The 72089-nt window shown below is 37.2% G+C and overlaps 2 protein-coding genes and 1 long non-coding RNA gene across 5 annotated transcripts in view; 2 read left to right on the forward strand and 1 right to left on the reverse strand.

Moving 5' to 3' along the window:
* Nucleotides 1-26460: 26460 nt before the first annotated feature.
* Nucleotides 26461-38059, reverse strand: LOC129283337 (coagulation factor XIII A chain-like). The gene is made up of 10 exons (XM_054919175.2): nucleotides 37954-38059; nucleotides 35264-35674; nucleotides 34750-34900; nucleotides 33187-34080; nucleotides 32668-32740; nucleotides 31655-31851; nucleotides 31015-31239; nucleotides 29553-29707; nucleotides 28764-28957; nucleotides 26461-28354 (listed from the first exon to the last, which is right to left on the reverse strand). Exons 2-10 carry the CDS (start codon nucleotides 35618-35620, stop codon nucleotides 28204-28206), a joined length of 2397 nt encoding a protein of 798 aa, XP_054775150.2. The 5' UTR covers nucleotides 35621-35674; nucleotides 37954-38059; the 3' UTR covers nucleotides 26461-28203.
* A 4654-nt stretch (nucleotides 38060-42713) lies between these two features.
* LOC135157610 (uncharacterized) lies at nucleotides 42714-57443 on the forward strand. Of its 2 annotated transcripts, XR_010296606.1 has the most exons (5): nucleotides 42714-42926; nucleotides 44304-44496; nucleotides 48282-48619; nucleotides 53080-53269; nucleotides 56442-57443. It is a non-coding gene; the product is annotated as an uncharacterized LOC135157610 (long non-coding RNA). The 2 variants fall into 2 exon arrangements; XR_010296607.1 differs by lacking the exons at nucleotides 42714-42926; nucleotides 44304-44496; nucleotides 48282-48619 and adding an exon at nucleotides 51522-51752.
* Nucleotides 57444-67719: 10276 nt separating this feature from the next.
* Nucleotides 67720-72089, forward strand: part of LOC129283411 (uncharacterized) — a 15173-nt gene continuing 10803 nt past the window's right edge. Inside the window, exon 1 of one of the 2 annotated variants that reach the window (XR_010296567.1) lies at nucleotides 67720-68011. The gene's annotated coding sequence lies outside the window, so the exon portion shown is untranslated. The remainder of the gene's footprint in view (nucleotides 68012-72089) is intronic. The other variant, XR_010296568.1, reaches the window with a different exon arrangement.

Below are 72089 nucleotides of genomic sequence, written 5' to 3' on the forward strand. Positions count from 1 at the left end.
CTTGTTTAATCAGTAAGTGTTAACGAGAACAAATCCATATGAGTTGCCATAGACTTTGTACAGATGACGAGAAAATTTCCCACCAATACGTAAAAAAATATTGGTTAAAATTTAAACCACGCGAGGGTAATTACGTGTCCAACCAATTTTGGGCTGCATTTTACACATTGCGCGAATCATATTGTCCAGTTATTCTGTAAAAAATAAATAGTAATTATTTTAGAATGGGCAACAATTTCATTATACTGGAGAAATCAAAATGCCAAAAGGAAATACCAAATGTTGGTTGGACTTATAATTACCCTCATGGAGCAGTTTTTTTACCCAATATTTTAGAGTGAAGTCGACATACAAATGTCGAATGGCGAATTGAGTGGCGAATTAAGTTAATACGCAAAGTCGACTTTAGAAAAATTGTATGTCAATTTGACAAGAAGTCTCGCCACGCCAACATACAATTTTTTCTATATCAACTTTGCGAATTACGTTATCTCGCCAAGTCGACATTCAAATAGGTGAATGTCCAATTGGTGACTTACGAAGTAAATGTACACTTGTCCAATTATGTTATCAGACCAAGTCGACTTGCGAAAAATTGTATGTCAACTTAGCAAGATGTGTTATCGCGCCAAGCCCACATTAAAAAAGGAGCTACATGCCCGGGGGGGGGGGGGCGCACTCAATATATAATGCATAGTGCATGGGTATGTGCCGAGGAGGGGACCCCCATTTTTACACTCAAATTTCCGTTCCAAGGCATAGCATTTTTGTCTTATTGAGAAAAAGAACAAAGAAAGCCGCTTCAAAGCATAGCATTTTCTTCTTATCGAGAAAAAAAGAAAGATATCCGCCCCAAAGCTTCGCATATTTTCCGTTACGCCATTCCAGCTGTATTGATCTGCTACAATGAATCGCAATTTTGGTGAAAAGCGGCCGCAGAGCGCTGTCCGACGATCGCATCTGCGTTAGCGCACCCGGCGCCCGTGCCGCCTGGTTAACTGCATGCACGTATGCCCGTTCCATAGGGATGAAAACGCACACACACACACGCGACCCGTTGCAAGGTCCCCCGTTTTCACAAAAATTTTTAGTTCCGAAGCCCGTTCCGGGGACCCTCCTTTTTAAAATAAGCCCGCTCCAAGGCCCCCGCTTTTTGTCTCGCCCGCGGCACATACCCACTCCTTTTTTTGGTCGAGTGCCCCTGCGCCCCGCGCCGGGCTACATGTCAGCTTTGTGACATACGTTAATTTCGCCAAGTCGGCACAAGCAAATGTGTATGTAAACTTGGCGAGATACGTTATTCACATGGAAAAAGTATAGCACTCTGGATTGACATTGTACTACATATTTTGTTAAAATAACTATATGATATATCATACTTCAAAGTTTGACCATACAAACTTCAGATATTTCATGACCAATTATTGATCTTAATAAGAGTTGGACCCTGCTGTCCATTGACGCGACCACTAGCATACCGACGGGGGGGGGGGGGGCAGTCAGTCTGCCCCCCCCCCCCTGACGAGCCAAAACCTATACAAAAACCTCTCTGCCCCCTGACGAGCTTGAAAGACTTGAAGACCTTTTTTTTTTTGCTTGTCAAATTTTTTTTCCTGCCGATTTGGCCCCCCCCCCCTTTGGAAAATCCTAGGTACGCCACTGGACGCGACTGCCATTGTTTAGTGAATTTCACCACACACTCCACTTGTTTTCACAGGTTGGTGATGAAGCACAGTCCCTGTCTCTGAAATGTGGTCTTACTATTCGACCTATAAAAAATCCACCCTCCTGCTTAGGTAATTACCCCCTGATTTAAGGTGAATATTTCTCACCCTCCCTAATGCTGGTTCCAAACGACTTCTTCAAGGACTTCTGCCTTACGTCTCTTTACGAGATGATTATACTTTTCTAGGTCTCCGTCGACACCCCATTATAAGGTTTGATATTGGTTTCGTCCGGATCAACCAGATTGTACTATTTATCACCTGTGTATACCACTCCTTTATGATAAACTCAATGGCGAACTGAAAGAGAATAACCTGTGCAAGTGCATGATTATTGTCATTAATGTATGCTGTACATGTAGCACTAAGCTACACTACTTAATAAAACAATTGAGTAATACAAAGATGTATGACAGCATGACGAGATTAACCCAAATTCTCGCCAAGTGGTCAAACAAAAGGGTTTATTATGACAACCTATCAACATACGTTATCTCTACAACATGAAATTTGAAAAAAATGCGATTATACCATGTATAACCAGAATGATTGCACTAGGTTTTTATCGTAAAAAATTGAAATGAGCTCTGACAAGTGTGCAAAATACCAAACGATAATTCGACAAAACTAACAGTATACAGAATTTCTTTAGCCTGTATTTACGATATTAAAATGTCGTTTGGAAAATATGTGGTTGCATGGGTGTATAAAATTTATATTTGTGTCCTTGGCTGCAGGGGGTGGGTGTATAAATGCCGATATCAAGAGCAGCCACCTTGTCTCCAGCTCACAGGGGTTGGATGTTCACACTCATGATTGGCAATCGTTTGTTACCATATTCCTCTTTACTTCACAATTGCATTCTTAATTACTTTATGAAAATAAATGTATACAAAATAGATGGTCACAAGGAAGACTATCAAATTTATCTCATTTGTGTCATATTCTTTTAAGAAACTAAAGGAAATTTTATTCTTCAAATTAAAGGGGAAAATAAAAAACCTGAAACATACTTGGATCTATCTTAAATGAGAATGCAGTCGCTATTTTTGTATTATTCTCTCGTGATACGGTAAAGGCCCTTCATTAGGCCGAAATAACACGATATGGTTATATTCATCATATTTGTATTAGTTGATTAAATTTAAGACACAAAAGAAAGGGGGAAGGGGGCGAATGTCTAAAGATCTGCTTTCATCTTGCAATACAAAAACGTAGCATTTAGTTAAAAACCATCGTGTATTTTGTAACCAGAAGAGGAGAAAATAAAATGACTGTCGGCATTTAAAATCACGTAGCCTGACAATGGGGCCCTATCTGAACATTGCTGAGGCATGTGAGGAGTGAGTGGTTGTAACAAAGAGCAATCACGTGACTCGTATGGACCCAGTGGATGTATCTAACGGAGTGAGTGATTACTTTTAAGAGCAATCACGTGACTCGTATGCACCGAGTGGATGTATCTAGCGGAGTGATTGCTTTTAAGCGCAATCACGTGACCCGTTTGGTGAATCTGGCTGCAGGGGAGTGGGTGTATGAATGCCGATTTCAAGAGCAGCCACTTCGTCTCCACCTCACAGGGGTGCTATGTTCACACTTTTGATTGGCATGCGTTTGTTACCCTATTCCTGTTTATTTCACATTTGTATTCTTAATTACTTTATGAAAATAAAGTACATAGTCAAAAGGAAGGTACTATGAAATTTATCTCATCTGTGTCATATTCTTTTAAGAAACTCAAGGAAATTTTATCCTTCAAATTAAAGAGGAAAATGAAAACTTGAAACATACTTGGAACTATCTTAAATGAGAATGCAGTCGCCATCCTCTTATTTTTCTCTCGTGATACGGTTAGGACCCTTTATTAGGCCGAAATAACCCGATATGGTTATATTCATTATATTTGTATTACTTGATTAAATCTAAGACACAAAAGAGAGGGGGAAGGGGGCGAATGTCTAAAGATCTGCTTTCATCTTGCAATACAAAAACGTAGCATTTAGTTAAAAACCATCGTGTATTTTGTAACCAGAAGAGGAGATATTAAATTGACTGTCGGCATTTCAAATCACGTAGCCAGACGATGGGGCCCGACTTATCTGAACATTGCTGAGGAGTGAGTGGTTGTAACGAAGAGCAATCACGTGACTCGTATGGACCGAGTGGATGTATCTAGCAGAGTGAGTGATTGCTTTTAAGCGCAATCACGTGACTCGTATGGACCGAGTGGATGCATCTAGCGAAGTGAGTGATTGTTACAAAGAGCAATCACGTGACTCGTATGGACCGAGTGGATGTATTTCAAGAGCAGCCACTTTGTCTTCACCTCACAGGGGTGCTATGTTCACACTCATGATTGGGAAGCGTTTGTTACCATATTCCTGTTTAATTCAAATTTGTATTCTTAATTACTTTATGAAAATAAAATACATAGTCAAAACGAAGATACTATGAAATTTATCTCATCTGTGTCATATTCTTTTAAGAAACTCAAGTAAATTTTATCCCTCAAATTAAAGAGGAAAATGAAAACTTGAAACATACTTGGAACTATCTTAAACGAGAATGCAGTCGCCATCCTTTTATTTTTCTCTCGTGATACGGTTAGGACCCTTCATTAGGCCGAAATAACCCGATATGGTTATATTCATTATATTTGTATTACTTGATTAAATCTAAGACACAAAAGAGAGGGGGAAGGGGGCGAATGTCTAAAGATCTGCTTTCATCTTGCAATACAAAAACGTAGCATTCAGTTAAAAACCATCGTGTATTTTGTAACCAGAAGAGGAGATATTAAATTGACTGTCGGCATTTCAAATCACGTAGCCAGACGATGGGGCCCGACTTATCTGAACATTGCTGAGGAGTGAGTGGTTGTAACGAAGAGCAATCACGTGACTCGTATGGACCGAGTGGATGTATCTAGCAGAGTGAGTGATTGCTTTTAAGTGCAATCACGTGACTCGTATGGACCGAGTGGATGCATCTAGCGAAGTGAGTGATTGTTTCAAAGAGCAATCACGTGACTCGTATGGACCGAGTGGATGTATTTCAAGAGCAGCCACTTTGTCTCCACCTCACAGGGGTGCTATGTTCACACTCATGATTGGGAAGCGTTTGTTACCATGTTCCTGTTTATTTCATATGTGTATTCTTAATTACTTTATGAAATTAAAGTACATAGTTACAAAGAAAGATTCTATTAAATTTATCTCATCTGTGTCATATTCTTTTAAGAAACTGAAGGAAATTTTATCCTTCAAATTAAAGAGGAAAATGAAAACTTGAAACATGCTTGGAACTTTCTTAAATGAGAATGCAGTCGCCATCCTTTTATTTCTCTCTCGTGATACGGTTAGGACCCTTCATTAGGCCGAAATAATCCGATGTGGTTATATTCATCATATTTGTATTAGTTGATTAAATTTAAGACACAAAAGAGAGGGGGAAGGGGGCGAATGTCTAAAGATCTGCTTTCATCTTGCAATACAAAAACGTAGCATTTAGTCAAAAACCATCGTGTATTTTGTAGCCAGAAGAGGAGAAATTAAATTGACTGTCGGCATTTCAAATCACGTAGCCAGACGATGGGGCCCGACCTATCTGAACATTGCTGAGGAGTGAGTGGTTGTAACAAAAAGCAATCACATGACTCGTATGGACCGAGTGGATGTATCTAGCGGAGTGAGTGATTGCTTTTAAGCGCAATCACGTGACTCGTATGGACCGAATGGATGCATCTAGCGGAGTGAGTGATTGCTTTTAAGCGCAATCACGTGACTCGTATGGACCGAGTGGATGCATCTAGCGAAGTGAGTGATTGTTACAATGAGCAATCACGTGACTCGTATGGACCGAGTGGATGTATTTCAAGAGCAGCCACTCTGTCTCCACCTCACAGGGGTGCTATGTTCACACTCATGATTGGGAAGCGTTTGTTACCATATTCCTGTTTACTTCACATTTGTATTCTTAAATACTTTATGAAAATAAAATACATAGTCAAAACGAAGATACTATGAAATTTATCTCATCTGTGTCATATTCTTTTAAGAAACTCAAGGAAATTTTATCCTTCAAATCAAAGAGGAAAATGAAAACTTGAAACATACTTGAACTATCTTAAATGAGAATGCAGTCGCCATCCTTTTATTTTTCTCTCGTGATACGGTTAGGACCCTTCATTAGGCCGAAATAACCCGATATGGTTATATTCATCATATTTGTATTACTTGATTAAATCTAAGACACAAAAGAGAGGGGGAAGGGGGCGAATGTCTAAAGATCTGCTTTCAGCTTGCAATACAAAAACGTAGCATTTAGTAAAAAACCATCGTGTATTTTGTAACCAGAAGAGGAGAAATTAAATTGACTGTCGGCATTTCAAATCACGTAGCCAGACGATGGGGCCCGACCTATCTGAACATTGCTGAGGAGTGAGTGGTTGTAACAAAGAGCAATCACGTGACTCGTATGGACCGAGTGGATGTATTTCAAGAGCAGCCACTTTGTCTCCACCTCACAGGGGTGCTATGTTCACACTCATGATTGGGAAGCGTTTGTTACCATGTTCCTGTTTATTTCATATGTGTATTCTTAATTACTTTATGAAATAAAAGTACATAGTTACAAAGAAAGATTCTATTAAATTTATCTCATCTGTGTCATATTCTTTTAAGAAACTGAAGGAAATTTTATCCTTCAAATTAAAGAGGAAAATGAAAACTTGAAACATGCTTGGAACTTTCTTAAATGAGAATGCAGTCGCCATCCTTTTATTTCTCTCTCGTGATACGGTTAGGACCCTTCATTAGGCCGAAATAATCCGATGTGGTTATATTCATCATATTTGTATTAGTTGATTAAATTTAAGACACAAAAGAGAGGGGGAAGGGGGCGAATGTCTAAAGATCTGCTTTCATCTTGCAATACAAAAACGTAGCATTTAGTCAAAAACCATCGTGTATTTTGTAGCCAGAAGAGGAGAAATTAAATTGACTGTCGGCATTTCAAATCACGTAGCCAGACGATGGGGCCCGACCTATCTGAACATTGCTGAGGAGTGAGTGGTTGTAACAAAAAGCAATCACATTACTCGTATGGACCGAGTGGATGTATCTAGCGGGGTGAGTGATTGCTTTTAAGCGCAATCACGTGACTCGTATGGACCGAATGGATGCATCTAGCGGATTGAGTGATTGCTTTTAAGCGCAATCACGTGACTCGTATGGACCGAGTGGATGCATCTAGCGAAGTGAGTGATTGTTACAATGAGCAATCACGTGACTCGTATGGACCGAGTGGATGTATTCTTAAATACTTTATGAAAATAAAATACATAGTCAAAACGAAGATACTATGAAATTTATCTCATCTGTGTCATATTCTTTTAAGAAACTCAAGGAAATTTTATCCTTCAAATCAAAGAGGAAAATGAAAACTTGAAACATACTTGAACTATCTTAAATGAGAATGCAGTCGCCATCCTTTTATTTTTCTCTCGTGATACGGTTAGGACCCTTCATTAGGCCGAAATAACCCGATATGGTTATATTCATCATATTTGTATTACTTGATTAAATCTAAGACACAAAAGAGAGGGGGAAGGGGGCGAATGTCTAAAGATCTGCTTTCATCTTGCAATACAAAAACGTAGCATTTAGTCAAAAACCATCGTGTATTTTGTAGCCAGAAGAGGAGAAATTAAATTGACTGTCGGCATTTCAAATCACGTAGCCAGACGATGGGGCCCGACCTATCTGAACATTGCTGAGGAGTGAGTGGTTGTAACAAAGAGCAATCACGTGACTCGTGTGGACCGAGTGGATGTATCTAGCGAAGTGAGTGATTGCTTTTAAGCGCAATCACGTGACTCGTATGGACCGAGTGGATGCATCTAGCGAAGTGAGTGATTGCTTTTAAGCGCAATCACGTGACTCGTATGGACCGAGTGGATGTATTTCAAGAGCAGCCACTTTGTCTCCACCTCACAGGGGTGCTATGTTCACACTCATGATTGGGAAGCGTTTGTTACCATGTTCCTGTTTACTTCATATTTGTATTCTTAATTACTTTATGAAATTAAAGTACATAGTTACAAAGAAAGATTCTATTAAATTTATTTCATCTGTGTCATATTCTTTTAAAAAACTCAAGGAAATTTTATCCTTTAAATTAAAGAGGAAAATGAAAACTTGAAACATGCTTGGAACTTTCTTTAATGAGAATGCAGTCGCCATCCTTTTATTTTTCTCTCGTGATACGGTTAGGACCCTTCATTAGGCCGAAATAACCCCATATGGTTATATTCATCATATTTGTATTACTTGATTAAATCCAAGACACAAAAGAGAGGGGAAGGGGGCGAATGTCTAAAGATCTGCTTTCAACTTGCAATACAAAAACATAGCATTTAGTCAAAACCATCGTGTATTTTGTAACCAGAAGAGGAGAAATTAAATTGACTGTCGGCATTTCAAATCACGTAGCCTGACGATGGGGCCCGACCTATCTGAACATTGCTGAGGAGTGAGTGGTTGTAACAAAGAGCAATCACGTGACTCGTGTGGACCGAGTGGATGTATCTAGCGAAGTGAGTGATTGCTTTTAAGCGCAATCACGTGACTCGTATGGACCGAGTGGATGCATCTAGCGAAGTGAGTGATTGCTTTTAAGCGCAATCACGTGACTCGTATGGACCGAGTGGATGTATTTCAAGAGCAGCCACTTTGTCTCCACCTCACAGGGGTGCTATGTTCACACTCATGATTGGGAAGCGTTTGTTACCATATTCCTGTTTACTTCATATTTGTATTCTTAATTACTTTATGAAATTAAAGTACATAGTTACAAAGAAAGATTCTATTAAATTTATCTCATCTGTGTCATATTCTTTTAAAAAACTCAAGGAAATTTTATCCTTTAAATTAAAGAGGAAAATGAAAACTTGAAACATGCTTGGAACTTTCTTAAATAAGAATGCAGTCGCCATCCTTTTATTTTTCTCTCGTGATGCGGTTAGGACCCTTCATTAGGCCGAAATAACCCGATATGGTTATATTCATCATATTTGTATTGCTTGATTAAATCTAAGACACAAAAGAGAGGGGGAAGGGGGCGAATGTCTAAAGATCTGCTTTCAACTTGCAATACAAAACGTAGCATTTAGTCAAAAACCATCGTGTATTTTGTAACCAGAAGAGGAGAAATTAAATTGACTGTCGGCATTTCAAATCACGTAGCCTGACGATGGGGCCCTATCTGAACATTGCTGAGGAGTGAGTGGTTGTAACAAAGAGCAATCACGTGACTCGTATGGACCAGATTGCTTTTAAGCGCAATCACGTGACTCGTATGGACCGAGTGGATGTATTTCAAGAGCAGCCACTTTGTCTCCACCTCACAGGGGTGCTATGTTCACACTCATGATTGGGAAGCGTTTGTTACCATATTCCTGTTTATTTCACATTTGTATTCTTGATTACTTTATGAAATTAAAGTACATAGTCAAAACGAAGATTCTATTAAATTTATCTCATCTGTGTCATATTCTTTTCAGAAACTCAAGGAAATTTTATCCTTCAAATTAAAGAGGAAAATGAAAACTTGGAACATGCTTGGAACTTTCTTAAATGAGAATGCAGTCGCCATCCTTTTATTTTTCTCTGGTGATACGGTTAGGACCCTTCATAAGGCCAAAATAATCCGATGTGGTTATATTCATCATATTTGTATTAGTTGATTAAATTTAAGACACAAAAGAGAGGGGGAAGGGGGCGAATGTCTAAAGATCTGCTTTCATCTTGCAATACAAAAACGTAGCATTTAGTCAAAAACCATCGTGTATTTTGTAGCCAGAAGAGGAGAAATTAAATTGACTGTCGGCATTTCAAATCACGTAGCCTGACGATGGGGCCCGACCTATCTGAACATTGCTGAGGAGTGAGTGGTTGTAACAAAGAGCAATCACGTGACTCGTGTGGACCGAGTGGATGTATCTAGCGAAGTGAGTGATTGCTTTTAAGCGCAATCACGTGACTCGTATGGACCGAGTGGATGCATCTAGCGAAGTGAGTGATTGCTTTTAAGCGCAATCACGTGACTCGTATGGACCGAGTGGATGTATTTCAAGAGCAGCCACTTTGTCTCCACCTCACAGGGGTGCTATGTTCACACTCATGATTGGGAAGCGTTTGTTACCATGTTCCTGTTTACTTCATATTTGTATTCTTAATTACTTTATGAAATTAAAGTACATAGTTACAAAGAAAGATTCTATTAAATTTATTTCATCTGTGTCATATTCTTTTAAAAAACTCAAGGAAATTTTATCCTTTAAATTAAAGAGGAAAATGAAAACTTGAAACATGCTTGGAACTTTCTTTAATGAGAATGCAGTCGCCATCCTTTTATTTTTCTCTCGTGATACGGTTAGGACCCTTCATTAGGCCGAAATAACCCCATATGGTTATATTCATCATATTTGTATTACTTGATTAAATCCAAGACACAAAAGAGAGGGGAAGGGGGCGAATGTCTAAAGATCTGCTTTCAACTTGCAATACAAAAACATAGCATTTAGTCAAAACCATCGTGTATTTTGTAACCAGAAGAGGAGAAATTAAAATGACTGTCGGCATTTCAAATCACGTAGCCTGACGATGTGGCCCTATCTGAACATTGCTGAGGAGTGAGTGGTTGTAACAAAGAGCAATCACGTGACTCGTATGGAGCGAGTGAATGTATCTAGCAGAGTGAGTGATTGCTTTTAAGAGCAGTCACGTGACTCGTATGGACCGAGTGGATGTATTTCAAGAGTAGCCACTTTGTCTCCACCTCACAGGGGTGCTATGTTCACACTCATGATTGGGAAGCGTTTGTTACCATATTCCTGTTTATTTCACATTTGTATTCTTAATTACTTTATGAAATTAAAGTACATAGTCAAAACGAAGATTCTATTAAATTTATCACATCTGTGTCATATTCTTTTAAGAAACTCAAGGAAATTTTATCCTTCAAATTAAAGAGGTAAATGAAAACTTGAAACATGCTTGGAACTTTCTTAAATGAGAATGCAGTCGCCATCCTTTTATTTTTCTCTGGTGATACGGTTAGGACCCTTCATAAGGCCGAAATAATCCGATGTGGTTATATTCATTATATTTGTATTAGTTGATTAAATTTAAGACACAAAAGAGAGGGGGAAGGGGGCGAATGTCTAAAGATCTGCTTTCATCTTGCAATACAAAAACGTAGCATTTAGTCAAAAACCATCGTGTATTTTGTAGCCAGAAGAGGAGAAATTAAAGTGACTGTCGGCATTTCAAATCACGTAGCCAGACGATGGGGCCCGACCTATCTGAACATTGCTGAGGAGTGAGTGGTTGTAACAAAGAGCAATCACGTGACTCGTATGGACCGAGTGGATGTATCTAGCGGAGTGAGTGATTGCTTTTAAGCGCAATCACGTGACTCGTATGGACCGAGTGGATGCATCTAGCGAAGTGAGTGATTGCTTTTAAGCGCAATCACGTGACTCGTATGGACCGAGTGGATGTATTTCAAGAGCAGCCACTTTGTCTCCACCTCACAGGGGTGCTATGTTCACATTCATGATTGGGAAGCGTTTGTTACCATATTTCTGTTTACTTTACATTTGTATTCTTAATTACTTTATGAAATTAAAGTACATAGTTACAAAGAAAGATTCTATTAAATTTATCTCATCTGTGTCATATTCTTTTAAAAAAGTCAAGGAAATTTTATCCTTCAAATTAAAGAGGAAAATGAAAACTTGAAACATACTTGGAACTATCTTAAATGAGAATGCAGTCGCCATCCTTTTATTTTTCTCTCGTGATACGGTTAGGACCCTTCATTGGGCCGAAATAATCCGATGTGGTTATATTCATCATATTTGTATTAGTTGATTAAATTTAAGATACAAAAGAGAGGGGGAAGGGGGCGAATGTCTAAAGATCTGCTTTCATCTTGCAATACAAAAACGTAGCATTTAGTAAAAAAACATCGTGTATTTTGTAGCCAGAAGAGGAGAAATTAAATTGACTGTCGGCATTTCAAATCACGTAGCCTGACGATGGGGCCCGACCTATCTGAACATTGCTGAGGAGTGAGTGGTTGTAACAAAGAGCAATCACGTGACTCGTGTGGACCGAGTGGATGTATCTAGCGAAGTGAGTGATTGCTTTTAAGCGCAATCACGTGACTCGTATGGACCGAGTGGATGCATCTAGCGAAGTGAGTGATTGCTTTTAAGCGCAATCACGTGACTCGTATGGACCGAGTGGATGTATTTCAAGAGCAGCCACTTTGTCTCCACCTCACAGGGGTGCTATGTTCACACTCATGATTGGGAAGCGTTTGTTACCATATTCCTGTTTACTTCATATTTGTATTCTTAATTACTTTATGAAATTAAAGTACATAGTTACAAAGAAAGATTCTATTAAATTTATCTCATCTGTGTCATATTCTTTTAAAAAACTCAAGGAAATTTTATCCTTTAAATTAAAGAGGAAAATGAAAACTTGAAACATGCTTGGAACTTTCTTAAATAAGAATGCAGTCGCCATCCTTTTATTTTTCTCTCGTGATGCGGTTAGGACCCTTCATTAGGCCGAAATAACCCGATATGGTTATATTCATCATATTTGTATTGCTTGATTAAATCTAAGACACAAAAGAGAGGGGGAAGGGGGCGAATGTCTAAAGATCTGCTTTCAACTTGCAATACAAAACGTAGCATTTAGTCAAAAACCATCGTGTATTTTGTAACCAGAAGAGGAGAAATTAAATTGACTGTCGGCATTTCAAATCACGTAGCCTGACGATGGGGCCCTATCTGAACATTGCTGAGGAGTGAGTGGTTGTAACAAAGAGCAATCACGTGACTCGTATGGACCGAGTGGATGTATCTAGCAGAGTGAGTGATTGCTTTTAAGCGCAATCACGTGACTCGTATGGACCGAGTGGATGTATTTCAAGAGCAGCCACTTTGTCTCCACCTCACAGGGGTGCTATGTTCACACTCATGATTGGGAAGCGTTTGTTACCATATTCCTGTTTATTTCACATTTGTATTCTTGATTACTTTATGAAATTAAAGTACATAGTCAAAACGAAGATTCTATTAAATTTATCTCATCTGTGTCATATTCTTTTCAGAAACTCAAGGAAATTTTATCCTTCAAATTAAAGAGGAAAATGAAAACTTGGAACATGCTTGGAACTTTCTTAAATGAGAATGCAGTCGCCATCCTTTTATTTTTCTCTGGTGATACGGTTAGGACCCTTCATAAGGCCAAAATAATCCGATGTGGTTATATTCATCATATTTGTATTAGTTGATTAAATTTAAGACACAAAAGAGAGGGGGAAGGGGGCGAATGTCTAAAGATCTGCTTTCATCTTGCAATACAAAAACGTAGCATTTAGTCAAAAACCATCGTGTATTTTGTAGCCAGAAGAGGAGAAATTAAATTGACTGTCGGCATTTCAAATCACGTAGCCTGACGATGGGGCCCGACCTATCTGAACATTGCTGAGGAGTGAGTGGTTGTAACAAAGAGCAATCACGTGACTCGTGTGGACCGAGTGGATGTATCTAGCGAAGTGAGTGATTGCTTTTAAGCGCAATCACGTGACTCGTATGGACCGAGTGGATGCATCTAGCGAAGTGAGTGATTGCTTTTAAGCGCAATCACGTGACTCGTATGGACCGAGTGGATGTATTTCAAGAGCAGCCACTTTGTCTCCACCTCACAGGGGTGCTATGTTCACACTCATGATTGGGAAGCGTTTGTTACCATATTCCTGTTTACTTCATATTTGTATTCTTAATTACTTTATGAAATTAAAGTACATAGTTACAAAGAAAGATTCTATTAAATTTATCTCATCTGTGTCATATTCTTTTAAAAAACTCAAGGAAATTTTATCCTTTAAATTAAAGAGGAAAATGAAAACTTGAAACATGCTTGGAACTTTCTTAAATAAGAATGCAGTCGCCATCCTTTTATTTTTCTCTCGTGATGCGGTTAGGACCCTTCATTAGGCCGAAATAACCCGATATGGTTATATTCATCATATTTGTATTGCTTGATTAAATCTAAGACACAAAAGAGAGGGGGAAGGGGGCGAATGTCTAAAGATCTGCTTTCAACTTGCAATACAAAACGTAGCATTTAGTCAAAAACCATCGTGTATTTTGTAACCAGAAGAGGAGAAATTAAATTGACTGTCGGCATTTCAAATCACGTAGCCTGACGATGGGGCCCTATCTGAACATTGCTGAGGAGTGAGTGGTTGTAACAAAGAGCAATCACGTGACTCGTATGGACCGAGTGGATGTATCTAGCAGAGTGAGTGATTGCTTTTAAGCGCAATCACGTGACTCGTATGGACCGAGTGGATGTATTTCAAGAGCAGCCACTTTGTCTCCACCTCACAGGGGTGCTATGTTCACACTCATGATTGGGAAGCGTTTGTTACCATATTCCTGTTTATTTCACATTTGTATTCTTGATTACTTTATGAAATTAAAGTACATAGTCAAAACGAAGATTCTATTAAATTTATCTCATCTGTGTCATATTCTTTTCAGAAACTCAAGGAAATTTTATCCTTCAAATTAAAGAGGAAAATGAAAACTTGGAACATGCTTGGAACTTTCTTAAATGAGAATGCAGTCGCCATCCTTTTATTTTTCTCTGGTGATACGGTTAGGACCCTTCATAAGGCCAAAATAATCCGATGTGGTTATATTCATCATATTTGTATTAGTTGATTAAATTTAAGACACAAAAGAGAGGGGGAAGGGGGCGAATGTCTAAAGATCTGCTTTCATCTTGCAATACAAAAACGTAGCATTTAGTCAAAAACCATCGTGTATTTTGTAGCCAGAAGAGGAGAAATTAAATTGACTGTCGGCATTTCAAATCACGTAGCCTGACGATGGGGCCCGACCTATCTGAACATTGCTGAGGAGTGAGTGGTTGTAACAAAGAGCAATCACGTGACTCGTGTGGACCGAGTGGATGTATCTAGCGAAGTGAGTGATTGCTTTTAAGCGCAATCACGTGACTCGTATGGACCGAGTGGATGCATCTAGCGAAGTGAGTGATTGCTTTTAAGCGCAATCACGTGACTCGTATGGACCGAGTGGATGTATTTCAAGAGCAGCCACTTTGTCTCCACCTCACAGGGGTGCTATGTTCACACTCATGATTGGGAAGCGTTTGTTACCATGTTCCTGTTTACTTCATATTTGTATTCTTAATTACTTTATGAAATTAAAGTACATAGTTACAAAGAAAGATTCTATTAAATTTATTTCATCTGTGTCATATTCTTTTAAAAAACTCAAGGAAATTTTATCCTTTAAATTAAAGAGGAAAATGAAAACTTGAAACATGCTTGGAACTTTCTTTAATGAGAATGCAGTCGCCATCCTTTTATTTTTCTCTCGTGATACGGTTAGGACCCTTCATTAGGCCGAAATAACCCCATATGGTTATATTCATCATATTTGTATTACTTGATTAAATCCAAGACACAAAAGAGAGGGGAAGGGGGCGAATGTCTAAAGATCTGCTTTCAACTTGCAATACAAAAACATAGCATTTAGTCAAAACCATCGTGTATTTTGTAACCAGAAGAGGAGAAATTAAAATGACTGTCGGCATTTCAAATCACGTAGCCTGACGATGTGGCCCTATCTGAACATTGCTGAGGAGTGAGTGGTTGTAACAAAGAGCAATCACGTGACTCGTATGGAGCGAGTGAATGTATCTAGCAGAGTGAGTGATTGCTTTTAAGCGCAATCACGTGACTCGTATGGACCGAGTGGATGCATCTAGCGAAGTGAGTGATTGTTACAAAGAGCAGTCACGTGACTCGTATGGACCGAGTGGATGTATTTCAAGAGCAGCCACTTTGTCTCCACCTCACAGGGGTGCTATGTTCACACTCATGATTGGGAAGCGTTTGTTACCATATTCCTGTTTATTTCACATTTGTATTCTTAATTACTTTATGAAATTAAAGTACATAGTCAAAACGAAGATTCTATTAAATTTATCTCATCTGTGTCATATTCTTTTAAGAAACTCAAGGAAATTTTATCCTTCAAATTAAAGAGGTAAATGAAAACTTGAAACATGCTTGGAACTTTCTTAAATGAGAATGCAGTCGCCATCCTTTTATTTTTCTCTGGTGATACGGTTAGGACCCTTCATAAGGCCGAAATAATCCGATGTGGTTATATTCATTATATTTGTATTAGTTGATTAAATTTAAGACACAAAAGAGAGGGGGAAGGGGGCGAATGTCTAAAGATCTGCTTTCATCTTGCAATACAAAAACGTAGCATTTAGTCAAAAACCATCGTGTATTTTGTAGCCAGAAGAGGAGAAATTAAAGTGACTGTCGGCATTTCAAATCACGTAGCCAGACGATGGGGCCCGACCTATCTGAACATTGCTGAGGAGTGAGTGGTTGTAACAAAGAGCAATCACGTGACTCGTATGGACCGAGTGGATGTATCTAGCGGAGTGAGTGATTGCTTTTAAGCGCAATCACGTGACTCGTATGGACCGAGTGGATGCATCTAGCGAAGTGAGTGATTGCTTTTAAGCGCAATCACGTGACTCGTATGGACCGAGTGGATGTATTTCAAGAGCAGCCACTTTGTCTCCACCTCACAGGGGTGCTATGTTCACATTCATGATTGGGAAGCGTTTGTTACCATATTTCTGTTTACTTTACATTTGTATTCTTAATTACTTTATGAAATTAAAGTACATAGTTACAAAGAAAGATTCTATTAAATTTATCTCATCTGTGTCATATTCTTTTAAAAAAGTCAAGGAAATTTTATCCTTCAAATTAAAGAGGAAAATGAAAACTTGAAACATACTTGGAACTATCTTAAATGAGAATGCAGTCGCCATCCTTTTATTTTTCTCTCGTGATACGGTTAGGACCCTTCATTGGGCCGAAATAATCCGATGTGGTTATATTCATCATATTTGTATTAGTTGATTAAATTTAAGATACAAAAGAGAGGGGGAAGGGGGCGAATGTCTAAAGATCTGCTTTCATCTTGCAATACAAAAACGTAGCATTTAGTAAAAAAACATCGTGTATTTTGTAGCCAGAAGAGGAGAAATTAAATTGACTGTCGGCATTTCAAATCACGTAGCCTGACGATGGGGCCCGACCTATCTGAACATTGCTGAGGAGTGAGTGGTTGTAACAAAGAGCAATCACGTGACTCGTGTGGACCGAGTGGATGTATCTAGCGAAGTGAGTGATTGCTTTTAAGCGCAATCACGTGACTCGTATGGACCGAGTGGATGCATCTAGCGAAGTGAGTGATTGCTTTTAAGCGCAATCACGTGACTCGTATGGACCGAGTGGATGTATTTCAAGAGCAGCCACTTTGTCTCCACCTCACAGGGGTGCTATGTTCACACTCATGATTGGGAAGCGTTTGTTACCATATTCCTGTTTACTTCATATTTGTATTCTTAATTACTTTATGAAATTAAAGTACATAGTTACAAAGAAAGATTCTATTAAATTTATCTCATCTGTGTCATATTCTTTTAAAAAACTCAAGGAAATTTTATCCTTTAAATTAAAGAGGAAAATGAAAACTTGAAACATGCTTGGAACTTTCTTAAATAAGAATGCAGTCGCCATCCTTTTATTTTTCTCTCGTGATGCGGTTAGGACCCTTCATTAGGCCGAAATAACCCGATATGGTTATATTCATCATATTTGTATTGCTTGATTAAATCTAAGACACAAAAGAGAGGGGGAAGGGGGCGAATGTCTAAAGATCTGCTTTCAACTTGCAATACAAAACGTAGCATTTAGTCAAAAACCATCGTGTATTTTGTAACCAGAAGAGGAGAAATTAAATTGACTGTCGGCATTTCAAATCACGTAGCCTGACGATGGGGCCCTATCTGAACATTGCTGAGGAGTGAGTGGTTGTAACAAAGAGCAATCACGTGACTCGTATGGACCGAGTGGATGTATCTAGCAGAGTGAGTGATTGCTTTTAAGCGCAATCACGTGACTCGTATGGACCGAGTGGATGTATTTCAAGAGCAGCCACTTTGTCTCCACCTCACAGGGGTGCTATGTTCACACTCATGATTGGGAAGCGTTTGTTACCATATTCCTGTTTATTTCACATTTGTATTCTTGATTACTTTATGAAATTAAAGTACATAGTCAAAACGAAGATTCTATTAAATTTATCTCATCTGTGTCATATTCTTTTCAGAAACTCAAGGAAATTTTATCCTTCAAATTAAAGAGGAAAATGAAAACTTGGAACATGCTTGGAACTTTCTTAAATGAGAATGCAGTCGCCATCCTTTTATTTTTCTCTGGTGATACGGTTAGGACCCTTCATAAGGCCAAAATAATCCGATGTGGTTATATTCATCATATTTGTATTAGTTGATTAAATTTAAGACACAAAAGAGAGGGGGAAGGGGGCGAATGTCTAAAGATCTGCTTTCATCTTGCAATACAAAAACGTAGCATTTAGTCAAAAACCATCGTGTATTTTGTAGCCAGAAGAGGAGAAATTAAATTGACTGTCGGCATTTCAAATCACGTAGCCTGACGATGGGGCCCGACCTATCTGAACATTGCTGAGGAGTGAGTGGTTGTAACAAAGAGCAATCACGTGACTCGTGTGGACCGAGTGGATGTATCTAGCGAAGTGAGTGATTGCTTTTAAGCGCAATCACGTGACTCGTATGGACCGAGTGGATGCATCTAGCGAAGTGAGTGATTGCTTTTAAGCGCAATCACGTGACTCGTATGGACCGAGTGGATGTATTTCAAGAGCAGCCACTTTGTCTCCACCTCACAGGGGTGCTATGTTCACACTCATGATTGGGAAGCGTTTGTTACCATGTTCCTGTTTACTTCATATTTGTATTCTTAATTACTTTATGAAATTAAAGTACATAGTTACAAAGAAAGATTCTATTAAATTTATTTCATCTGTGTCATATTCTTTTAAAAAACTCAAGGAAATTTTATCCTTTAAATTAAAGAGGAAAATGAAAACTTGAAACATGCTTGGAACTTTCTTTAATGAGAATGCAGTCGCCATCCTTTTATTTTTCTCTCGTGATACGGTTAGGACCCTTCATTAGGCCGAAATAACCCCATATGGTTATATTCATCATATTTGTATTACTTGATTAAATCCAAGACACAAAAGAGAGGGGAAGGGGGCGAATGTCTAAAGATCTGCTTTCAACTTGCAATACAAAAACATAGCATTTAGTCAAAACCATCGTGTATTTTGTAACCAGAAGAGGAGAAATTAAAATGACTGTCGGCATTTCAAATCACGTAGCCTGACGATGTGGCCCTATCTGAACATTGCTGAGGAGTGAGTGGTTGTAACAAAGAGCAATCACGTGACTCGTATGGAGCGAGTGAATGTATCTAGCAGAGTGAGTGATTGCTTTTAAGCGCAATCACGTGACTCGTATGGACCGAGTGGATGCATCTAGCGAAGTGAGTGATTGTTACAAAGAGCAGTCACGTGACTCGTATGGACCGAGTGGATGTATTTCAAGAGCAGCCACTTTGTCTCCACCTCACAGGGGTGCTATGTTCACACTCATGATTGGGAAGCGTTTGTTACCATATTCCTGTTTATTTCACATTTGTATTCTTAATTACTTTATGAAATTAAAGTACATAGTCAAAACGAAGATTCTATTAAATTTATCTCATCTGTGTCATATTCTTTTAAGAAACTCAAGGAAATTTTATCCTTCAAATTAAAGAGGTAAATGAAAACTTGAAACATGCTTGGAACTTTCTTAAATGAGAATGCAGTCGCCATCCTTTTATTTTTCTCTGGTGATACGGTTAGGACCCTTCATAAGGCCGAAATAATCCGATGTGGTTATATTCATTATATTTGTATTAGTTGATTAAATTTAAGACACAAAAGAGAGGGGGAAGGGGGCGAATGTCTAAAGATCTGCTTTCATCTTGCAATACAAAAACGTAGCATTTAGTCAAAAACCATCGTGTATTTTGTAGCCAGAAGAGGAGAAATTAAAGTGACTGTCGGCATTTCAAATCACGTAGCCAGACGATGGGGCCCGACCTATCTGAACATTGCTGAGGAGTGAGTGGTTGTAACAAAGAGCAATCACGTGACTCGTATGGACCGAGTGGATGTATCTAGCGGAGTGAGTGATTGCTTTTAAGCGCAATCACGTGACTCGTATGGACCGAGTGGATGCATCTAGCGAAGTGAGTGATTGCTTTTAAGCGCAATCACGTGACTCGTATGGACCGAGTGGATGTATTTCAAGAGCAGCCACTTTGTCTCCACCTCACAGGGGTGCTATGTTCACATTCATGATTGGGAAGCGTTTGTTACCATATTTCTGTTTACTTTACATTTGTATTCTTAATTACTTTATGAAATTAAAGTACATAGTTACAAAGAAAGATTCTATTAAATTTATCTCATCTGTGTCATATTCTTTTAAAAAAGTCAAGGAAATTTTATCCTTCAAATTAAAGAGGAAAATGAAAACTTGAAACATACTTGGAACTATCTTAAATGAGAATGCAGTCGCCATCCTTTTATTTTTCTCTCGTGATACGGTTAGGACCCTTCATTGGGCCGAAATAATCCGATGTGGTTATATTCATCATATTTGTATTAGTTGATTAAATTTAAGATACAAAAGAGAGGGGGAAGGGGGCGAATGTCTAAAGATCTGCTTTCATCTTGCAATACAAAAACGTAGCATTTAGTAAAAAAACATCGTGTATTTTGTAGCCAGAAGAGGAGAAATTAAATTGACTGTCGGCATTTCAAATCACGTAGCCTGACGATGGGGCCCGACCTATCTGAACATTGCTGAGGAGTGAGTGGTTGTAACAAAGAGCAATCACGTGACTCGTGTGGACCGAGTGGATGTATCTAGCGAAGTGAGTGATTGCTTTTAAGCGCAATCACGTGACTCGTATGGACCGAGTGGATGCATCTAGCGAAGTGAGTGATTGCTTTTAAGCGCAATCACGTGACTCGTATGGACCGAGTGGATGTATTTCAAGAGCAGCCACTTTGTCTCCACCTCACAGGGGTGCTATGTTCACACTCATGATTGGGAAGCGTTTGTTACCATATTCCTGTTTACTTCATATTTGTATTCTTAATTACTTTATGAAATTAAAGTACATAGTTACAAAGAAAGATTCTATTAAATTTATCTCATCTGTGTCATATTCTTTTAAAAAACTCAAGGAAATTTTATCCTTTAAATTAAAGAGGAAAATGAAAACTTGAAACATGCTTGGAACTTTCTTAAATAAGAATGCAGTCGCCATCCTTTTATTTTTCTCTCGTGATGCGGTTAGGACCCTTCATTAGGCCGAAATAACCCGATATGGTTATATTCATCATATTTGTATTGCTTGATTAAATCTAAGACACAAAAGAGAGGGGGAAGGGGGCGAATGTCTAAAGATCTGCTTTCAACTTGCAATACAAAACGTAGCATTTAGTCAAAAACCATCGTGTATTTTGTAACCAGAAGAGGAGAAATTAAATTGACTGTCGGCATTTCAAATCACGTAGCCTGACGATGGGGCCCTATCTGAACATTGCTGAGGAGTGAGTGGTTGTAACAAAGAGCAATCACGTGACTCGTATGGACCGAGTGGATGTATCTAGCAGAGTGAGTGATTGCTTTTAAGCGCAATCACGTGACTCGTATGGACCGAGTGGATGTATTTCAAGAGCAGCCACTTTGTCTCCACCTCACAGGGGTGCTATGTTCACACTCATGATTGGGAAGCGTTTGTTACCATATTCCTGTTTATTTCACATTTGTATTCTTGATTACTTTATGAAATTAAAGTACATAGTCAAAACGAAGATTCTATTAAATTTATCTCATCTGTGTCATATTCTTTTCAGAAACTCAAGGAAATTTTATCCTTCAAATTAAAGAGGAAAATGAAAACTTGGAACATGATTGGAACTTTCTTAAATGAGAATGCAGTCGCCATCCTTTTATTTTTCTCTGGTGATACGGTTAGGACCCTTCATAAGGCCAAAATAATCCGATGTGGTTATATTCATCATATTTGTATTAGTTGATTAAATTTAAGACACAAAAGAGAGGGGGAAGGGGGCGAATGTCTAAAGATCTGCTTTCATCTTGCAATACAAAAACGTAGCATTTAGTAAAAAACCATCGTGTATTTTGTAGCCAGAAGAGGAGAAATTAAATTGACTGTCGGCATTTCAAATCACGTAGCCTGACGATGGGGCCCGACCTATCTGAACATTGCTGAGGAGTGAGTGGTTGTAACAAAGAGCAATCACGTGACTCGTGTGGACCGAGTGGATGTATCTAGCGAAGTGAGTGATTGCTTTTAAGCGCAATCACGTGACTCGTATGGACCGAGTGGATGCATCTAGCGAAGTGAGTGATTGCTTTTAAGCGCAATCACGTGACTCGTATGGACCGAGTGGATGTATTTCAAGAGCAGCCACTTTGTCTCCACCTCACAGGGGTGCTATGTTCACACTCATGATTGGGAAGCGTTTGTTACCATGTTCCTGTTTACTTCATATTTGTATTCTTAATTACTTTATGAAATTAAAGTACATAGTTACAAAGAAAGATTCTATTAAATTTATTTCATCTGTGTCATATTCTTTTAAAAAACTCAAGGAAATTTTATCCTTTAAATTAAAGAGGAAAATGAAAACTTGAAACATGCTTGGAACTTTCTTTAATGAGAATGCAGTCGCCATCCTTTTATTTTTCTCTCGTGATACGGTTAGGACCCTTCATTAGGCCGAAATAACCCCATATGGTTATATTCATCATATTTGTATTACTTGATTAAATCCAAGACACAAAAGAGAGGGGAAGGGGGCGAATGTCTAAAGATCTGCTTTCAACTTGCAATACAAAAACATAGCATTTAGTCAAAACCATCGTGTATTTTGTAACCAGAAGAGGAGAAATTAAAATGACTGTCGGCATTTCAAATCACGTAGCCTGACGATGTGGCCCTATCTGAACATTGCTGAGGAGTGAGTGGTTGTAACAAAGAGCAATCACGTGACTCGTATGGAGCGAGTGAATGTATCTAGCAGAGTGAGTGATTGCTTTTAAGAGCAGTCACGTGACTCGTATGGACCGAGTGGATGTATTTCAAGAGTAGCCACTTTGTCTCCACCTCACAGGGGTGCTATGTTCACACTCATGATTGGGAAGCGTTTGTTACCATATTCCTGTTTATTTCACATTTGTATTCTTAATTACTTTATGAAATTAAAGTACATAGTCAAAACGAAGATTCTATTAAATTTATCACATCTGTGTCATATTCTTTTAAGAAACTCAAGGAAATTTTATCCTTCAAATTAAAGAGGTAAATGAAAACTTGAAACATGCTTGGAACTTTCTTAAATGAGAATGCAGTCGCCATCCTTTTATTTTTCTCTGGTGATACGGTTAGGACCCTTCATAAGGCCGAAATAATCCGATGTGGTTATATTCATTATATTTGTATTAGTTGATTAAATTTAAGACACAAAAGAGAGGGGGAAGGGGGCGAATGTCTAAAGATCTGCTTTCATCTTGCAATACAAAAACGTAGCATTTAGTCAAAAACCATCGTGTATTTTGTAGCCAGAAGAGGAGAAATTAAAGTGACTGTCGGCATTTCAAATCACGTAGCCAGACGATGGGGCCCGACCTATCTGAACATTGCTGAGGAGTGAGTGGTTGTAACAAAGAGCAATCACGTGACTCGTATGGACCGAGTGGATGTATCTAGCGGAGTGAGTGATTGCTTTTAAGCGCAATCACGTGACTCGTATGGACCGAGTGGATGCATCTAGCGAAGTGAGTGATTGCTTTTAAGCGCAATCACGTGACTCGTATGGACCGAGTGGATGTATTTCAAGAGCAGCCACTTTGTCTCCACCTCACAGGGGTGCTATGTTCACATTCATGATTGGGAAGCGTTTGTTACCATATTTCTGTTTACTTTACATTTGTATTCTTAATTACTTTATGAAATTAAAGTACATAGTTACAAAGAAAGATTCTATTAAATTTATCTCATCTGTGTCATATTCTTTTAAAAAAGTCAAGGAAATTTTATCCTTCAAATTAAAGAGGAAAATGAAAACTTGAAACATACTTGGAACTATCTTAAATGAGAATGCAGTCGCCATCCTTTTATTTTTCTCTCGTGATACGGTTAGGACCCTTCATTGGGCCGAAATAATCCGATGTGGTTATATTCATCATATTTGTATTAGTTGATTAAATTTAAGATACAAAAGAGAGGGGGAAGGGGGCGAATGTCTAAAGATCTGCTTTCATCTTGCAATACAAAAACGTAGCATTTAGTAAAAAACCATCGTGTATTTTGTAACCAGAAGAGGAGAAATTAAATTGACTGTCGGCATTTCAAATCACGTAGCCAGACGATTGGGCCCTTTCTGAACATTGCTGAGGAGTGAGTCGTTGTAACAAGAGCAATCACGTGACTTGTATGGACCGAGTGGATGTATCTAGCTGAGTGAGTGATTGCTTTTAAGCGCAATCACGTGACTCGTATGGACCGAGTGGATGTATTTCAAGAGCAGCCACTTTGTCTCCACCTCACAGGGGTGCTATGTTCACACTCATGATTGGGAAGCGTTTGTTACCATATTCCTGTTTACTTCACATTTGTATTCTTAATTACTTTATGAAAATAAAATACATAGTCAAAACGAAGATTTTATGAAATTTATCTCATCATTTAAGAGACTCAATTAAATTGTTCACACTCATGATAGGCATACGTTTTCTTACCATATTCCTCTCTACTTCACACTTGTATTTATAATTACTTTATGAAGATAAACGTATACAAATAACGTAGTGCCTATATATCATGGGGTAATTTTAGTGTTATTTTGATGTAAACTTTGCTCTGAATGTTCATTCTTTTATGATAATGACAGTAATTTTATAGATCTTGTGGCACATATTTCAAAGGAATAATGAATAACAGGCCGAAACACAGCTTATTTGTGAATTCGGAATAAACAATGCCCGCTTCTCAACCCGCGATCACTTGTTTCGAAAGTGGGTCTGAGTGATTAGACTATTACAACGGGACTGAAATACCCATCGCAGTTGGACGCCATGGAAGATTCTGACCTACATAAAAGGGATATTGTCCGATCTACAGGCACAGTGTTATAAAACAACCACTTTTCGCATCCACTGGAGAGTGCTCGTACATTCACCCGAGTGGATGTACTTCCGCTGCAGTGAGGGGGTCTCCAATACGATTCTAGCTCTCTGATTGGATAAAACTGTACCATCACTCACTCTGCCGAGTGAGTGATGGTAAGATACGTACAAATCATTCACTCACTCGAGTGAGTGAATGAATGAATGTTTATGGCATGAAGGGCACGTCATACTACTATAACTCTCACGTTGCACTACAATTCATTACGGGAGAATTCCTCTAGTCTCCTTCCTTTGAAATGCTCACTTCAGTGAAAAGACTATTGATATCAACCCACACATTACCACGCTCCACAAAGCACATATCACTCTCTTCACGCTCTAGTAGTTTCACACAATAGAACACAAGTTTTTTTCCAATTATATTATTGAGAACCACAATTATTGTGAACCGGGATATTACTTCGCGGATAAAAATACACTTTAAAATACGGTACAATAATACAAATGTTTGTAATATTACAAGAAATTCCCACCCAATTTTGGGAAGTTGTCTTTGTCTGAGTAAAATAGGAGTAAACTGGGTACTTCCCCTACTCTCCTGAAAACGATTTTTTTTTTCAGTTTGCGTCTTTCGTGTATCCTGTCTTCTCTTTTTTTCCTCTTCTTTCCTTTCTTCCTTCCACCTCCTTCCTTCCTTCTTTCCTTCCTTTCTTCCTTACTTTCTTTCTTTTTTCTTTCTTTCCATTCTTCCTTGTTTCTTTCTTTCTTCCTTCCCTCCTTTCTTCTTTCTTTCCTTCCTTCCTTCCCTCCTTCGTTCGTTCGTTCGTTCCTTCCTTTCTTCCTTTATTTCTTCCTTTCTTTCTTCTTGTTCTTTCTTAGTTCCTTTTTTTTTCTTTCTTCCTTTCTTTCTTTCTTTCCTTCCTTTTTTCTTTCTTTCTTCCTTTTCGTTCGTTTTTCCTTTCTTTCTTCCTTACTATCTCTTTTCTTTCTGTCTGTCTTTCTTTCTTTCTGTCTTTCTCTCTTTCTCTCTTTCTTTCTTTCTTTCTTTCTTTATTTCTTTATTTCTTTATTTATTTCTTCTGTCTTTATCTATCTCTCTATCGATGTTCTAAAATTACTTTAATTTGCATTTGTCTTTGTTCTATTCAGACAATCTCTCGCTTCAGTTATTTGCTGATTGGGAAGGTTTTCTTCTCGCTATTGCAACAAAAAAGTCACTTCGAAACCACGTTCTATTATTATCACTTATTTGGGGGAATTCCCCTTTCTTTTATCTGTATTTATATTATCCAGTCCCCTTTGTACTTGACTTCTACTCCCAACCCCTCCCCTCTCTCCGTTTCTCTTCCCCTCTCTCTTTCCCTCTTTCTCTCCCCTCACTCTCTTATTACTCACATATTATATTTTTTCTATCTTTCTTCCCCTCTCTATTTTTTTCATTTCGGTAGATCTAATCGGTAGATATAATCCTGTATAATCTTTTGCGCCTTTTTAACTATTTCTATGACTTCACTCAATTCGTAATTCTTATACATCTAATTTGGTGGTTTGATTTTTTTTCATTATTACCAAAGTTTTTAATTTATTACCTGGTTTATATCGCAGAATCGCATATACACCAAATAAAAAGGTGCTTTAAAAATAAACTTCTAAATCAATTACTCTGCATAATCAATCGGTTTAAACTTTATTTCTTTCAATGATATGATTGATAATTCATACTGTATCTTTGATTATTTTTTTTTTCTCTTAGGATGCAATGGTGTATTGAACTTCAAGTAAACTGCGGGGCTGCGACCCCCCCCCCCCCCTAAAAAAAATCTACTTTTTAATTTAAATAAAATAGTAATGTCTGATTTGGAAAAGATACGTAAGCCCATGTGCATCCTCAATGAATAATGAACAAAATGAAAATCCGTATTTTTGTTCGAAATAGATATCAGAAATGAAATATTCCGATTTGCCCAATTGATCGTGGGCATCCTCAATGACGAGTTCATTTGAATAAAATGTAAGTGAAAAATCAACCCAGCATACTAATGAAATATTAGAATATCATCACCATCGTTTGATAATTATTTCTAAAAAAAGAAGCTTGAAATATTGCGAAATTTGTGCAATGGGCATGATGGGTTGATGGTATTATTTATTCATCCAGTATGTTTTTTCCCCATCTTTTTAGCGGAATGATTGGCATAATTCATATTTTTTGGTGTAATGTAGCGATATTTCGTATAAAACCATCAAAACAAGTAATAAAACAAATTGTACACATAAGAGAGGTGCCGGGCTTATGACATCATCGAATCGCCCGTTTGTAGACAGTCCAAGCAAGGTATTCTCTAATTTCGGAAAATAATTCAAAACTTACAAATTCCTCCACTTTGCTCTTTTATTCGTGGTCCTGGGAAGCGGTGTGTTTTGACGTGAAAAACTTTTTTTTTTTTAATCGTCAAATTTCGCTGGACTAAGAAATCTTCACCGTGTAACAATAGCTCCATGGTGTAACGAAAACTTTTTTTTTTGCTTTCAAATTTACATCAGCACCCCACCAAAAAAAATCCATTCTCAGGGCCCTGCTCTTATTCAATTATTGTCGATAAACTGAATCTAATGATTTTTGTAACGTTTTTTGTGATAAGGCTCGAAGGCTATAATCACTGTAATCATTATAATTAACAGAAATGGTAGAAAGGGAAAAGGGGATAAAAGGGTAGAAATGGTAAAGATGGGTATAAAAGAGACATCTGGGCCCCTACAATACCCCCATCACTCAAATGAGGTCGTCTTAGACCCCCTCTCATCAAGTAACAGGGCCCTGTCAACGAATGCTGAAGAAAAATTGACAAAAAAAAACACCAAAAAAACGTTTCACTACAAATTGAAGGTCGTTTTGGTCCCTAAAAAATTGACTGGTCAAAAACAGGGTCATTTTTCATACATTTCTCCTATTTGACACGCCCACCAGAATTCTAGGGGCTGCTGCCTTTGGAAAATAACACACGCAGCACCCCTAGGAAAATCTTGGGGTGCTTCAGCACCCCCAGCACCCCCGCTTTCCAGGGCCATGTCAACTAGTATAGTTTACAGAAGTTTGATATCGTACAAAATATAAATGGACACTAATTTGACACATTGAATCATGTAGCAGGTCCATGGTTGAGTTAGCATTCAAGGGCTCTGACACGTATTAGCACGTGACCAGTGACGTCACGAAGTTGATCAGATTCGAATCCCACCAAGATGGGTTTGAGTCCTGTGTTCCTCGCCCTGAAAGTGATATCACGAGTGATCGATTCTTTGGCACGGATATTGCTGGAAAGGAAGAGAGAGAGAGAAGAACTGTTAGTTTGCTATCATTTCTGTATGTCAAAATATAAGATAATGCAATACGTAAGAAATACAAAAAAAAAACGATGTGAAGTATAATGATAATGATGAGATAGAGAATAAACATCATCGAATCACTTTTTTTTTTATATATTACTCACGAATATACGTTATGCTCTATTATCATGAAAAATGGACCATATATATTTTTTTGGGGGGTGGTAAATTTTCGATCATTCTCTTTCTCCACGATTTCTCCCTCTGCTTCCCTCTAATTGACAAAGGTCCCCCCCCCCTTCACCCCCCCCCCCTCTCTCTCTCTCTCTCTCCATGTTATCTTTCTCTCTATATCATTTTTTCTCTTTCCGCAGCCACTATATTCTGCAATACTTACTCTTGTTTAACCGAAAAAGGCTTGACCATCTTTGATCCTTCAATAACAAACAAGCAGTTAGTCAATCCTCTGTCCAATGGATTGGTCAACTGAACGGTCAATTTGACCTCTGACCCCGTGACCTCTGAATTGACCGTGAGGTCAGGCATCTTCACCCTGATGTCCTCTCGTTTTGAGATAGTTTTGTCCGTTTCCTATGAAAGATATTTCAGTCGACAATTATTTTCTAACCTCTTTTTTTTTATATTCATTTCTGGGGTATTCAACTGATGAAAAATGCAAGTATATATATGTTCAACCATTTCCGCTTACTACCAGAAATTGGGGAAGGACACGTGCATCAAGCCCATCCCCGTTCCCGCACATAAACCATTGCCTAAAACATTACTGATACTTCAATTCAAAACTTTTTTGTTTGATGGTGATTATGATGATATCTTAGAGTAATTATGTTTCTTCCATTAGCATGATAAGACTATTGATGCCATCCTTTTCACTCAGTGGAATGAACACTGCAGCGTGAGCCTAAGCTAATAACAAGTGGTCCATAGATAGAGCCCTGTGGTACGTCTTCCAGATAGTGACATTTAAGGTTGATCCCATGATGTACACAATGTTTATTTCTGACTAGTATTTCTGATCTGTATTCACCAAAAAATGAGGACTCGCGACAGGGGTACATAATGACGATTTCCTGATCATGCCAATAACCTCCTTGATCGTACTTTGTCCATTGGAACAAAGATGGCGCTTTGCCGTACTCGAAGTGGGGCACTCACTTTACCTTACCTTCACTGTAAGGAGCGCAAAGATGGTGAGAAGGCCCTGTTCTTCTAATTTATCAATGTAGTCATCAACCAGGACTGATAAGCTCTGCTGGACGTGGTCACGTGGCCCTAGCTCCAGTTCCAACTTCTTCCTCTTGATCTGGTGACCTATCACACCTTTGAAAGAAAAGGTAAGAAATTGAATAGAATCTGAAATATCACGACCATTCCAAAGTCAAAATCATCATTTACAGATGGTGGACAAAATGAAGATGTAACAACAACATGATCAACATGGTGCCTGATTAGTTTGCTGTGCAAACCCTTCACTCGAGTTAAGGGTCTGAATGTGCAGCCTACTCATGCCTTATGTACTGAAGCCCCTCTCACAAGTTTTGTATGTGCTAGTCTTTGCGTGGAGACACACTTGCTGATCAAAGTTTTAATCAGGGTCAGTGCCTGCAGACTAGTACGTGCTCTGCATCATATTTTTTAAATGGGTAAAACAATGATGAATCCTACAATGTAAGAATCCTACAATATTATATTCTCCTTGAAGACTTTCGAACTTTTCATTTCTTACGTCATATTGTTGGAAAAAATATAATCAAATATTATCACTTATAAATAATTTCTGCATGATATTTGATTTTTCCCAGGTAATCACTATGCACTAGTATATTTCCCAGAACGTTCATAACTGGGAGGAAAGTCGAGTTCAAAGGTGGTTTGAAGAGAGTACATCCATCGATAACTATTAACACTATGCGATTCGTTGCGATCCGAATTTCAAATTAATAGTAATAACATTTGGACATTTCAACCAATAAAATCTTAGCGATTAGAGTTCAGAATAGTGGTAAAACTACTAAAATCGATTTTTCAGTCTAGTTCTAGCCTTCCTGTAGGAATAAAAGCACATTCAAATCCAAATCTTAATGACGTCATCATCGGCTGCAACTTGAAGCCGATTTGGACCATACCCCGACCACATGGCTTGCTGCAAAGCAATATTACGATTGTATTATTTCTAACATTGTGCCGAACTTAAAATGAAAGAATCGTACTTCTTGGATAATTCAGATTTGAATCAAATGCGATTAATTTAAAATTCGCGTCGCATCGGATCGCAAAGTGTGCGCTGGGCTTCACCCTTCGCCTAAGGTGAGTTTTCAGAACCACTACGGATGGCAAAAGAACGACCAAAGAGACATCCAGATTTTTTCCACAGTCAAACCATTGAAACCGACTCCGCTAATTTAAAACGGCAATTCTGATTGGTTCCTAATCAGTCTACTGAGCAAAATGCGCGTGCAACGATGATCTTGATAGGCCAATTCATTTAACAATTCATCGCTAACATTTGTGTCACTGGACCAAAGGCCCGGCAGAAGCTACTACGTTATTTCCGCCATATGATCAATCAGTTTTGGGGTCGGTTTCTCTTGTGTAGCTGTATGAAGAGATATCATTTGTTTATTCACCTGTGTACATTGTGCTGTGAAGAGTAATGATCACTGTGACCTTCCTACTTTCATCGCTGAGGTTAGCGATTTGAGCCTTGAGCTCGAAGGAGTCGCCGATCGTGATGTCGTTGAGCTCGTCCAGATAGATGACGATGTCGTGGTCAGGAGGTTCCTGGTAGTAGAAACCTCGTTGCATTCCTTTGGCCAGGGCCTTCGCGATTATCTCTTTCTCTCCATCAGACCCTTAAAAAAAACAAAGAATATCATCATACTTACATATGAATATAAATTCAGGAGGCAAAATCCAGAAAATCTCATAGATCGAAAAATCAATCAGGATGTCAGCCTTCTACATCTTGATCGCAGGCTAATCCAACTATCGGTCAGTAAGAAAGCAGAAGAGGATTGTGATGTCATGCCCGAGTATAGAAGTCGCGTAGCGTGTCAGGTGGGTCCGATAGGCGTGCTTTATAATGCAGGGTCCGAAGGTATCCATGCAACCTTCTAAGTTCTTGAAGCATCTTTTTTCCGAAATAGGACGGCGGAATGCAAAGAAACCTCCGGGCCCATTTTTTTAAAGAAATTTAATCAATGTATAGGCCTACACTTACCCAGTCCTCAAGATCGCTATTATCTTATCACATCCTACAACACTAACCTGCCACATGCTTATATTCCATTGTGACGTCATGTATCTCATTAGAGCCAACTGCTTTGGTGCATTGCATCTTCCCGACGGCGTTCTTCTCGAGGTCAACGAGCTCGTAGCCCGCTGATTCTGGGTTGTTGCGGTGGTGTTTGTCTGGGACGACCATCCACGTGACGCGGTCGGCGTTGATTTCCGCAAAAATGAACCTAAGTTGAACGAAAATATCGTTTTAAACATTACGTTATTTCATTTGCTCCTATAATGTAGTGACCTTTGACCCACCTTGGACTGTTGGCCATCGGTCATGATATTACACTGTTATGGATGCGCAGCATGTCAGGAACAAACGACCAAAACTAAAGGAAGAACTTGAAAAGAACTATAGTACAACGTGCCGAATTAGTACATCTAGTGGTGTGTGTGGATGAGGGTGTGTGTGTGTGTATTTGAGTTTTGTCAGACATCTATCAATCAGATATGATTATTTACGTCTGGCACCGACCTTTAACGTCACCATCCGAAAGACGTGACCAGTGCTCGAACCTCGAACCTCTATCAATCTGTAACTTCCCCACATAGCTTGGATTACAGGCGCACGCCACAACGCCCAGTGGGTCTGCTTGTTTTCTTTTTTTTTTAGGTGTGGATGTGTTTCTGTTTGGTAGTTTCTTCTTTAAGACTGAAATGCACAGGTTAACAATGGTAACACATGTTACTAATTTTAACTAAAGGCATGTCTTTAATTACCTCATAATGTCGCAGTCATTATATCTAAAAAAAGTAACTGCAGACTGACCGTAGATATTTCGTTTTCTCGAATACCGTCACATCAGCCGTTATGAATCGATTTGATGTAACTGGCTATGATATGATTTTAAGGGGAAAAAAGGTTAACTGAAGTGTATGGAATTCATCTGACACAATTATTAATATTAAGGATGGTATTAGATGACAAACTCAATGTCAAAGTCAATGTGAAATAATTACAAAACTGTTTATTCTAAAGTTTGGAAAGTCCCTACCTAGTTTCATATCCTTGATTTACCAAACCTCGCTTGATCGCTTCAACCGGTGCAGGGCCGCATTGGTAGATACCTAGTAGAGCCAAGTAAAAAAAAGATTTGCATTAGTTATCTTAAATCGGAAATGAGAAGCTTGAAGTTCAAGAGTCTCTAGTATATTCAAAACGGGTGAACCCATTTTCAGGGGGGTATCTATTGTTTCACTCCACCCCCCCCCCCCTCCCCCCTTGAATAGTAGGCCTATGACCTCACAGATTTCCGCCAGTGTTCCTCAGGGACATGGACATTTTTTTTTTTTCAATGGGCAGTAACCATAGTAAGTTTACACTTCTTCGTTGCCAATTACAATTAGCTTTTAATACTCATTACAGTCTATGTATGATTTACATTGAATAGCAGTACGAAAATGGCTTGGGGTCTTAGATAAAGCAACGCTTATCGTCATAGGCACGTGTTTGGTCAAATCATGTCTTCACAGTTACGACGGAACCTATTGTTGATGGGAATATTGCCAGATACCTTCACTTGTTTCCTGAGGAGTGACATCAACAGCTTGCCATCCGTCAAGACTAGGGTCTAGATCATGCCTTGTCATCCACGCCTCGTTCCACGCATGAAAGATCCAGACAGAGTCCCCACCACGAATGTCTACCCCGTCATGACTGACAAACTTATCAATGACCATCGAGTCATCCGAGTCGTGCGCTGAGAAGAAGTTCGTAACGCACCTTGTGGGAATCCCGATACAGCGAAAGACGGTGGTGAATAATCCTGCAAAAACCCAGCACTGTCCGTACTTGACTGGCTTCTTGTGCTTCCGGTATTCCTCCAGGATCTTGACGCTGCCTTGCCACTGGGTTGGTGGCGAGCCGCCTTTGTAGAGTCCATCCCATTTCCCGGATAGGACACCACCCGGGAGACGACCTGCAGCATTGAGGATAGCTGGAAGAATACGTGTAACTTTGACAGGGTTCCCGCGATCTTCTACCCTGACAAAGTCGTGCAGGATCTCAAGAACAGTATCCACCACGTCTTTGTCGAATTGTCCAAAGTTCCACATCTTCGCATGGGGGTTCCTGTAATTACCCCTCCAGATTAGGCCAAAGTCTTCTAATACGTATTCCTGTCTGTCTTTTTCATCACTCATGTACACAGAGTCCCTTTCACACCAGGGATTGAATAGTATATAAATGGTCTCAGTCTGCTTAAACTCCCGTTGGAGACCGGTTCGTTTGTTCTTTACAACAATGGTCACTCCGTAAGGGCCAACGATACATCCCGAAGACGCATTTACAGTCGCAGTGACAAACCCATCCTCAGAAGACTCTTGCTTTATGGTCCATCCGTTGTTCTCACCCGAACCGTCAAATGATAACAAAATGAGCGTGCCATTGGCTTGTCTTGGATGCTTTGCTGTAATGAGCAAAAAAAAAGAAGGGTTTTAACAGAAGGTTATGTGTTTGACCGACCATTATCATGTCATGCTTTCAATTGATGTTTTAATTGATTGTGTTGCAGTTGACGTATCTGCGCGTTGCAGTAAGTAGGGAACATGATGAATCTTGTAGCATCACTACATGTAGGGATGATATTACCATGATTAATTGACCACTAGTGTGACTAAGAGATCATAGATCTAGAGAAAGCAGAAGAAAGACGAATATATGTCTTCGCCAATTGACATGGTTCCCGTCACACGGAGGTCTTTAATGGATTGCAAAATGAAAACACAATTTTTATTGGTTCCTGGGCAATATTTTGAACAAAATGCGCATACATCGACGATCATGATTGGTCATTTCAATCTACCGATTGATTATAAGCATTCGTTGTACGTGAACCCGGTGGTTAATCACCAATGGTGTGCCAAAGAAGAAAGGTTACTAGTTTACTACATGATAGGCGTGACAACTGATTTTAAAGAGATCAGTGGGAGTGACTGAAAATAATTCTGAAACCTCTGATTTCAAATTGCTGGAAAACCGACGATATTATGAAGGGTATATATAGTAGATTTGAATGAAGCAATAATGAATACTTGTAAAACTGGAATGGAGACAAAAAACTTTAAAAATAGCTCACATTTTGCCGCAAATCGTAAGTACAGGTTCTCTTTCTGTGGATTATGTTTTCTGTTCAAGTTGACAGTAAGTTTGAAGTTTTGGCCTCGGCGGATCACCAGATTTTCATTTTCATATTCATCCGTCCGGTGTTCCTTTTGGTTTTCGTTCAGCTGCAACGAAATATATTGGCGTGTAATAAAACACAATGAAAATAATTATCGGTGTTAAGTCTCGTAACATCCCAAGAATGTAAACGTCTGTATCGTCAGAGTCCCTCAGATCTCTTTATGTTTGGAGCTCATTATGACAAAATCATTTAAGTATAAATGCATTATCATTAATGTTCTAAAGGATAATGGTCACACGATTTAGTGATCATATTATTATAAGACTACATATTAAAAGGGCTAAGGATGTAGGGTCTGTTTTTGGTTAGGTAGTTACGTCCTAAGATGGCGCCCCTTCAAAATGTGTCCGTGTATGGCATCGATGGCTTTAAGAATGAGATATTGGAATATTCCATAATATCTTACGTGCGTGTCAAAGCCAGTGATTTGAAGAGATTGTAGCTTCGGTATGGAGACATGAAGAGTACTTGCATGAAGTGATTTATTGGACGGTTTCAAATCGATACCGTTCTCCCCATCGATGACGGACCGAGCGTCGAGACAGTCGTCGAACACCGTCTCCAGGTCGTCGTCGCTGTACGGTTCGCTAGCGGGCTGGTTGTTGAAGTACGTCTCGGTCCATTCACAGTTTGGACGTAGACCCGTCTGGTCTTCCGTCACCGTGATCGTAACCGAGGTCTGCATGGTACCCCGTTTTCCTCTTCGACTGTCTGTGCTCCGGACACTCGACGCCGACCTCGGCAAGCTCGTGCCCGAACCCATTGTGAGATGAACGTGATAGATGGTGTTTAGAGGCAAATTCGTATTGATTCGTCACTTCAATAGATGGAAAAGGAAAACATGCAAGTGTTATGTTGGTATTTTAAAATCCTAATTCAGCCTATATAATCATTATCATCACCATCATCACTATCATCATCGTCATCATCACCATCATCATCATCGCCATACTCATCATCAGCATCATTTTCGCCCCCATACTATATAAATTTGAATACGTTCATTTGTTTGTGTGTTACTTATTATTGAGTATTATAGTGGCGGTTTTTTTAACATAGGAGATAATAGACGTGATGGAGAGTTAAACAATTCAGCACCCTCTTTTGTTATTTTCTTTCTAATTGTTTCTTCGTCCACGTTTTCCTTGTTTCACTACTTGATACGTTAAACATTAACAAAAATAAATAGATTTAATGAATCAACATAACAATCGCAACAACGCAATATCGCAATTGATCATGATGGCAATGGCCACATCTTTCTCATCATGAACATGATCAAACATTATTCAGCAGCGAAATTATCATATGTAAAAACGTCGAGAATCTAAAGACTGTATAACATGGGGGAAACTTACAACACATTGGTGTTGCAAGTAATGAATTATCAGTAATACGACACTGGCGTACAGATGAGGGGGGGGGGGGGGCTTGGGGCCCAAATTTTTCGCGACCAAGAAAATAAAAGAGAACATTTCTCGTTCGTTTCGCTCGCTCGCAACTTTTTATTAAATGTTATGCCATACGCAATATCGAGCCCCTCAGTATTGTTGGCTCATTACACCACTGTAAAGCGGTATCATTATACATTTCTCGTTTACAACAATATCACTAGGTATAGTTTTTTATTTCATTTTTTACATCACCTCCATCGTTCATTCAACGTGTATTGCCGAAGCAATTAGAGTTTGGTGTCTTCGAATGATTCCACATCGTTAGTTGTATACGTATCACGTTGTGAAAGTGCATGATTCATTTGCATACTAATTTGAGACGAGTTCTAGAAGGCTTGGTATGAATAGAGATTGTGTGTTGTTATTGGAAACCGAATATACACCGATTGTAAAGTGATTGGTTTATTTAACATCGATTAAAACAGGCAAATAAGCAATTCATTTAAAGCCAACAAATTTATTAGTTTTCAATTGTTATCACTTTATGTTTACTTACCGCTTAAGAGAGGATTTCAGTGAGCAATGTCACCATCGTTACATAAATATGTGCACACAACGTTAACCCCCACCACCAAAAAAAGGAATAAATCAACATTATGAAAAAATACCTGCGAATGAATAAATAAATCAATCAATCAATCAATAAGTAAATGAAATAAATAATATGATGAATATAGAATTAAAATGAAGTAAAAGACAATAATACAAATAGATAAATGAACAAATAGATTTAGATATTAAATAAAATAAATAGATAAATAAATCAATTAATTGATTGATACGCAAATATGTAAATATAAAATATCCCCATCTCTCTCCTCCCTCTCTCTCTCCCCCTTCCTCACTTCCCCTTCCTCCCTCTCTCCCCTTCCTCACTCCCCTCTCTCTCTCTTTCTCTCTTACATTACCTCCTGATCCCCTCCTCCTTCTCTGTTTCCCTACCCTTGCCGTTTCTATAATTATAAAAATAAAAAGTGCTCCTCTCTATATTATATACTAGCTACACCGCCAACCCCTACGTGCAATAACTTTCACGCCGAATAACACTATATGGTGGTGATTAAGGTATATATTGATGATGAAGATGATAATGATGATGATAATGATGATGATGATGATGATAATGATGATAATGATGATGATGATGATGATAATGATGATGATGATGATGATGATGATGATGATGATGATGATGATGATGATAATGATGATGATGATGATGATGATGATGATGATGATGATGATAACAATGATCCAAAAATATCCTGATAGTAATTGTAATATGTCACCATTGTATTTATCGTTTTCAGCGTCATCATTGATCACCACCACAACCACCACACCATCATCACCATCATCATTGGTCATCACTTTCTCACCACCACCACAACCACACCACACCATCGTCATCATCATCATTGTTGTCATCACCTCATCAACAGCGTAATCATGATCACCATCATAATCGTGGTCGTCATCATCAATATCATCACATCATCATCATCGCCATCTTCAGCATCATCATCACCACCATGTGTGGTTGCGCCCATAAGAATATATAAAGTAAAAAGTAGCAAAATATTGCCTCTAGGAATAAAAAAGGTGATTTCCTTCAAAGAGAAAACAGGAAAATCATACTTACATTGGTTTTTATATTCCGAAATCGATTTAATTATGATATTAAATAATGATTTTTTCAAACCAACGCTAGCCAGCGAATATTACATCGAAGCATGCAAGAGTGTGGCATTGTTATTATTTTTCCCATAATCATAACGCCAGTTCAGGCATCAGGCGTGCAAAAGTAAATTACTAGTATGCCCCCAACGGTCAGGAAATGACAATCACTATGGAGATTGGTGAGTCAATCCGGAGAGAGGTTGTGTGTGTGAGAGAGAGAGAGGGGGGGGGGTGAAGAAATGGAAAGAGAAAGAAGGGGGGAAAGGCGGGAAGAGAGAGAGGAGAGGAGAGAGAGAAGAAGAAGAAGAAGAAGAGGAGGAAGAAAGGAAGACAGAAAGGAAGAAAGGAAGGAAGGAAGGAAGGAAGGAAGAAAGAAAGAAAGAAAGAAAGAAAGAAAGAAAGAAAGAAAGAAAGAAAGAAAGAAAGAAAGAAAGAAAGAAAGAAAGAAAGAAAGAAAGAAAGAAAGAAAGAAAGAAAGAAAGAAAGAAAGAAAGAAAGAAAGAAAGAAAGAAAGAAAGAAAGAAAGAAAGAAAGAAAGAAAGAAAGAAAGAAAGAAAGAAAGAAAGAAAGAGATGATGTAGCGAGGAGGTGAAAAGAATGGAGCAGAAAGATAAGGAAGAGAGACTGTGTTAACAAAAAAAACGCATGTGGATAATAAGGGATCAAGAGCAAAGGGAAAACAAATAGAAACGATATACATCACAGTGACAGCATCAATTACATTATTGTATTCATCTCGTCAAATTTCATCATACTTAATGAGATTGGTTATGATTTAAAGAAAAGAGCAGACGAGATGCAACCGATTGTCGTTTAGTGGTTGTCATGGCAACATAGGACGCGATTAATTCATGGTCGTGACTCTATTTGCGAAACATGCTCTTCCTCGACTAGGGAATGAATAGTGTAGTCCTTAACCATGAAGGTCGCACGGGCCTATTAACATCGGGAAGGCAACAGATTCATTCGAGCCAATCCATTCTCAATTTTTTTATTTTGATATGGCTGATTGACAAAGTGTATGTATATGATTGTCCATCGAACACTGATTCTATGATTGGTAACTTTCTTTCCCCAAATTTGGAAAGAAATACCACCAACTTTAAAAGTATATTTTGACTGGCGGAAGGATAAGGGGTATTTTACTGTTTCAGGTGATGGAGCCTTTTCTGGTCGTATGGATTGTCATATCCTATCCACTTGTAGTAAATATTCGACCCCCGAATTTCATTCTTATTTTGTTATGATTTGTTTTTAAAGTGCCATTTTAAGACACGAGCCTATAGGAAATGTTTTAGGCCCGTGAAACCTTTACCTTAGACTACCCATAGCACAAAAAACGGATACCTGAATATTGTTGTCCTGTCCTTTAACGCAGCCATGACGATAAAACCACCGGAAGAGGGTAAACGTTGTTGATTGTTATATGACGATAAAAACCCTACACTTTATTTTTTTCTGGAAGAGGATTTTTTAACAGAAAAGGTGGCATTAGAACATTCTGGGAAATCGAAGATTTGGGAGGGCGAGTTCACTGTGCGTGAACAGTGGTTGAAAGCCCCCTCTCCCCCACCCCAACAATTATAATGATTAAATAAATGAAATATAACAATGAAATACAACAAACAAATAAACAAAAATTGTCTGTTCGGGATTTCCGGCGCCGCTATTATCATGATTTAAAATTAGTTATTTATTATTTTACATAAAATCAAATTACGAAACTGTAAAAAACATAGAAAATATCCAAAATTATACTGATTATGCACATGATGTACTGACATTATCATAGTCTGACAGAAGACATTTGTTTCAAATTTCAAACAAAAGGAAATCGATTTGGCATCACTGTACTTGACACATCGTATGCATCAAATATTACTGCATTGACATGATTAATGATTTACGTATTATACAGCCAAATGCCATTGAACATGATAAAACCTTTTGGAATATTTACGAAATAATCGATTCAAAATTAGGTCTCATTTACATCGCAGCATCGTAATATCATGATGAGGACATTACCAAAATTTAGATCTTTATACATCAATGGATATGGGTTTCATTCTTAGTGGGTTTTTTTAAGTGGTAGATGGACTTTCACTTAGACAAAATGCCAGTAGCTTTCAGATGGGGGGCTTGAGGGCACTTGCCACCCCCCCAAAAAAAAAATCACGGTCAAAAAAAAAGGGAAAGAAAAGGAAAAGAAAGAGATAGAGGTGAAATATGATGTTTTTCTGAATATTTTGTCAAAATTCTAATTGAAATGACGATCTATTTTATACATTTTGCCCGATATTCCATATCTAGCCCCCTCAATTTTTCGGTTCATTACGCCAGTGCCAAATGCTTAGTAGACGAAGTTCGTGTAGTATTCCACCATAAAAACTCGAGAGTAATATCTGTTGTCTATAAGGCCAGCCACTATGACTGATTAAACTAGACGTAAAATGTATCTTAGGAAATATACCAGCTTGGCGTTTACCAGTAAAAAGCTGTTCTGCCGCCGAGTTCCTACGGGAGTTACCAGAAACAGATCCGAAAATAGACGAAATGGCTGTAGACCAATTGGCAATTGCACGGTTAACGTGGATCTGAGTGAGAATTATACGAAATTTATGCGTATCACACCCAACTGAAATAATTAATTAATTTAGAAATTGATCACACTCGGTGGGGCTAATTGTCGAATTGATAGCCTAAATATCACTAATGAGAGTTTACGTCCAAAAGGAATTAACTTAATTTGTTTTTATATACAAAAGAGGATATGCAAATAAGGACTATCAATTTTAGCCATGATCTACTGTGTCACCACTGGCGGATCCAGGTAAGAGCACATCCGGCCCTTGCCCCCCCCCCCCCCCCGGCATTTTTTTTTAACAGGGGGTGCTGGTTTAAATTTGACAAGCAAAAAGAAGTTTCCACTGCAAAAGGAAGGTCGTTTTGGTCATGAAAAATTTGCCAAGCAAAAAAAAAGATGTTCACTACAAAATAAAGGTCATTTGGGTTTGATTTCTGCTTATCAACATACCAACCACATTTCCAGGGGGTGCTCCAGATTGTGAATGACACACCCAGCACCCCCATGTAAATCTTGGGGTGCTTGACTCCATGCAATGATGCACAGGAGTATGAATTTCTCTTCCATATAACACTTGTGTCTTCCCAAAGGTGCATTGTCGCAACGTGATTCGAACTCGTGGCCAATTGATTGAAAGCCAAAAGTCAGAACCACTACACCACAGCGCAGTCCGACATTAAAGAGAGTCAAGTCGGAGGCAAAGATCAAACCATCATATTTTTAGAAGAGTGGAAAAGCTTTGTCGAGATTTATTGAAAGATATATTTTTTCTCATTTTTATGCGATTAAAGAAGACTTTGAATTTGAATAATTTTACAGTCATTGTTGTTTGGGGTCTATATCTGAAGACTGCCCTCTTTCGGGCAAGTATTACTTTTCATTTGTTAATCCATGGAGCTACTAACTTAATCTGATCATGGACCTACATGATCTGATTTACTGGACATGCTGGACGTGTATATATTAATATATATTTTCGATATCTTGGTTTGATTTTTATTTTCTACTTTTGTGCTTTCATATTATTTATGATGCATTATTCTGTTCAATGTTGTTCTATTGAAGACACATTTATAACTTTTATGGAATAATTTGTATTAAAAAAAATTGAGAATCAAAACTAATGAAGAGCATTTTAGAGTTACATCATGTCTACACTGGCTTACATGGTTGGCATGGACCCCAAACCTTAATTTGAATATTAATATCTAGTATAAATTTAGATAAAAATTGTTAAGGGGTCATATTCCGGCGACAACTTGTTTAGGGGCCAAAATGTGTAAATAAAGCCAGTGAATAACTTGTTTAGGAGATTATTTTGCACACAGAGAAAAACTCGTTTAAGGGGTGTTTGAAAATAATTTGGTCATGCATGTGTACAGCAATACATTTGACTGCCCCCTCCACCCCCGGGGGTGTGACCCGGTTAAAACTATAACTGTTAAGAGTAATACTGTTAGGTGTGTGTATTGTTACCATTGTGAAAAGAAATGTCAAAAGAAAAGAATAGAAAAGAAAAGAAAATAGAATAGAAAAAAGAATAGAAAAGAAGAAAAAAGTAAGAAATACAAATTGAAAAAGAAAAATACATGTACAAAAGAAAAAAGAATGTCAACGAAGAAAAAATATCATTTCAAGAAAAGACGCAAAAAAAACAAATGAAAATGAATAAAAAGAAATCAAATAAAAATGAAGACTTAAAAAACGGACAAAAGAGAATAAAAAAAATAAATAAAATGAAGCACATATATCATTAAGTCCCAATATATCTTGAAGGTATAGTTTAATTTTATCTAGATATCCGCATTTAATTAAGTGAGATGAGATTAAGTTTGAGTGGAGGTTTATTTGTACAAATAAGTCTAAATAGGATCTAGAGACATGCACTAATTTTATGTATCATGTGAACACTTCCTTTTAATCTAGATTGTATGCTGTGTGAACACAGCCTCTACTATGACAAAAGGCATTCCTCTCTCTTGGCTACAAGTACGTTAATGACAATGCGTCCCTTTCTATTACGTTAGCCTTAACTGCTTAAGCTGCTGCATTGGGCAATTTACAGGGGTCTATTGTAATATCATGCCTTGCTCACTGATGCTTGGCAGGGACATAGCAGTAACTCCAAGTGAGGCACAAATATGAAACACAGTTTTAGTCACTGAGAGTGTATTTCGTGGATCTCTGGAGCTATGTATGGCTGGATACCGGTCCCTGGACGTCCACTCCGTCGGAACGACCAGATAGCCGCACGAGTCCATCGCTCACACTGCAGTCAGAGCGCTCTGCAACGGAGTCACTCCATGCAACTCTACGATTAGCGACCATAGGATTGTTCCTGAGATCCAGTAAGGTGTAGCGATGTAGATAAGTGTCAGTAATTAGGGTAGTTATAATAGGTAATATGTATTGTTAGGCCATGACACGACATTTGGAAAGTCGCCACCCACGGCATAAACATGTGCACACAGTTTATACCATTAAGACTTGCTGCTTTTTTAATGAACTTCTTTGTGTTAAATTTGATCTTGTGATTCACTACCAAAACATATTGATATAGACCTAGGATCTAGACATCTCAAGACATGAGGACTGAGCCAAAGGGTTATGGCCAAGCCGTCTAGATCTGGTATCAAATGCTATTTTGCCCTTTTTCTCTTTTGTTTCGCTCTTTACCTCTTAGCAAGCTTTCAAAACCAGAATGATCCATTGGAAAGTGAATGGTAGGGGATAAAAGCAGGCAGTATAATTCTCTGCAAACAATATATTTTTTCTGTCACTGCTCACACCTACCCATCTCCATTTATAAAGCTCCCTGTTAGCATGATTAGGCTAATTAACTTTACACGCCATACGTTGGATGCAGAGCAACATATTAAACTAGCACTCGAAAGGAATTCCAGTTTCATTCATGTTTTTTACATTTCATTTTGTGAATGATTATGATCGAAACTGGTCTCTCGCACTATTTGAGACCGTGACGTCCAGAATGTCCAGTGAAAAGTTGCGCTACCCTCCAAAAGTATATTTTATAACCTGACGTTTCCTATTTCACATACTCAATTACTTGTGCTCAAGACTAACTTTCACTATATTACAACCCTTAGTTGACAATGTTAATGAATAAACAATTTTTCCTGCTTTCTTTTTTTGGGGGTGCTTCACATAGAAAATTTCTAATTTTGGCAAGTTTCAGGATATTTGTCACACAGACTGTTCTCAGTTATAAATGCAATATATTGAATGAAGCACCTTGGTATTGAAAAAAAAAAAATTATGGACATTAGATTCATAGTCTAAATGCGCTGTAAGTGACTGTATCAAAAGCATTTACAATGATTATATCCTTGTCACATCTAGATGAAACAGTTGACATTGATAAATGCATTTCAAGAATTCAAGATTAAAGAAGTTTATTTCGTTTCCATGACAAACATTTGCATGTCTAAATCCCCTCAATGATAACAACAAAATTATGGAAATGTCAAAGGTAGAAATCATGGTGTAAAGCATAATTTTATAAATTGCCATTAGATGCAGCTAAAAAAAGTCTGCATCCAAGGGTTTAAAAAGCTACATGCTCAAGGGTTCAGCGATGAATCATTTGAGAATACCACATGTTTATTTGTACTCTGTATTTCAAATTATACAATGAATACTAAAATGACAATAAGACATATCATTAACATATTTTTCTCTTATTGTTTTTCTTTTTTATTTTGCAGAGCAGAGGAACCATGCAACATGTTCTTTCCACTGGTTCAGTTCAAAATAAATCTAATTGATAGAGCTTTGCCATCAGGGACTGTTGAGCACTGCTACTATGGAAGTTGCAATATTATGAAAATGATAACAACAGGCCATGTATGAGGCAAGCTACAACCTCATAACATTGGTACCTAGTTTGGGGAAACAAAGGTAATAATATTGTTTTAATAATTATGTTGCAAACTATTCACAGGCATCTGTTGTCGTGATACACAGGGAGCCACATTATCATGATACCGTCATAATAACTTCATTTTGCTTTTCAATTTCAATTTATTTGCTCAATTAAAAATCCATACAAAAACACTACATATACAAAGTATCGTATTCCAAAAATAGAAAAACAACAACAACAGATACAAATAAAAATTGGATTGAATATGAGGGACAGCAAGAAAGGAACAAGCATTGTGATTAGCTGACCCTATAACATAATAATTATACAAAGACTTCAGAAACAACGATACAACGTAAAGGGGGGTGCCTATAATGCATGAATGAAATTTATACAAACAAACTTTATGAATAGCTATTTAAAATAAATTGCCTTGATTTTGACTTGATATATATAGAAATTTTGACAGGATGGACTTTTGACTTCACAATCAATCTACATTTTGTCAGAATGGACTTAATGACATGAAAATAGTATCCTGAAATGAAAATGTGAATAACATTGAAAATAATTGACGGCTGAAGTTGAGCTTGTCTGTCCACTCTTGGCTCTTTGCATATTTTGAATAGGAGATTGGACAGTTCTCAGTCCACTGAGACTTGACTGCGTTGAGCAAGATTTCCAGATCATTACTAAAGCCAAGAAGATTCCTGCTGATGTTATTCAGCTGAACATGAACTGGCCTACCCGCCTGTTCTCCCATCTCCTCGAGATGCCACATCCGAAACCATGGAATAATGTGGCATTCTAAAATATGCATCTTAGGGGTCACTGTTTCCATTGGGAACTCGTGTCGGAAGAACTCCTGGTACACATTTATGTTTTGCTCTCACTGTAAATGGTGAAAAAAATCAGGAGTAAGGAAGTTTTTTTTAATGATTTCTAGTTGCGATAAATACAAATTTTTTATAGAAACAGATTTACTACAGACATATAATTGGCAAGGGGATTCCTACTAAGTTCCCGGATCTCCTCATCATTGAGGAAATACCCTGCATTAAAAGTGTTGTGGCACTTGCTGTATAGATTGAAGAGCCTAGTTGAACTTGTCAGCAACCATCTCAGCTTCTTTCAGTAGATCAGGACAAAGTGAAGATACTGTGTCCGTAATTGACTGGGTAATCCTGTCAATGTTTTGGACTGTCGATTAAAAGTAAAATACAGAAAAAATAATACACTAACACATGACTTTGTTTTTAATCTTGCAGGTAGTTTTTAAGCAAGTCAAAACTGTCTTATTTCTTTATTTATTGGTTTTCTTAATCTTATACTGCTGGGTAGGCCTGATCAGTTATGCAAAACTGCTTTCCAAAGGCGCCCTGCAGTTTAACAAACAACTCTACATCAATAGCAATTCAATGTATGTAACAAAACAATAAAGTAAAAACAGAATACATTATATACATATAGAGTGAAATTAACAATTATCATGGAAGCATTACACCTAATTGCTTCCTAAGTATAATATAATAAACATGATAAACGTTCTGGACTTGACAAGGAATGTTGGAACTCAAGCAGTAAGTTCATACATTTGAAGTTAAATGTCTCTGCTTATATCATCATTACAGTAATCTATTGACTCTGGAAATACAAGATTTTAGAAGACAAACTTTTTAAAGAGATTATTATAACTCGCCATCAAGCATTTATCATGTTTATGGACATGGTTTCCGACAAAAGCTCTACCATGATAAGACTGGCGATGTACTCGTATGCTTTTCAATGTTTTGTCAAGTGATGAAACTACTGGCCCACTCTCGATAGGAAAACATGGTTTAGTTTTGGCAAGGTATTTTAGATAAATAAATTTTAAAAATACAGAAACAGATTTACTTAAGAAATATATTTGGCAAGGGAATTCTTACCTAGTCCCCGGATCTCCTCATCATTGAGGAAATGTCCTGCATTAAAAGTGTTGTGGCACTTGCTGTACAGATTGAAGAGCCTGTTGAACTTGTCAGCAACCATCTCAGCTTCTTTCAGTAGATCAGGACAAAGTGAAGATACTGTGTCCGTAATGACTGGGTAATCTTGTCAATGTTTTGGACTGTTGATTAAAATTAAAATACAAAAAATAATACACGAACACATGTTTTCAATCTTGCAGGCAGTTTTTAAGCAAGTCAAAACTGTCTTATTTATTTATTTATTGGTTTTCTTAATCTTATACTGCTGGTTAGGCCTGATCAGTTAATCTATTGACTCTGCAAATACATGAATTCAGAAGACAAACTTTTTTAAAGAGATCATCATATCACCTTCAAGCATTTATGGACATGGTTTCTGACAAAAGCTCTACCATGATAAGCCTGGTGATGTATTCATATGCTTTTCATTGTTTTGTCAAGTGATGAAACCACTCTCGATAAGGAAACTTGGTTTAGATTTGGCCAGCACTTTTTCCTGAAAACAAATAATGATAATATTGAATATTTGATATACATTCACTCTTACATTTCAGAAGATAAAACTATATACATATATAAAATAACAAAAATGGCATTCACAACAAACAATGTGTTTGAGAACTGTCTTCTAATCATGGTAATAACAATAGTGTTATAATTTACCACTTCCTTCTCCTCTTCTTTCTCTGCAGCGGTTTCAAGAAGTCTTGCAGGTGGATCTGCATCACTGTACAGTAGGCCAATCATGCTGTACTGATCTTTTAGATCTGCTATTTCCCTCTCAAGATCTGTCTTCTTAATTTGCAGATGAGCAGGGTGCACTGCCTCTCTAAATTTCTGCCCAGTTTTACATTAAACATCTCTCTCTGTGTGCCCCAACTTCTCTGCAATCTGTAGGTCAAGACGATGGCACTCTGTTTCCATTACTATGAAGTGTTTAAGAAATATCCCGAGAGACATATGCAGTCCCGGGGGACACACCTGTAGTGAGAAGACAAACAAGCCAACATAAACATAGCTTTTCAAGATAGGTACACAATGACCACCTACTTCCATTACCAAATAACAATTTATTTTGATATGTGTACTTAAGATGTGATTTTTTGATTGGTCAGAAATCTAAAAAGTGACATTCAATGCTTTTTCATCTAATTACAAACATTAATCCATACAGACCTACCCTATCTAAAAGAACAGTAAAGATGTGGATTCTGATATGCAATGGGCTTATTTTGTATTTTTCCAAGGACTCCGTAGTTTGAAGTGTCCATTGTTGTGGTGGTTGGTCTAGCGGAGGTAGAGTCATCTGTTGCTTGGTAACAGTGTAGAAGAGGCAGTAGCAGTGTCTTCGTGGAATATGATATAAAGAAGATATAAAAAGGAAATATAGTGAGAAATTGAACAAGCTTTTGACTGAATGATACGAAGGTCAGCACCATCTTACTGTCTATAAATAATGCCATAAAACATGCTTTTGACAGGATACAAAAAAATATCCAGACTTGACGCAGAAAAATATGAGTAGGCCCATGATAATACTCACCATTTGCGACTGTCAATCCATATACTCTAAAGAGAAATTCATAATCCCCAAAAAGGAAAATCACAATCTGCTTTCCTCTGTAAGCAAACATAAGAAATCTATTCAACAAATGAATTCATTGCATTACTCCCATCTTCATCAACACTATACATAGAAACACACATTTTGCATGCAACTATTCATCATAATCTGTGTTCAAAATAAAGTAGTATTAATAAGGAAAAATTAAGACCCCTTCTCCACTTTTCATCTGTCCCTGCAAATCTCTACTCTGTCTCTCTCTTTCTCATTCTTTTTTTTATTTCAGGAAATTTGAACCTTACCTCTAAGAAGCTGTGGACAGGTCACGATCTGCCTTGTCATCAAGTCCCGCAGCCAGGTTAAAAGGAGTGTCAGGGGCACTACACACACATATTGCATGTGTGTTTAGAAGGCTATTAGGACGGTCAACATTCACAATCTGCACCATCAACTTGAAAGAAGTGCCTCCTTTGTCATCTCCTATCTTGGAGCGCTGTGGCCCAGTGGATGAGTCTTCTGACTTTGAAACAGACACCTGACAGATGGGTCGTTGGTTCGAATCCCAGCCATTGCGTAATTTCCTTCAGCAAGAAATTCATCCACGTTGTGCTGCACTCGACCCAGGTGAGATGAATGGTTACCTGGCAGGAATTTATTCATTGAAAGGCCACCGCGCTGTAAAAGACTGCGGGGCTAAAGCCAGGGTAATAATATCCAAGTCCTTTGGACATGTTGGAAGCGCATAGGGACTTTATGACATAATGTGATATGTGCGTTACAAGAACTGCGTTATTATCATTATTATCTTTATCCAAACTTGATGTTCTGGTATTTGTCCTTCATGCCATGTTAGCTGATTAAGATGTTAGCAAATCACATGGAGTTACTTGATAAATCTGATTCATCATCACTGCAATTGGATGCAACATTTGAGAGACATTTGAAATTACTATTTACTTTAACTTAATATTTTTTTAAGGTTAAAGATGTAGTTCTGTACTACTAGTAAACTTATAAATGGCTTATTCTGCATATTCATCGAGATGTTGAGAACACCTTATCTGTGAGATTGTTGACAAGTATGAGTGTAGCTTGGTGTATTTCTGTAGCCCCTCACTTTCATTAGGGAACTAGAAGTATCCCCATTTTCCAGACAGGTTGTTTTGAATGATGGTGTCTTACAGCAATCTCACCCCTTTCTCATTTGCTGTGGATACTTGCTTCTGTGCAAGCCATCTGTAGGAAATGAAAAATGTAAATGAATAATGTGCAACATGTGACCCAAACCATCTTATTTGGCCTGTGCATTTTATGTTTATTGCCTTTCAAAATTATTTCATCTCTATATCATGTATACACACATTTATAATCAACAGTAAATATTTATCATAAAACAGAGAGAAACAGATCCTAAAATAGATCAAATGGATGTAGACCAAATGGCAATCGCACGGTTAACGTAGATCTGAGTGAGAATTATACGAAATTTATGCGTATCACACCCAACTGAAATAATTAATTAATTTAGAAATTGATCACACTCGGTGGGGCTAATTGTCGAATTGATAGCCTAGATATCACTAATGAGAGTTTACGTCCAAAAGGAATTAACTCAATTTGTTTTTATATACAAAAAAGGATATGCAAATAAGGACTTTCAATTTTAGCAATGATCTACTGTGTCACCACTGGCGGATCCAGGTAAGAGCACATCCGGCCCTTGCCCCCCCCCCCCGGAATTTTTTTTTTAACAGGGGGTGCTGGTTTAAATTTGACAGGAAAAAAAAAATTTCCACTGCAAAACGAAGGTCGTTTTGGTCATGAAAAATTTGCCAAGCAAAAAAAAAGGATGTTCACTACAAAATAAAGGTCATTTGGGTTTGATTTCTGCTTATCAACATACCAACCACATTTCCAGGGGGTGCTCCAGATTGTGAATGATACACGCAGCACCCCCATGTAAATCTTGGGGTGCTTGACTCCATGCAATGATGCACAGGAGTATGACTTTCTCTTCCATATAACACTTGTGTCTTCCCAAATGTGCATTGTCGCAATGTGATTCGAACTCGTGGCCAATTGATTGAAAGCCAAAAGTCAGAACCACTACACAACAGCGCAGTCCGACATTAAAGAGAGTCAAGTCGGAGGCAAAGATCAAACCATCATATTTTTTGAATAGTGGAAAAGCTTTGTCGAGATTTATTGAAAGATATGTTTTTGCGCATTTTTATGCGATTAAAGAAGACTTTGAATTTGAATAATTTTACAGTCATTGTTGTTTGGGGTCTATATCTGAAGGCTGCCCTCTTTCGGGCAAGTATTACTTTTCATTTGTTGATCCATGGAGCTACTAACTTAATCAGATCATGGACCTACATGATCTGATTTACTGGACATGCTGGACGTGTATATATTAATATATATTTTCGATATCTTGGTGTGATTTTTATTTTCTACTTGAAGTATTTATGATGCATTATTCTATTCAACGCTTTTTTAATGGAAGACATATTTATAACTTTTATGGAATATTTTGTATTAAAAAAATTGAGAATCAAAACTAATGAAGAGCATTTTCGAGTTACATTATATTAACACTGGCTTACATGAGTGGCATCGACCCCCAAACCTTAATTTGAATATTAATATCTAGTATAAATAGATAAAAAATTGTTAAGGGGTCATATTCCGGCGACAACTTGTTTAGGGGCCAAAATGTGTAAATAAAGCCGGCGAATAACTTGTTTGGGGAATTATTCATTTAACTGCCACCCCCCCCCCCCCCGGGGGGGTGTGACCTGGTTAAAATATAACTGTTAAGTGTAAAACTGTTAGGTGTGTGTATTGTTACCCATGTGAAAAGAAATGTCAAAAGAAAAGAAAAGAAAATAAATAACAAAAGAAAAAAGAATAGAAAATAAGAAAAAAAGTAAGAAATACAAATTGAAAAATAAATATACGTGTACAAAAGAAAAAGAAGGTCAAAGAAGAAAAAATATCGTTTCAAGAAAAGAAGAAAAGAAAAAAAATGTAGGTGAAAAAAAAGAATAGAAGAAAAGAGAAATAAAATGAAAAAGAAGACTTTAAAAAAAGAACAAAAGAGAATTAAAAAAAATTATGTCACGCATATATCATTAAGTCCCTATATATCTTGCAGGAATATTGTTTAATTTCATCTAGATATCCGCATTTAATTAAGTGAGATGAGATTAAGTTTGAGTGGAGGTTTATTTGTACAAATAAGTCTAGATAGGATCTAGAGACATGCACTAATTTTATGTATCATGTGAACACTTCCTTTAATCTAGATTGTATGCTGTGTGAACACAGCCTCTACTATGACAAAAGACATTCCTCTCTCTTAGCTACAAGTATGTTAATGACAATGCATCATTTCTATTATGTTAGCCTTAACTGCTTAAGCTGCTGCATTGGGCAATTTATAGGGGTCTATTCTATGGTAATATCATGCCTTGCTCACTGATGCTTGGCAGGGACATATAGCAGTAACTCCAAGTAAGGCACAGGGTATAAATATGAAACACAGTTTTAGTCACTGAGAGTGTATTTCGTGGATCTCTGGAGCTATGTATGGCTGGATACCGGTCCCTGGACGTCCACTCCGTCGGAACGACCAGATAGCCGCACGAGTCCATCGCTCACACTGCAATCAGAGCGCTCTGCAACGGAGACACTCCATGCAACTCTACGATTAGCGACCATAGGATTGTTCCTGAGATCCAGTAAGGTTAAGGTTAGGCGTAGCGATGTAGATAAGTGTCAGTAATTAGGGAAGTTACAATAGGTAATATGTATTGTTAGGCCATGACACGACATTTGGAAAGTCGCCACCCGCGGCATAAACATGTGCACACAGTTTATACCATTAAGACTTGCTGCTTTTTTATGAACTTCTTTGTGTTAAATTCGATCTTGTGATTCACTACCAAAACATATTAATATAGACCTAGGATCTAGACACTATCTCAAGACATGAGGACTGAGCCTCTGAGGTACAAAGGGATATGGCCAAGGGTCTAGATCTGGTATCAAATGCTATTTTGCCCTTTTTCTCTTTTATTTCGCTCTTTTTATAGAGGGTTTCGCAACCAGAATGATCCATTGGAAAGTGAATGGTAGGGGATAAAAGCAGGCAGTATAATTATCTGCAAGCAAATATTTTTTTTCTGTCACTGCTCACACCTACCCATCTCCATTTCTAAAGCTCCCTGTTAGGCTAATTAACTTTACACACCAAGCCTTGGATGCAGAGCAACAAATTAAATTTACCACTCGAAAGGAATTCCAGTTTCATTTATGTTTTTTACATTTTATTTTCTGAATGATTATGATCGAAACTGGTCTCTCGCACTATTTGAGACCGTGACGTCCAGCATGTCCAGTGAAAAGTTGCGCTACGGTCCTTCAAAAGTACATTTTATAATCTGGGGCCCGTTTCACAAAGGACTTGCAACTGTTGTAACTTTGCCCTTATGGCAACTACCATGGAAACCTTGACTATGATTGGCTGCTGAACCCTATTACCGTGGTAGTTGCCATTATCATGATTATGGCAAAGTTACAACAGTTGCAAGTCCTTAATGAAACGGGCCCCACAGGTTTCCTAATTCTTGAAATTAGATTCATAGTCTAATTGCGCTGTATTGACTGTATTCAAATCATTTATAATGATTCTATCCTTGTCACATCTAGATGAAACAGTTGACATTGATAGTTGCATTTCAAGAATTCAAGATTCAAGAAGTTTATTTTGTTTCCATGACAAACATTTGCATGTCTAAATCCCCTCAATGATAACAACAAAATTATGGAGATGTCAAAGGTAGAAATCATGGTGTAAAGGAGAATGTTAGAAATTGCCATTAGATGCAGTTTAAAAAAAGTCTGCATCCAAGGGTTTAAAAAGCTACATGCTCAAGGGTTCAGGGATGAATCATTTGAGAATACCACATGTTTATTTGTACTCTGTATTTTTTAAATTATACAATGAAAACTAAAATGACAATAAGACATATCATTAACATATTTTTCTCTTATTGTTTTTCTTTTTTATTTTGCAGAGCAGAGGAACCATGCAACATGTTCTTTCCACTGGTTCAATGCAAAATAAATCTAATTGATAGAGCTTTGCCATCAGGGACTGTTGAGCCCTGCTTCTACGGAAGTTGCAATATTATGAAAATGATAACAGGCCATTTATGAGGCAAGCTACAACCACATAGCATTGGTACCTAGTTTGGGGAAACAAAGGTAATAATATTGTTTTAATAATTCTGTTGCAAACTCTTCACATGCATATGTTGTCGTGATACACAGGGAGCCATATTATCATAATACCGTCATAATAACTTCATTTTGCTTTTCAATTTCAATTTATTTGCTCAATTAAAAATCAATACAAAAACACTACATATACAAAGTATCGTATTAAAAAATAGGAAAACAACAACAACAGATACAAATAAACATTGGATTGAATATGAGAGGGACAGCAAGAATGGAACAAGCCATGTGATTAGCTGACCCTATAATATAATAATTATACAAAGACTTCAGAAACAACGATACAACGTAAAGGGGGTGCCTATAATGCCTGAATGAAATTTATACAAACAAACTTTATGAATAGCTATTTAAAATAAATTTCCTTGATTTTGACTTGATATCTATAGAGATTTTGACAGGATGGACTTTTGACTTCACAATCAATCTACATTTTGTCAGGATGGACATGAAAATAGTATCCTGAAATGAAAATGTGAATAACATATTGAAAATAAATGACGGTTAATGTTGAGCTTGTCTGTCCACTCTTGGCTCTTTGCATATTTTGGAGATTGGACAGCTCTCAGTCCACTGAGACTTGACTGCGTTCAGCAAGATTTCCAGATCATTATTAAAACCAAGGAGCTTCCAACTTGGTTTGACAGCTAAATATGAAGGGACTCCACACCCTGTTCTCCCATCACACCGAGTCTAGCATGTCACATCCAAAGCCAGAGAATAATGTGGCATTCTAAAATATGCATCTTAGGGGTCACTGTTTCCATTGGGAACTCGTGTCGGAAGAACTTCTGGTACACATCGATGTTTTTCTCTCACTGTAAATGCAAGTAGTTAAATGGTGAAAAAAAATCAGGAGTCAGGAAGTATGTTATGATTCTTAGTTGAGATAAATACAAAATATTTACAGAAACAGATTTACTACAGACATATATTTGGCAAGGGAATTATTACCTAGTCCCCGGATCTCCTCATCATTGAGGAAATACCCTGCATTAAAAGTGTTGTGGCACTTGCTGTACAGATTGAAGAGTCTGTTGAACTTGTCAGCAACCATCTCATCTTCTTTCGGTAGATCAGGACAAAGTGAAGATACTGTGTCCGTAATTGACTGGGTAATCTTGTCAATGTTTTGGACTGTAAAATACAGAAAATATAATACACTAACAAATGTTTTCAATCTTGCAGGTAGTTTTTAATCAAGTCAAAACAGTCTTATTTCTTCTTTATTTATTGGTTTTCTTAATCTTATACTGCTGGGTAGGCCTGATCAGTAATGCAAAACTGCTTTTCAAAGGCGACCTGCAGTTTAACAAACAACTCTACATCAATAGCAATTCAATGTATGTAACAAAACAATAAAGTAAAAACAGAATACATTATATACATATAGAGTGACAATTAACAATTATCATGGAAGCATTACACCTAATTGCTTCCTAAGTATAATATAATAAACATGATAAACGTTCTGGACTTGACAAGGAATGTTGGAACTCAGCAGTGAGTCCATCCATTTGAAGTCAAATGTTTCTGCCTATCATTACAGTAATCTATTGACTCTGCAAATACATGAATTTAGAAGACAAACTTTTTTAAAGAGATCATCATATCACCTTCAAGCATTTATGAACATGGTTTCTGACAAAAGCTCTACCATGATAAGCCTGGTGATTTACTCATATGCTTTTCATTGTTTTGTCAAGTGATGAAACCACTCTCGATAGGGAAACTTGGTTTAGTTTTGGCCAGCTCTTTTTCCTGAAAACAAATAATGATAATATTGAATATTTGATATACATTCACTCTTACATTTCAGAAGATAAAACTATATACATATATAAAATAACAAAAATGACATTCACAACAAACAATGTGTTTGAAAATTTTCTTTTTTTAAATCAATTCATAGTCATAATGTTATAATTTACCACTTCCTTATTCTCTTCTTTCTATGAAGCGGTTTCAAGAAGTCTTGCAGGTGGATCTGCATAACTGTACAGTATACCAATCATGCTGTACTGATCTTTTAGATCTGCTATCTCCCTCTCAAGATATGTCTACTCTGCAGATGAGCAGGGTGCACTGCCTCTCTAAATTTCTGCCCAGTTTTACATTCAACATCTCTCTCTCTGTGCCCCAACTTCTCTGCAATCTGTAGGTCAAGACGGTGGCACTCTGTTTCCATTGCTGTGAAGTGTTTAAGAAACATATGCAGTCCCAGGGGGGGGGGCACACCTGTAGTGAGAAGGCAAACAAGTCAACATAAAAATAGCTTTTCAAGATAGGAATATACACAATGACCACCTACTTTTATTACCAAATAACAATTTATTTTGATAAGTGTGCTTAAAATGTGATTTTTTGATTGGTCAGAAATCTAAAAAGTGACATTCAATGCTTTTTCATCTAATCACAAACATTAATCCATACGGACCTACCCTATCTAAAAGAACAGTAAAGATGGGGGTTCTGATGACATTATTGCATTCCTTTGCAATGGGCTTATTTTTGTATTTCTCCAAGGACTCCTTCATAGTTTGAAGTGTCCATTGCTGTGGTGGTTGGTCTAGCGGAGGTAGAGTCATCTGTTGCTTGGTAACAGTGTAGAAGAGACAGCAGCAGTGTCTTCGTGGAATATGATATAAATAAGAGATAAAAAACAATTAAATATAGTTAAAAAAAATGAACAAGCTTTTGATGGAAGATACGAAGGTCAGCACCATCTTACTGTCTGCAAATAATGCCATAAAACATGCTATTGACAGGATGAAAAAAAAATATCCAGACTTGACGCAGAAAAATATGAGTAGGCCCATGATAATACTCACCATTTGCGACTGTCAATCCATATACTCTAAAGAGAAATTCATAATCCCCAAAAAGGAAAATCACAATCTGCTTTCCTCTGTAAGCAAACATAAGAGATCTATTCAACATTGAATTCATTGCATTACTCTCATCGTCATCAAGACTATACATAGAAATACACATTTTGCATGCAACTATTCATCATAATCTGAGTTCAAAATAAAGTAGTATTAATAAGGAAAAATTAAGACCCCCTCTCCCCTATTCAGCTGCCCCTGGTAATCTCTCCTCTGTCTCTCTCTCTTTCTCATTCTTTTTTTTATTTCAGGAAATTTGAACCTTACCTCTAGGAAGCTGTTGACAGGTCACGGACCTGCCTTGTCAGTGATGCCATCAAGTCCCGCAGCCAGGTTAAAAGGAGTGTCAGGGGCACTACACACACATATTGAATGTGTGTTTAGAAGGCTATTAGGACGGTCAACATTCGCAATCTGCACCATCAACTTGAAAGAAGTGCCTCCTTTGTCATCTCCTATCTTGGAGCGCTGTGGCCCAGTGGATGAGTCTTCTGACTTTGAAACAGACACCTGACAGAGGGTCGTGGGTTCGAATCCCATCCATTGCGTAATTTCCTTCAGCAAGAAATTCATCCACGTTGTGCTACACTCAACCCAGGTGAGATGAATGGTTACCTGGCAGGAATTTATTCCTTGAAAGGCCACCGCGCTGTAAAAGACTGCGGGGCTAAAGCCAGGGTAATAATATCCAAGTCCTTTGGACATGTTGGAAGCGCATAGGGACGTTATGACATTATGTGATATGTGCGATACAAGAACTGCGTTATTATCATAATTATCTTTATCCAAACTTGATGTTCTGGGATTTGTCCTTCATGCCATGTTAGCTGATTCAGATGTTAGCAAATCACATGAAGTTACTTGATAAATCTGATTCATCATCACTGCAATATAGGATGCAACATTTGAGAGACATTTGAAATTACTATTTACTTTAACTTAATATTTTTTTAAGGTTAATGATGTAGTCCTGTACTACTTATAAAAGGCTTACTCTGCATATTCATCAAGAGTTGAGAACACCTTGTCTTTGAGATTGTTGACAAGTATGAGTGGAGTTTGGTATATTTCTGTAGCCCCTCACTTTCATTGGGGAACTGGAAGTATCCCCATTTTCCAGGCAGGTTGTTTTGAATGATGGTGTCTTACAGCAATCTCACCCCTTCCTCATTTGCTGTGGATACTTGCTTCTGTGCAAGCCATTTGTAGGAAATGAAAAATGTAAATGAATAATGAGCAACATGTGACCCAAACCATCTTATTTTGCCTGTGCATTTTATGTTTATTGCCTTTCAAAATTATTTCATCTCTATATCATGTTTATACACATTTATAATTAACAGTAAAAAGCTGTTCTGCCGAGTTCCCATATTAGTTATCATAAAACTGAAAGAGAAACAGATCCAAAAATAGATCAAATGGATGTAGACCAAATGGCAATCGCACGGTTAACGTAGATCTGAATGGGAATTATACGGAATTTTTTCGTATCACACCCAACTGAAATACTTAGTTAATTTAGAAATTGATCACATTGGTGTAGCTAATTGTCGAATTGATATCCTTGATATAACTAATTAGAGTTTACCTCCAAAAGGAATTAACTCAATTTTTTTTTATATTTAACAAAAAGGGATATGCGAATAAGGACTATCAATTTTAGCAATGGTCTACTGTGTCACCACTGGCGAATGAAGGTAGGAGCACAAATAGTGACAATAATGATGAATAAATAGACAAATGAATACAGAATTGAATATAATAAAATAAAAAATAGGGGAAATAGTCATTCATACCCAAATGAGGATCTTTCTTCTTTTTTTTTTGCTTGTCAAAAGTCAGGACCACTACACCACAGCGCAGTCCGACATTAAAGAGGGTCAAGTCGGATGCAAAGATCCAACCATCATATTTTTCAGAAGAATGGAAAAGCTTTGTCGAGATTTATTGAAAGATATGTAAACCAATAATTTTACAGTCGTTGTTGTTTGGGGTCTATAACTGAAGACTGCCCTCTTTCGAGCAAGGTTTTACCTTTCATTGGCTAAATTAATCTGATTTACTGGACGTGAAATTTTTTTTCTTAGTTTTTTTTTATTTTCTACTTTAAGTTTTTTGCCATTCATAGTATTTATGATGCATTATTCATGTCTAAACTGGCTTGCAGGGAGGGGGGATTGACCCCCAAACCTAAATTTGATTATTAATATCAAAACTCGATGGAAATATATCCATTAATTAAGCATTTTAATGAAGAACACATGTTGAACACATGTGTTCTGTGTCAAATTTTGTTTTAAGGAAGGAAAACCTGGGGAGGAACTAAACGAGTGGAGAGGGAAAGGAGAAATAATGACCTTTCTATATTATTGATAAATCGTAATGACCAACGTTGCATTGGGAACCCCATCAAGTTTACGTAAATGAATTTGAACGATTTTCAAAACAGAAGATTCTGAAGAAGAAAAAAAAAGACCATCATATTATTAACAAGAGTCCTATATTATGTTTAATCTCTTCCATTTTGCACATTTTCCTTGAAACCTGACCAATACTATCATCACAAGTGCTAGTCATTAAAAGAATATAATTTGCTTAAAAGTGAAACTAAGTTTTACTCTTAATTGAATTATGATAATATTTTTTCCTAGAATCAATATTTTTCCCACCAAAATAAATTATATGAAAGTTGGGGTTTCCCTTTATTGTACGTCCAGTCTAGCCAGTTGCTCACATATTATTCATGGCACGGATGACTCACTTCCTCCCAAATCACACTTGTACAATTTCCTAAAACATGTTAAATTGGTGCTTCTTTACCACCTCTTTTGTGATTCCAGGGTAAAGGTTTTCATCTAATTCCCTTTGTGTTTAAACCCTGACTCACCTAATTCTAATCCCAACTTTACGACATAATCTGACAGAAGTGCCCCAATGCCCCCCAAAAAACAAATGTTGATATAGATTATAAAGACATTGTGATTGGTAGCCTCGTTGGTATAATGGACACAATATTACATATTTTCTTATGTATTAATGAATTGAGCTTCTTATACAATTTTTCATCAAAAAAGAAAATCAAATTCAAAACAAATATTTGGAATAATATTAGAATAAACAAAATGGAGACCAACTATTAAAAACAGTTTTTTGTGGAAAATGGCAAAAAGAAGAATGAAAAGTTAAATTAGGCATTATGTTTGCTTACTCTTGAATATGTATCTAATGATTATCTCTTCTTATATAACCATAAAAATGCAAATTTTGTATGTTTAATTTCATAGTATATCGTGCTGGTCAGTGGTTCAATGTACAGTGATGATGTTAATAAGAACATACAAATAAATTTTAAAAGTGTTTGCGGTCCATCGGAAAGGTGGGAGTCTAGAATTGTCGCTCTCGATCCACCCAGGTCACACAAGTGTTAGCATGGGGTGGGGTAATGTATCATAAATATTAAAGATCCGTAATCAAGCGGTCTCTGGGGCGCAATGTTTGCTCAACAAATAAAAAAGCTTGAAATTATTGATCTACCGGCTACAGTAACGTAAATTCAATCATATGATCATATCACTTAATGTTTTAAAGGTCCGGATACTGCTTGATTTCTCGGATGTTTATTGTCTGAACTCATGACGTCATTTCCAAATGTAGTATATTACTGCATTGACATGTGTTTATAAAACCATCAAGTGTGATATGAAATTCAGTCTGTCAAATTTTGATCCAAATAACCCTATTTTCGGCATGTTTTCTCTGCATTTGAAATCCCGAGGACTCGACATACCAAAGTTGTGACCCTACGGTCCCACGTGTGCTATTTGGTGTATAGTTCTAGGTCAAATCCCACTGGGAAATTCATGTCAGCTGATGACCTCATCCTCTTAGGTGGTTTATTCTTCCAGACCAGACGGAATGTTGTTGTTCTTGGTCAATGCCTGTTTGAACCCATAGCCTCATTCACCGAAAACTAAACTTTGACATTTATTGTTTTGTTTTCAAGTTTATTGGCGGGGGGGGGGGGCATCATTGTTTTACTGGCTTACAGCGTAATGGACCAACATGCAACAATAACGCTTATATCTTTTCTCCCAAGTCTCACACCCCATGCTCTCAACCTTGGGGTTTCGTTCGTGTTTAATATTTTTTGGTTGTAAATATTTTAGTGTTTTGTTAATTAAGTTTTAATAGAAAAGGTAAAAAATGATAATATGTAAAATGGGCCTGGCCTTTAAATCCTGAGATCTGATTTTCTAACCTTTTTTCTAGTACCACTCTTATGCGGCTTCATGGTTAATGAAAAGCGCGTGGTTAGGTTGGTCTCGCATTCCTTATCGATGAGTCATCGTCGATTTCATTGAGCGAATGAGAGAGGGTCGACAATCAAACCTAATCATGGCTGACAACTCGGCTTTCTCGCAAATTGCAAGGTTTTTTCCACAACAACAAAAATCTAATTTTCTGTAAGTGGTTTTGACCCAGGACATGATGTTTTCATCAAAAAGGAAGGAGAAAAGAAAACGAGAGGGGATAAGAAATTGGTCTGACTTTGGCGCATTGTATCACGAATTCGATTTTTTTTCCCATTTTATTTTTAAGATTTTAGAATGTCCATTATTGGATTTTCCCATGCATGCTCAACTGAGATTGAGAGCGTCATCAAATGTTTATGCCATGCCTTGCTCCACATTCAACTGACCTAGTTTGGGGTTTTCCTATATGCTAATGGTCATGGTAGAGTAACCATAATTGTAAACAAAATGAAGCCCTACAATATGCTTGTTGCATTTTGATATAGACATTTTCACTTCTTATTTGATTTCTTGGTATTAAGAGCGGGTGTGAAAGAGGTGGTTTAAAGGTGGGGGGGGGGAGAGGTCGGCCATCGGGGATATACTGGTCAATGCTGGTAGGGATTTGGGGCAGCTTCCTTTCCAATATTTCACTAAAGTTGTAGGCCTAGTATTTGGTTGAATCACCATTCAACATATGAATTTGATCGAATTTACTTGGATGTCTGGTTTATTTCCCCCTTTTTCTTTTTATAAAAATAAAATATCGATTTTTATTTTCGCTCGCTCGCAAATGGTTTCGCCGTATTCCTTCTGATCGTTCAGATCACCCAGAGTCAGAATATTGATAAAGGAAAGTCTTCTTGTTGGCATCACATATAGGCCTTTATAACGTACATACGAACAATTAGCTTGATTTGAAGATGTTGCAAACGATGCAAGATACATACTGACAAAGTTACAACAGTATTTAGGACAAATATTTTAGTCAGTCCAACTTATGTCTCATTACGCCGGGAGCACTGTGACGTCACAAATTCAAAAATTTCCCAACTCTCATTTGTTTATGGATTTAGATGGTGGCGGTGTATCGGATGCACTAGCGTAGAGATGGGGGCCTTGGGTGAACCGCCCCCCCCCCCACAAAGTTTCCACGAACAAGGAATTAAAAAAGGAATGAGAGGTAAAATATTTTATTATTTTCTGAATATTATGTCAAAATCATCACAAAATTGGACTTTTGAAATAAAAATGTCAAAATTTTGGCTCGCTCGCTTCGCTCGCAACTTTTTATCGATTTTTACACGATAGGCCATATCTAGCCCCCCTCAAGCTATTTGGTCCATTACGCCACTGATCTAATGGATGGCTGGGTAAAGAAAAAAAAAGACTGAAAAAAAAAGAGAGAAAATTGAGATGAAGAAAGGGAGAATAAAATGATGGGAATTCTCGGTCCGTCCCATCTTCTCCAAAGACTTAATAAATCACAGTCCGTGCAACGGTAAAACCTCTTGTTTGTGAGAAGAATAAACCATGTAATTAAAATGAATTGTCCGTGACCATTGTGTCTCGACTCGGCATCGTTCTACAATCAAGAAAGGAGACATTCTTCAAGTAAAACACAAGCATTTATCATTTTGACATCCTTGTGGTATGAACACTCATCAAAAGCCATCGGTTCGGTGGAATAAAAAATGTTTAAAATTCCATAAAGTCTTTTCAGTTTTGAAATATCATACTATTTTCAAGGCAAAAACGAATTGGGAAACAGGGAAGTTATCATATACATCGTAAATTCATTCACTTTAAAATGAGCTGTTCCACATTAAAACATTGAAAAAGTAAAAGAGTATATATACCGTATGATTGGATAATGTGTAAATTATTGAACAAGGAAAATCATAAAATTTCTTCAAAATGGGGATAAAATGAGTAATTAAGTTCTTGACTCTTTAGAATGTTGGATTATTTCGATGAAAACAGATGTTTGTTATAAAATAATGTACATAGTGTGAGTGGGAGATACTACGTCTTCATTTCCTTTCTGTATAGCAACAATTGGGAGAAGGTCGCCGAGTTCGAGATTTATATGTTCTTTCCATTTTATTGTAATATGATAAAACGAAAATAACAATTCATTCAAAAATGCATCCGGGAATATTTAGCCGGTTTATATTTCCGATTTTCCTAGATTATAGTATAAGTCCAAGGACAGTGATGTTTAATTTGTAATTGAGAGACATGACAGTGATCTGATAATCTCAGATTTTGATATGTAGACTGAATGTGCCCGTGGCCTATATAAAATAACCGGGGAATTGTCGGCGAAGAATAAAGCATAAGAACTTCCAGATTGAATGTAAATATAATTATTATGATGATTTTTCAACCTTCTATCCGACTCAAAAAGAATTTATGAAAAAGAATGCAAGGTATTATAGCATCCGGTGGAATTACTGTTCAGGGTTAAGCCTATAACCATTGGAAGCAACAGGCCACCCATGCCGAAATGTCTACCAAGCCCCCCGAAAAATATATATATATAAATAACTAAATAAATAAATGAATAAAATAACAATAATGATAACAAATAACTGAATAAACAAATAAGTTATTAAATATATGAATAAACGAATAAATGAATAAATAGATAAAAAGGTAAGTAAATAAATAAATAAATCAATTAATTAAATAAATAAATAAGTAAATAAATATAGAAATGAATAAAGAAAACTCAAGTAAACATAACGATGAAAATTCATTTAAAAGCTGGTGTATACTATAAATAAAAAAAGTCATATTATTCTAAAGTTCCGTTTAATTACACCATGGACCTAGTAGGTCCATGGTTACACAGATCAATGTGCACATCCTGCTCAGCTGCAAATGAGGTAACCGATGACGTAATACACTTCATTTCTTTTGCATTTTGGTATTATTTATGAAATATGAACTTTTTCTCTTTCACGGGAAAGTCAATTGACCTTCAGTTTCAGTATTGTTCAACGGTAGGATTCATCGAATGATGGCGACTGTACTTTTTTTTCTATGATTTACTATTTCAAAATTGATTCTTACCTCATCACGTCAGTTTCATAAATTTCTACGAAGTCATTTTAAAGGTCAAGTCCTCCCCGACAAAGAGATAATTTGAATAGAATTAGAAAATCAAAGAAGCATAATGCTCAATATTTCATTACAAGGCCTGGTGAGTGTTTCATAAAGCTGTTCGATCCTTTCTTGTGCTAAATGGTTCACACCAAGATGTTAATTGGCGATGGTTTAGAGCATAAAGAAAGGGTCACCAGTCGCCCTTATCTTACTATTATTATTATTACAGCATTATGAAACACCCCCCTGTCTTAGAATGAGAAAGTTGTGACACTTTTTGCTCTGTTTCAAAACATGGTTGTCTGAGCACAGCAGGGCCCCGTTTTACATAAAGCTTAGCGATTGATTGTATTGATGATTATTATGTATGATCAATCGTAAAAATAAGCCCCATTGTCAATCGCTAGGCTTTATGTAACTGGGCCCAGAAGATATGTAAATATTAAAAGTCAACTGGTAAATGACGTCACACTCGATATTTCCTTTGTTGCAGTTTTTTACAATTATATGAAAATTGAAATATAGGCCCGGAAAATATGCCAATTTTGCAGATTTTGAATAACTGATCAAGATTTAATTCTCTTCATAAAAAAACAATACAAACTATTTATATTCAAACAATATATACTTAATAATTGAATCAATGACATAGTGAACGGGTATATGAATTTGAATTAATAAAACTTATACGAGAAATATAGGAAAAACCAAAACGCTACAACATGTACAATGAGCTTGAAAGGGGTTATCCCAGTTGCAGAATACGATTTCGGAATACATACGTAAGATAACATACAAAGAAAGCACAAATAAACTTGTAATGACAGATTTGACAGATATAGAAGCTCTTCATTGAATTACAATAGATTGCAGCAATTAAAATTCCACATGTTTTACATAATATTGGTGATTTTTAGTTAATATTTCATATGATAAAACACAAAGGAAAAAGTGAGGAGTGACGTCTAGTCTGCAAGCACAGACTCATATTGGACACTTTAACCAATAACAGGTCTAGAGTAAAGACTAGACTCAAAAGACTGTCCATGCTGTCTGTGTCAAAAAAGATCTAGCCACAGTACACAGGCAATATAGTCTCACTACTTCAGACTGTTTTATGCACTATGCGGATTGCGAAAACCAAGGGTCTGTGCCTGCAGACTAGTGACGTCGCCGGTTTCGTCATTCCGACCAGGATGTTTCTATAACTGTTTTGTGAAATTAGCAAATGATTAAAAAGTCATAACTTATCTTTATCTGAAGACTATTTCCGTGTTAAGCTCATCGATTGTCACGTAAACTTTTTGTTGGGGTGGATTTGACCTTTAAGAGACTGACCTCGGTGTATCAAAAAAAAATCCGGTAGCTCTTGTTTCCTGACTTCTATAGCATGACGTCAGCGTCGTGGAATGTCATTCTGGGGATCTCCCTTGAGTAAATATGAGGGTCATCAAACTTTTTTGTGAAACGATAAAATGGAGTCTGGGTCACATTTTCAACTTCTGAGTTCATCGCTTCCTTTGTCTATAAATATTCATTTATTATCTTAAAATATTGTGTATTGCTCGACTGAAGGCAGATGGACTCAATACGATTTATTTTCAAACGAAGATATATTTGTCCCCCTTTTTTAACCCTTAATGCCTTTTTTCCGTCCAATAATCAATATAGTCAATTTTTTTCATCCATCTATAACGCTGTCTACAAATGTCCATAGTCCTATATTTTCGATCAGTCTTCATTGTTATTGACCATAAATGAAACAATATAATACAAAATACTTTTTTTCAATGCAAATGTATGCTGTCATAATTGTGTGTTTTCCATCTGTTCTGATATACTTCCCTTCCCTTAAACTCATACATTCATTCACTGTCAGTTTTCCCCTATTCATTTATTTATTTACTTATTTATTTATCTATTCAATCTATTTTTTTATTCATTCATTCATTTATCTATTCAGTCATTCATTCATTTAATCATTTATTAATTCATCCATTCGTTTATTTGTTTGTTTGTTTATTTATTCATTGACTTTTATCAAATATGTATCGATATTTTGTTCATTTATTCGATGTATTACCCCATATATTCAATTTGGTTCCAATCGTTGTCCTGATCTTGTAAAGAACCGCTACCTCTCTATATATACATGATAGAAGATGAGCATCCCATCTGCTGAAAGATTGAGCTATATTCGTCTAAAATCTAATTAAATGTTTGAACGTAATTCCGGCTGCAGCGGCATGACATAAGAAAAATCAATGTCATATGTCTTCCACCAAGGCGCGCGCAGATCCAAAGGGGGGGGGGCGTACAGTGGGCATGCATGATACCCCATCCCTCTCCATTGGTATCAAACTATACATCGACATTTCCCCGTTATGACAAGTTGAGAACCCCCATGGTTGTTGAATGTCCCTTTTTCTTTCCCTCCCACCCCCCATCCTAGGCACTGGATACACATTCATCACACACCTGCCTTCAGCGATGTAGATAAAGTAACATAGCAACAGAAAGTAGAATCAGAGATTGGGTATACTGGCGATATTAATCAGAAATAGGCCGGGACCAACCTAAAACTGCACAAATATGTATTTTCTTTAGATGTAGATGTTAACACGCATGCTTCAAATTGTCAGTGTAAAGACAATTGTGTAGCTTTATTCTCGTTCGTATGCAGGTATGTAAATGTCTATATCCGGAAAAAATGAAATCGGTTAATGGTTTCGGGGTAAAATCTATAAATTCTTTTTTTTTTCAAGAAACAAAAAACAACAACTTAGCTTTAGAAAAAGTGGCAAATCTTTTCACATGAAAGTATCATAGGTTTAGCAAACAATTTACGTGAAATTGCTAGGGTTTTTTTTGTGACAAAAATTAACATAAATTTCCTTTCAACATATTAACATTTCCTTTTCATGAGTTAAAACTACGATTATTATGAGTAATATAAGAAGCCTGTTTAACCCCAATGGAGAACTGGTGAACGGATCAGAAAGTCAGAGCTTCTTCTTTTTTTTGGGGGGGGGGATAGATATAGAGATATAGAGAAAAACGGAAAGAAGAAAACAAGTTGAAGACAAGGAATACATCAATCATCTCCATCTTATTAAGAAAATTGCGAGAACTCGTCTAAAATCTCTCCGTTCAGGGGAGCTCAATTGATATGTGAGCTCGAGGCCAGAATCAGCTATCGCGAGCGTTTCAATGAAGTATTTTGTCGGAATTTAATGACATATCTACTCTTAGCCAATGAGATGTCCAGATTTCACTAGCTTTTAACAGCTATCGGTGAAAGGCAAGAGCAAAATGTTTCGTGAAGAAGTCCCCTGACCTGATGTTGAACTACTATTAAAACAGAAATGTGTCGTCGAGGGGACAACTTTCACAATATTACTCCTCGAGGAGTTTAGGGTAAAGATGTTTCATCCAAAAGAAAGAAAGCGCCTACCAAAACAAAAATTAAGAAGTTGGATACAAGATGGAGGAATAAAAGACAAGGGGGGGGGGTATGACGTGGCGGGTAGCAGAGAGAGAGAGAGGGGGGGGTGAGGATTACAGTTTATCTGATAATGTAGAATAGTTTCACCAAACCACAAATAAATGTTGATAATGACGTGTATTTTTACGTGTTTCATGGGGAATGGTACAAATTTCCAAATAAAGTATGAAAATGATATTGAAATGTTTGTGATGTTTTATAAATTTATTTAAAGGGATTGGTGAATAGGCCCGTATGATACCGTTTTCATTGGTAGTAATGTAATATCTTATGAAGCATCAACCTAATATCCCCATGATCAAACAAGTTCCTTTTTTATAACACATACCTTCATGAATTCCGCAGAGTGTTATGCTATTTGAAAAAGTATTGTTTATATAAATACTAGGACTTCACTAATACCTGTGACCACATAATAGATGTGACACCACTGAACAGTTCAGTGTGTGACACCCCCTGGATGACTCATCAACCAATCACCGTCCGCAAACAATAGCACGTAACTATTCATCACGACGCATGCGCATTTAGGGGAATCCTCACCACAAAAATAGGCGAAGTCATCATACACTAAATTGAACCTGTGCGAGCGTGCGAAAAATAATACCAAGCGAGTTTGGTATATTGAGAAGGTCGTCTGCTACAACAGATGTAACTCGATTATCGCGTGTGTAGCACGCGCATATATTGCTGTCCGAAGCCCAAGTTCAGCGGGTAATAGTACTAAATATCCCCTGTCTTGTTTGACTCTAATCAGTGTGGATTCTGAAGCGGAAAATAATTTTCATAAGGATATCAGGAAATAGAAACGGATAGCTACCAGGAGATATCGTATGGATATTGCTAAAAAGGTGAAAACGTGTAATTGTAATATAGAATTTCTTTGAGGAGGAGAAGACTACGTCGCGATAAGGTAAATATTTTACATCATCTAAGACTTGATATCTGAAAATTATTTCAGATTATTACCTAACTTTATATATAGTCTGTGTAGATTTGTTTTCTTATATTTGCTTGACATTTGTTTGGAAAGCACTTAATTTTACAAAATAGGGCAATGGGGGCATGTAATGATCATCCCAATTCACTGAAATGAATCGTACAAAATGTATGTGCCTACATGTAACCATAATAGCTTCATGATGTAACTGTATAGGCCTAAATCAAAAGTTATGATATTGTTACAGCCGACAATTCCCTCTAATCAATTGGTATATGATTATGCATGCTGTAGACAAAACGAATCGAAGGCTTATTAAAGGTCAAGTCCACCCCGCAAAATGTTGATTTGAATAAATAGAGAAATGGATGTAAAATAAGAAATTTATGACATTTTATAATTTCGATTATTTTTTTTTTAACAGTGATATGCACAATGATTAATTGATATGCAAATGAGACAGCAGATGATGTCCTTCACTCACTATTTCTTTTGTTTTGTATTATTTGAAATAAGCAATATTTCACTTTTTACACAATTGACAATACCAGGATGTGCATATAACTGTTTTGTGAAATTAAGCGAAACTTCAAAATGTCATAACTTTCTTATTTTACATCCGATTTTGATGAAATTTTCAGTGTTATGCTTAATGGATTTTTCCTTTTTTATTCAAATCAACTTTTTGTTGGGCTGGATTTCTAAGGAATACAGCGTACCAAAAAAAACGATTTTCTTATAATCGTGATATTGGAACTATTGAGAAGCAATCCTAATATAGGAAAGATCCTCACTTAAAGTTAATCAAGTTAATAGACTTGGTAGAGCAGAAATTTTGAGAGAATATTGATGATAGTTAGACGAAAACTTAGTTATGAATATTGTTTAATGTTACATGACGTCACGTGCGAACAGCTCTCACACAAGGTCATCTATAGATTATTATAACATTCCACATAAATTATGTGGGGGTCTCTCCATTATTTCTTTAACGTCATTACACATATGAAATTAATTTAGGATCCTATTATTATATTGAATTTGCATGAAAATTTTTCTAAATTTTCTTACGTGATGAGTAAACTAGGTTGCCACTCGCATGTGACGTCATAAAATAAATAAAACAAATCATTACTCTTTTGTTCTTAGATGGATTTTCAGTAAATTGTATGGGCATACAATTCTCTATTATCTTCTTTAATTGAAAAGAATGGCCTCAGGGACTGTAAGCGTCATTTTAACCATTATTTGTTTTTGGTAAAAAAAAATAGGACCTTTAAACATCTGTAATAAGGAAGTGATTTATACGGACGATATTACTAGTGCACATCATTTCGTTATTGAAGAAATTTTCATGTAAACCGAACTATAATCGCGGACACTATATGCCTACCAGTAATCATGGCCCTATTACAAGTTTCCTTGAAAATACAGAGGACCTTAGCTATCACATTAGAAAATGAAACAAAAAGTGGATATAATTTGTTTTTAAAAATAAATAAAAAAAAATACTTGATGAAACCAAACACTCGACATGACAATTTTAATCAGAACCTGTCAAATTTTGCGTGAACCACGTGGGATTTCATAAACATGATAAATGGGAAGGGGGTGGGGTGTCAACAAGAAGAGGCTTATCAACTTATGAAAAACAAAGCCCGAGTCTAATTAATTTCTGAATCTATGACCCTACATGACTACATCTGATGCCAGGAAACCGCTAGAAATCACACCGCTCTTCTGACGCCGAGTTTGAAACGTTGAAATGTCCTATCCAATTTGCACGTATGGTTTTATCGCTGTAAAATAATATAGTTTCAAATGGGTGTGACCTCTCCTTTTTTTTTGGGGGGGGGGTTTACTAATTTTTCTGCCTGGGCAGGCCCCTCTCTCTTGCTGCTTTTGCGCCCTTGAAATTGGCACCCGAGGCACGCGCCCAATTGCCCCCAAGATACGCCACTGAGATAATGAGTACCATCACGGGGGGCGACATCATCCGAATATAACAACAATATAGAACTTTTAAAACTTTCATTGGTATGATTAAACACACAAGAAAAAAAACAATCTTTTAAAATTTGTAAGAAAGGTGATGGAGACCTCCAACCTCCACCCTTCCCCTCAAAATAAAACCACAACTGTAGCAGTCACGTGACCACCGTAGCGTGCCATCGCATGGAGTAGCTGAACCTAGCCGACATCTTCACCTATCAATCATGGTGTATCCCATGTAATAAACGATGATCTTCCGCATCATCTCTAGGATGAGTATTTAGTCGGCTAAGATTAGTCCACTCCGTCCAAGGCGAGACGTATAGGATTACACCATTGACTTGTCAGTGATGGATTGCTAGGGGTTTCCACCGAATATTCAGTTTCGGGAAGGGAGGTATGATTTTTGACATCCTCTGTTGAATATTCGACATACAGATATGAGTCAGCGGATAGCGAGGGAGTAATACAGGGAGTTGGAAGTCAGGAATCACATTTTAAGAGATGTAGTAAGATTTGAAAGAACAACACATTCAAGGATAAGGGATTTGCAATTGTATCGGGTATGCTGGTATGACTAATGAATGATCTATTCATCCACCCCCCCCCCTCCCCTCCTCTTTTCTGTTCATTCATCCTCTCTTTTCCATTCATGTCCCCCCATTCATTTAATTTCATTTATTTTCAATCAAATACAACGCATATACCCACTTTTAAATAGAATAGATAATAAATTATGAATAAAAGCTTTATATCAAAAGTTGTGGGACCTATAGTGAAGCGTAGCTTAATACGTTTTTATATTCACTTTATACATGTTATACATACATGTACGTTATGTGTAATTTGTGTAATTTATGTGTAATCTATCTACCCCCACCCCCTCTCTCCCCCACCCCTTCCCCCCCCCCCACTCCCTCTCCCTCCCACGTGTTCGTCATCTTCTACACTCCTCCATTTCACTTTCAACTGATCAATCTACAATATCTACAGCTTCCAAATTCTTTCCCACAATTCATATGATATGCCTACATCAAATATTGTAACAAATCGTGGTCCTATTTCATGAAGACTTGTTATAATAACAAATGCACAATTCCTATAACAAGTTTATGGTCAACCAATCAAATCGAATGAATTCAGTAGCTTTAAACTGCAACTACAAATTTGTTATTAAACAAAGTTTTATGAAATCGGTCCCCGAGTGATCACCCTATTGTTCCTACATACAGTTTTGTTTGCATTGTTGAAATATCCATGAATATGGAGGTCAGTAGTTTATAACATCACCTTGTAATGCGTTCAAGCAAACTTTAAATACGATACAACTTTTAGAGCATGACGACATTCCTAAAACATGTTAAAGAAAAGAAGAGAAAAAAAATCAAAGATGGCGAATCCTTAATATACTAGCAGAAAATGACTGAACATACGTACATGATACGTGTTAGCCTCCATTGATGTTTGCTTTGTAGGTGTGAAAATATGAAGGTCAAAATTCGTGCAAATTTGATCAAACAAGTCTTGCACATGAATAAAGAACATGAAAAAAAGATTAGATTTACAATAACCATGATGATGATTGAGTTTTTGATTCAGTGCAAACACAACATTTGTTATGTTTGCGAATGCTGATAACATTCGTTTGCACTGTTTCGATTGTAAATAAATGATATATTTATTTTGAACAATCTATTTTAAAGTTGTTGGCCTATCATGCGTACGACATAGCTTTAATCCCTACAGGTCTAATTCAATCGAGAACATAGTAACGTTACCTTCATGTCGTTTTCGTGTTGCCCCCCCCCCCCCCCCCTTGAAGCCCCTGTCAGTCTACAATTTATGAAAATTTGACGCGCACATCGTGATTGATCGTGTATAGATTGTTTTGTAATATTTCATTTCAACGCTCTAACCATTGTAGCTCCATGCTCTAACTTCATGATTGTTTCTGTATAATATGCACTAAGCTCTTGTTGTGGTTCTATGACATTTGCTCCGGCGACAATTGCTCCGACGGAAAATCTGCATGTTAAGCCAAACATATAATCCAAACTCC

This window comes from Lytechinus pictus, chromosome 19, assembly GCF_037042905.1.
Source record: "Lytechinus pictus isolate F3 Inbred chromosome 19, Lp3.0, whole genome shotgun sequence".
Taxonomy (NCBI): Eukaryota; Metazoa; Echinodermata; class Echinoidea; order Temnopleuroida; family Toxopneustidae; genus Lytechinus; species Lytechinus pictus.

Excerpts from the sequence above, each read along its gene's own strand:
- LOC129283337 (XM_054919175.2), bottom strand. The coding sequence starts at position 35,620 with ATGGGTTCGGGCACGAGCTTGCCGAGGTCGGCGTCGAGTGTCCGGAGC. Across the intron at positions 32,741-33,186 it reads TCCTCAGGAAACAAGTGAAG|GTATCTACCAATGCGGCCCT; the intron begins GTATCTGGCAAT and ends TGGCTCTACTAG. Across the intron at positions 31,240-31,654 it reads GGAATATAAGCATGTGGCAG|GGTCTGATGGAGAGAAAGAG; the intron begins GTTAGTGTTGTA and ends GTTTTTTTTAAG.